This window comes from Syzygium oleosum, unplaced genomic scaffold, assembly GCF_021117445.2.
Source record: "Syzygium oleosum isolate NSW1041296 unplaced genomic scaffold, Sole_v2.1 Sole_v2.19, whole genome shotgun sequence".
NCBI classification, from domain to species: domain Eukaryota; kingdom Viridiplantae; phylum Streptophyta; class Magnoliopsida; order Myrtales; family Myrtaceae; genus Syzygium; species Syzygium oleosum.
Genome location: NW_026607503.1, coordinates 6,740,315 through 6,810,220, shown reverse-complemented (window position 1 = coordinate 6,810,220; position 69,906 = coordinate 6,740,315). Strand labels below are relative to the sequence as shown.

At 39.9% G+C, this 69,906-nt stretch overlaps 6 protein-coding genes across 13 annotated transcripts in view; 4 read left to right on the top strand and 2 right to left on the bottom strand.

Annotated features, from left to right (window-relative positions):
- LOC115674003 (protein RIK) overlaps positions 1-4,890 on the top strand; it is a 7,272-nt gene extending 2,382 nt beyond the window's left edge. Inside the window, exons 7-13 of one of the 2 annotated variants that reach the window (XM_056319876.1) lie at positions 32-118; positions 909-1,002; positions 1,089-1,206; positions 2,097-2,613; positions 3,087-3,167; positions 3,985-4,213; positions 4,416-4,890. In XM_056319876.1, coding sequence (XP_056175851.1) covers positions 32-118; positions 909-1,002; positions 1,089-1,206; positions 2,097-2,613; positions 3,087-3,167; positions 3,985-4,213; positions 4,416-4,537 — 1,248 coding nt within the window. In that variant the 3' untranslated portion in view covers positions 4,538-4,890. The remainder of the gene's footprint in view (positions 1-31; positions 119-908; positions 1,003-1,088; positions 1,207-2,096; positions 2,614-3,086; positions 3,168-3,984; positions 4,214-4,415) is intronic. The other variant, XM_030596290.2, reaches the window with a different exon arrangement.
- Positions 4,891-5,242: 352 nt separating this feature from the next.
- On the bottom strand, positions 5,243-11,782 carry LOC115673915 (serine carboxypeptidase-like 25). 2 transcript variants are annotated; one of them, XM_056319877.1, is made up of 8 exons: positions 11,353-11,782; positions 8,775-8,978; positions 8,013-8,191; positions 7,507-7,797; positions 6,153-6,283; positions 5,931-6,026; positions 5,733-5,822; positions 5,243-5,588 (listed from the first exon to the last, which is right to left on the bottom strand). In XM_056319877.1, the coding sequence occupies exons 1-8, from the start codon at positions 11,639-11,641 to the stop codon at positions 5,555-5,557; spliced, it is 1,314 nt and encodes a 437-aa protein (XP_056175852.1). In that variant the 5' UTR covers positions 11,642-11,782; the 3' UTR covers positions 5,243-5,554. The 2 variants fall into 2 exon arrangements, with proteins under 2 accessions (XP_056175852.1, XP_030452042.1); XM_030596182.2 differs by having other exon boundaries at positions 5,717-5,822; positions 11,353-11,780.
- A 14,641-nt stretch (positions 11,783-26,423) lies between these two features.
- Positions 26,424-28,670, top strand: LOC115674020 (transcription initiation factor TFIID subunit 8-like). The gene is made up of 2 exons (XM_030596326.2): positions 26,424-26,715; positions 27,222-28,670. The coding sequence occupies exon 2, from the start codon at positions 27,301-27,303 to the stop codon at positions 28,432-28,434; it is 1,134 nt and encodes a 377-aa protein (XP_030452186.1). The 5' UTR covers positions 26,424-26,715; positions 27,222-27,300; the 3' UTR covers positions 28,435-28,670.
- A 1,115-nt stretch (positions 28,671-29,785) lies between these two features.
- LOC115674019 (uncharacterized) lies at positions 29,786-51,782 on the bottom strand. Of its 4 annotated transcripts, XM_056319943.1 has the most exons (8): positions 33,916-34,330; positions 33,662-33,795; positions 32,649-33,339; positions 32,475-32,556; positions 32,174-32,240; positions 31,001-31,186; positions 30,853-30,913; positions 29,786-30,509 (listed from the first exon to the last, which is right to left on the bottom strand). In XM_056319943.1, the coding sequence occupies exons 2-8, from the start codon at positions 33,668-33,670 to the stop codon at positions 30,316-30,318; spliced, it is 1,290 nt and encodes a 429-aa protein (XP_056175918.1). In that variant the 5' UTR covers positions 33,671-33,795; positions 33,916-34,330; the 3' UTR covers positions 29,786-30,315. The 4 variants fall into 4 exon arrangements, with proteins under 4 accessions (XP_056175918.1, XP_030452184.1, XP_030452185.1 ...); XM_030596324.2 differs by lacking the exons at positions 33,662-33,795; positions 33,916-34,330 and adding an exon at positions 51,734-51,782; XM_030596325.2 differs by lacking the exon at positions 33,662-33,795 and having other exon boundaries at positions 33,916-34,329.
- Positions 51,783-56,441: 4,659 nt separating this feature from the next.
- On the top strand, positions 56,442-60,475 carry LOC115674094 (putative methylesterase 11, chloroplastic). Its single transcript, XM_030596426.2, has 5 exons — positions 56,442-56,904; positions 58,442-58,678; positions 58,781-58,924; positions 59,609-59,740; positions 59,882-60,475. Exons 1-5 carry the CDS (start codon positions 56,530-56,532, stop codon positions 60,188-60,190), a joined length of 1,197 nt encoding a protein of 398 aa, XP_030452286.1. The 5' UTR covers positions 56,442-56,529; the 3' UTR covers positions 60,191-60,475.
- A 2,891-nt stretch (positions 60,476-63,366) lies between these two features.
- LOC115674081 (protein SPIRAL1-like 1) lies at positions 63,367-65,901 on the top strand. 3 transcript variants are annotated; one of them, XM_056319848.1, is made up of 3 exons: positions 63,367-63,514; positions 64,678-64,973; positions 65,569-65,901. In XM_056319848.1, the coding sequence occupies exons 2-3, from the start codon at positions 64,692-64,694 to the stop codon at positions 65,647-65,649; spliced, it is 363 nt and encodes a 120-aa protein (XP_056175823.1). In that variant the 5' UTR covers positions 63,367-63,514; positions 64,678-64,691; the 3' UTR covers positions 65,650-65,901. The 3 variants fall into 3 exon arrangements, with proteins under 3 accessions (XP_056175823.1, XP_030452268.1, XP_030452269.1); XM_030596408.2 differs by having other exon boundaries at positions 63,399-63,514; positions 64,672-64,973; XM_030596409.2 differs by lacking the exon at positions 63,367-63,514 and adding an exon at positions 63,826-63,843 and having other exon boundaries at positions 64,672-64,973.
- Positions 65,902-69,906: the final 4,005 nt, after the last annotated feature.

Sequence of the window (69,906 nt, the reverse complement as noted above, 5' to 3'; positions counted from 1 at the left end):
CATGAATATATGAACTCCCTATCTGATTTAGATTTCTCAAGCTTTGAGCACATGCGTGTATTTGGGGTTTGACGTGGACCCATCATGGAACATTGCTTCCCGCATTCGTGGACCAAATGTGAGTCCAAATTAACTTTCTGTTCCATTCTAGCTTCTCTTTTCTGTCACCACATTGAGTTGGCTTTGGAAGGAGCGTTTGAGTTACAATTGTATCAAAACACTTAAATTATACTTCATTCAAGAACGCATTGCTCGATGTTTATTCTATTTGAGCCTGAAGGAAGTTTATCTTTCATGCTTAATCTCAACTTTCGCAAAACAACTCAGTAAGAAATAAACTTGTCCTGAATAGATTGTTCGGATCATGTAATCGAGCTAAGTTTGAGGCCCGAAAGTACCTTGTACACGTGTATATTATTATGAGCTTTCTTAGAAGGCTACGGGCTGTGGCTTCTTAACTTCTATGGGTCTTTGGTTTTAGCTTTAGCTTGAATTTAGTGTTTGGAAGTCGTAACTGTGATGATTTTCATTAGCGGGCAAATGTAGGCAGGAAAGCCCAAGAGGAAAAAGCGAACAATCTTTACAACTAAAAGGATATCAAGTAAATTAAGGGTACAATAGAATAGTGATAGTTGTGGATTCATGTTTAGGTCTGGTAAATGTTGGCATCATTGTAGTAGCATTTTGACCTGTAGTGTTGCCTTTCCAGAGTAGACCACTGCATTGTCTTGTTGCTAATGTGCTTAATTGCTCTTTGCTCTGGTTTATTATATTTTTATCTTTTGATTTAAAGTTTACACTGAATATTATGATGATGAAAGATTCTAATGTCTGAAGCTTTCTCTGACTTCTCCATGCAAATGGGAGAGATTGTTTTTGTGCTGGTGGTGGTTCGTTTGTATTTGCAGGACCAATATATAAATCACATTATGAATGAAACAGGAGCGACTGTCTTACTAAGAGGGCGTGGTTCTGTTACTTCTGAAAGCTTGCATGGAGAAGGTAGCATTGTCTACTATATGGGTCATGATTCAACATTTTGTTGTGATTGTGTTTTTGTCAGTGACACCCTTCCTAACTACTTGCAGAAGGACAGCAGCCATTGCATTTATTCTTGTCCAGTAATAACGCAAAGAGCCTTGAAAGTGCGAAGAGTCTAGCTGAAAATCTTCTGGATACAATCAGTTTAGAATGTGGTGCCTCCAGGTAAAAAGTGGTCTGATCATGCTGGAATTAGAGTATCCTGACATTCCTTGAGCTTGGATGTTCTACATATGATAGAGTCAATGAGAGCATTTGTTCCTTTTCTTGAGCTTGTTTGCATCAATTGATTCGGAACGTTAAAGGATTTGTTAGTTGGTGACTTATGCTGTATTTATTGGATAATCTTCACTTTATGGCCGTGTTGCTTATTTAAGTATTTTTAGCTGATTTTATTTCATTCTTTAGCATGTGTCTTAGTAGTTGTCATGCTTCTTCTGAATGCTGCATTCAATGATATGTGTTGTATCACCAAATTGTAAAATCTGCATTGAATTTGCTTTGACATAGACCAATATTTGCTGCCAATTGGTGCTACCTCTACCCTTTCTTTGCTTTATTTCTTCCAAATAATGAAAGAACTACTCAGAAGAACTTCTTTTCTTGTTGCTACACTTCATTTGTGTTCTACCATGTGTTATTTTAATTCTTCCTTTCCTTTTCTTTTCTTTTTTATTATACAGATATAAATGAGTATTCACCATATTTTTGCTCCCAAATGTGTTAGAGATATCCTCGTTGACAAACATTAGTCAATTAAAAAGTGCATTTCCAGTAGCTTTAAATTTCTCCCCCTTTTTTGTCATGAGAATTATAGACTGCCTTCTTCCTTTGTAACCTAAAAAGCTAGATATGTTAACCAGCTGTCACTCACGGCAAAAATTCTTTTTCATGCTGCATGTTGCTTTAACCTTCGATCTATCCACCTCCCTTTTCTAAATTGAAAAACATTTTTTATCTGGACCTTTATGGAACCAATTTCTTATTCCTGACACTATGTTGTAATATACAGTTTGATTGATCACGGTGACCATTTTGGCTCTAATTTCGCACAGGGTATCATCCTCTAAAGTGTATGGTGCTGTTCCTCCTCCTCAGCAGTTGGTGGTGGGATCAAACAGTTCTAGAAGTGAGGTAACAGAAAGTACAAATCCAGCTACTGGTTTGACATCTACTAGTGGCTTTACTACATCTCCACCCCTTTCGTCACCAATGGTCCATGGGGTAAGTTCTGTTTTCACTCAAGGGGCAGTGTCAATGTCTGGGGGAGTGCTAGGTTGCATTCAGACTCAACCAAACATGGTCCACCATTCCCAGCCTTTGGTAACTGGTGGAACGAGATATAGTGGATATGAAGGAATATATCCTCAAGCCACACCTATGCAACAAGTTGCGTTGGTTCTTAAACAGTCAACTTCTGTCACGTCTTCCGTTGCCTCTGCACCAGCATTGGTAAGCATGATGTCTGAGCTGAGTTCTAAGCCTGATTTTGAGAAAGAGAAGAGGCCTCCACCGAGGCGGAAGTTTCAGGAGCTGCCAGTCGGTAATAAGGATCCAGCACCAAATTATCAGGTACGAGCGGATTCTTGAGACTGCTTTTTGCTGTGAAGATACTAGATGCCATTATGGACTCTTCCGTGTATAGATTAGTGCCTTGAAATTTCTAAACCAAATCATGTGGGAAAATGGGGTAAAATCAGCTTGATGTGAATTCAATTGAATACAAAAACTGAGCTTAAACCCTTATATAATAGATGGGGGTCCTCTTTGTGTGTAATTATAAGGAGATTTTTTCACTTGATGTTCATAAGCGTGACTTTGTTGCATGGATGGACGGTTTGAACTGCCATGGGTAAGGAGGGTTCAGATCATTGATAATGTGCTTATGCTTGTCCTCATTCCATATGCTTTTGCTTTTACTTTTATATGCACAGGTTATTCTGCTGATGGTTATTCATCACTTTGAGTTTACTTGCGGCGCTATGGGTTTTTGCTTACTGATCTATATATTTTTTTCCTCTGACTTTTAATGTTTGATATTCCAGGTATTTTCTCTGACCTTCTATGAAGCTAACTGCCAGATACTGGACTCCTGTTGTAGGAACAGTGGATTTATGTGTCACAGGGTATTTACTTTTGGAGAGTTCAATGGACAGCTGCAAACTGATTTCCAGCCTGGAACTGATCTCCTTCATTCATTGCACCTTTTCATGAAATGCATTTCATGTTTTGCTACCTTATTGATATTTTAGCTTCCGCAAGTCAATGACACTCGGTTTCGCACAGCTTTGTAGAAAGGACCTTTTTTTGACAAGCAATTAACCTGTTGAAATGCTGGTGGAGAGCATTTTTCTTGCTTAAATAGAATAGCAGAGACGAGTTGATTAAAGAAATCACTTGGAGAACCTTCTGTCTTGCTGTTCTGTTTTAGCTCTTCTTTAAGCTACAACATCTTGGTAGCTAGTACTAGATCATCCCCTTTTAAGTTGATCTTTGAAGGGAGAGCTATTTGTCACTGCTGATTAATGCTAGCCATGTGAAGCTATAAATCTTGTATAAGCTGAGAGCACTGTTGGCTGCCGCTGGTTCATAGAATCAGCAAGGAAGCTCAGACTAGATGGTCCCGGTAGAAATTGGCATCTGGATGCAGATTAGAATATGCGAGAGCAGCTGGCTAAGTACATTTTTCCTTAGGTTGCTATTCTAATTTATGGATTCTTTTTCCTTGGGTTAGTGCTTGCGTCGATACGGCTAGAGACTGAGCACAAATAGTGTATTTAGAGGGTACCTTGTGATGGTTAATTGTGTTTGAGTAGCGTATGCATGCGGCAGTAACACACACAGGTGAGGGATGAAGTTCAGGGACCGGTGGTATAGAAGTTCAAGAGAAGTTCATTACTCTGTCCGAGCTAATGTTGCCATTTTTTTCATGCCTTTTCGCAGGAATCAGCATGTTTAAAGCTGAGTGAGCCAGAGTTAGACATGGGTTCAAGAAAAATATCGACCATGCCACCTCCAAAGAAGTTAGTACTGCCATTATCAAACGCAATGCCACCGCCTCCACCAAAAAGCATGCCCCCACTCCCTCCAAAATTTACTGCACCTAAATCTAGTCTGGAAGTAAATGATAAGGCAGGGAGTTTGGACAAATCAAGATCTGAGATTATACCTGGTAGGCTACAAAATTAGTAGTTTCATCCTGGACCCCTGATTTGATTGTAGATTTTGATGGTTTTGCTTTCAGAAAGATAAAAAAAGGATGAATTTCCTCATTGCTTCCCCCATGTTAAAGTTGTTGACTTTTAATTTTCCGTTTGGATTAGTTCTACTTTAATTTAGTCTATCCCACGTGGTTTTGACATTGTTGTCTGCAGATACTCTGGTCAAATTGATGGAATACGGGGATGAAGATGATGACCCCGACGAAAGCAGCGAAGAATCACTTGGCAGCAATTCGACTACAGTGACAACTCAAAAACCATTTTGGGCTGTGTGATTTGTACGTCTTCAACAGTTAAATGGATGGATTGACCATGTTGCTACTCCATGTGTATCCTGTAATGGCAAGCAGGTTGTGACAGAAGTTTTCTTTGAACTGATGGTGGTGCCAACTCATTTTCGGAGGAACAGGAATGTTGCCAGCTTCTGACCCGAGTCGTGCTTGCTGCCCAGTCGTCTTGGTGGCTGAGTTTCGTTGAGGTTAGAAATGGTTTTGTTAGTTTCCAGACGGCATGGGGATTTTTACATGTACATTAGTTTTTATGACTTGCTTGGCTCTTGGAATTGGGGATATGGTTTCTTCAATTGTCATTCTGTCTGCCAATAATATGATTTGCGGTCCTTTGTTCATCTTCATTCTGAATTTACTTGGTGACACAGTTATGTGTTTGGGAGGTCACCGTCAACTTGGAAATTGGTTTGGGCGATGATGTTGAAAAGTTTATACGCGGCAAATCTCGGGGGTATTTGCATTGTCAAAGCGACTAGCACGATTCATTCATATGATAGACTGAAAAATACTTGGGCACCATACAAGGGAAAGCTGAACCGTATCAAACAGCGGTCGCCGGATCTGAGATGAAGGTACCTATTGCGAAATGTGACAGCTATACCTCTTAGATGACAGTAATTTTAGTTAACGAGTCTTGTTGTGATCTGGGTTTTGATGCCACCGTTGTATAATAAGTGAGCATTCAGTTACTTGGCAAAATAGTTTATAGATAAGGAATAAAAGAGGGATTAGGGTCAGACTGATGTGCTAACAGGAAGAAGAAACGACACAGACAGATGAAATCTTCCATTTTGGTAATGACCACAATGAATAATCAACTTTCTCTCTGGTTGGTTTTTCCCTTGTAACTAGCAAATAAAAAGTGGCAGCAAGTCAACTGACAACACTCAGTTCATGACTTTGGGAGGGGCTTTCCTCTTAAGAAGGACTTGAAAAGCTGAAGAGCGGCTCTGGGCTTGAACAGAGGGACTTCATGACCAGCTCCTCTCACCGTCGCAAACGTTAGCCCTTCATATACCTCTGTCCACCCTCCCACCTACATGACCACATCAGTACCTAAATCGATCGGTCTCATGGACAAATATCAATCATACAGCATATGGGTCTTCATCAAACATTTCGTACATGCAGTATTTCTCTTCGTAAGTAAAGGGTGACACCGACCTGTTTCTTGACATACCAAGGGTACCACGGGATTTTGGTTGCCAGCTTGAGCTGTGCGAGTGAGTATCTCGTGGCTGTAACGGGTACAACCGAGTCCACATCGCCACTGCGATCATTTTCGTTTTTTCAAGGGGGCAAAGGGAAATGTCAACTTGAAATTTACAAGAAATGATGCATGAATACGCGTTGACGAAGAAGAGATAAACCGGCCAACCTGAAGACCCACACTCGGAGGCCACGAGCAATCATCTCCCTGTAGATGGGCAGAATCGACACCTCGGTGTCGTTCCAGTTTCGGTTCAACACTTCACTGCCATCAGAAACAGAACACATTGTCACAATTCTCCATTTGGACTATGACAAATTGACAATCAATCACGTCATTATGCTTTGTTTTGTTCAAAAGGAGCAAAAACAGCTGCAATTCAAATTGAACCTGCAAGCAGTCCACTTGTAGGGAATCTTGGTGGTGTTGGCATGGAGCGCTCTCTGCACATCAGGCCTGTTGTAGTATGTCTCTGCATATTTCTCTGTACAGGGATCGTATCCAGATATCTGCCTCAAAATCTTTTTTTTTTCCATAGATAAAAAGGGGTAAAAAATACTTAATTTTAGACCTCAGGACCACAGAAAATAATGAATTAGGAATATTCCAAAATGGGTAAAAGGAAAAGAAAAATTCAGCAATTTCTGCAGTGTGCAGTGATAGAACTAGCAGTACTACATTATTACTGTTGTATACAATAATGTTGGAACAGATACAGAACAGACACGTGAATTGAGAAGGAAAACAAGCTTCATATGTCATTGCGAGTACACACAGCATCCACGCAACAACATACGCAGGTACACACTTGATATGTTTGTTTGTAAGAATAATGATTCGATAAATTTCACATAGGATTTTCAATTTCATTTATTTGAATCATGCCTTATTATAGTACTGTGCAATTATGTGATAGTATAAGAAAACTATTTCAAATTTATTGTAAAATGAAAAGTGAATGGGCATTTTATGGTATGCCCATTTCTTTATACCCATTTTTGGTACAAAAAGGACTTTTTTCCTTTGGTTAAAACATGAGACTGGAATGGACATTTCAAAATAGATTGACCGTAATAGAATGGATGGAGGAATCATAATTCCATTTCTGTTTTGAATGAAAAAGTAGATGTACAAATTAGTTGATTGATTGTGATAAAATCATGATATATTGAATTTTCATTTATAATTAGTAATTATCATTTATAGTTTGAATTTGAATGATTGATAAATGTAACTTAAATATAAGAATAATTTATAATCAAATTCATAATTAGTGCTATAAATTTAATTTTTATTTATGTATATGACAGTACACATATGAAGATATTGGTTCTCTAGACATATACTAAGGATTATGTTAAACATTGCTAAGTAACACTTGTTTACATCTTTGGACAGTCTTTGGACAATCCAAGAGTACGAACACAGAGACTCGACTATCTGAAAGCTGATAAAACATAATGTAAGCTGCGTGAATCAGTTAAATTCATGCCTTTGACCTATGCAAGTGGCCTAGATCTGAATTATTTGCACAAAATTGGTGCGGTTTGAACTTGTTTCCTCCGGTTTCAAAGCGGGAAATTCCGACGCTTTCCAAACAACTGGGCTGACCATGAGGGCTTACCGGAACTTGTTAAGCAAAATTAATATATTATTTTGCAACTTTCAATGCTCTGAACAAATTATCAATCACAATTGTGCATGGCAAACGAAACAACACACGAGTGAAGGGAAGGGGGGGCACCTTGTTGTGATGGGGGCGGTGAGGGAGACGAATGGACTGTCGCATGGTGGCGGCGGACCCGTCGGAGGAGTTGCAAGGGGGAGCATAGATATTATACTGGTCGATGTTGCCAAACTCTTGGTCCATGGCGTAGGAGTAGAGCGACTCGCACTCGTTCGACTCCTTCTGCCGGCGGAAGTCGCACGTGCTCATCAGCTGCTTGTACGTCCGGTCAGATATCATCGCGTGGCTCCACCAGTACATCACCGTCCCCATGTTATCGTAGTAGTTATCTGTCACTGCATTCCCTACCTGCAATTCTCAAAATTACTTTCACTCGCAAAAAATAACGAACGGTAATAATTTCGTAATTAGGACTGAGTCATGAAAACTTTATGGCCCCTCAATTGATCAATCAATTTTCTGCTAGACCTTCTCCATCCAAAGCAGAAAAAATGACCCTTTTCCAATGGAAGAATGAACTCAAAAACAGGAAATGTTTGCTAATGATGGGATTGGGAAAGTACCATAATGCCCCTGATATTGATGGTGGAGTGTTTGGGCTTCAAATTATGGGCCATAATCTGTTGGGCCAGCTGAGGAACGTAATGGCCCGCGTAGCTCTCCCCCGTCAAGTACACCTCCCTCCCTTTGTACCTTGGAAATCTCTCCATCCATCTCACCAAGAACTCCAATGATTCCTCAGCTGCCCAAACACATTTCACCCACATAAAAATTACAAAAAACAAAAACATATTTAAAGAAATTTTATCACCCTAACGAGAAATATCCAGAATTTCGCGAAACCAAAGATCTCCTCCATCGATTTCTCATCTCGAATTACCCCCCTTTAACAAAGAAGTAGCTAATTGTTACCTTCTCTTTCCTTTTTCAATTGCAATCATTCATGCCCACAAAGAGAGGTGCTGGATCGATAATGGAACCGGGTCGAATGTGGACCCGACCAGAAGTTCTATCAAATCCACAATGATTTTTTTATAAATGAAGCCCCCTTAGGTCTTAAATTGGTATGAGGTGAACTAGAATGCAATTGGGCCAATGCTAAAAAGTAGAGTCAACGTTCCATTTTGGACCCACCAATCACTGACCCTGTTACTAGCTAACCCGCTACCCTCCAAAATTCGGGTCCTACCCGAGTTCTGCCCGTCTCCTCTCCATCATCATTATGCCAAAAGACACAATTGATTCAGATAATGCGCGTGTTTTTGTTAACGAATTATCGAGCCGGGTTAATTAGGAAATGGGGGAAATGAAGGGAGTGGCCGTACCGGTGCGGCGGTCACCAGTGTCAAGGAGATCCGAGGAGTGGTTGCTGTAGGAGAAGCCGACGCCGGCAGGAGTTTCCAAGAAGAGGAGGTTGGCCTCGGTGTTCCACGAGAACTTGTTGAGGTACAAACCTGAGGCCGTCTTGTTTATCCGGAACGGCCCGATCTCCTCGGATGCGCCGTATGCCACTGACGAGCAACCAGGACCTGTGTGGTTGTCCCAACATATCAAACACATTGCATAAGCAATCCAATTCATAATCTTTATATCTACGTATGCCTCGTCTTGTTCATATACTAGAAAGCCGATTCCGTTATAGTTATGTCGCCAAATCATTTATTCAGGGAAAATTGCAAAAACTACCTTGAAGTTTGCACCATGTATCAAAAACCATCCTCACTTCAAAAAAAATCTTCAGTTTGACATATCTTTCAAACCCAAAAGGACACATTTCCGTCCAAACCCTACAGCAGGGGCCCGGCCAAGAGTGGCGGCAAGCCGATGATGCGGTAGGAGAGAGAAGGTGGAGGGTAGAATTATATGTCAGAATTTGTGAGAATGCAATTCGACATGAAAGTGGCAAAACTCAATATACAGGTTGTAGGTTTCTAAAGCGGGATGGTATTCGATACGTGGGTACAAACTTTGCAACTATCCATAAGTAAAATACACATGAAAAGCCCCATGGATTCGACAAATCACGCTCATCAAATGCAACAATCTCTTTCCAGACATACATTTTTCGTTTTTTGAGAAGATATTTGTATAGTGTGCTTATAGTCAGTATTCACTGAGCAAAGATAGGTCCAGTTCATCTCTGGATATTTTTCGGTAGGGGGACGAATTGGGTGGAGCAGAACTAGTTCTTGCACAAACGAAGTTAATGCTTTCAACATCAATTAGGAGTAATATCACATAACACTATGCAATTGCCGGATGAATCAAGATAATTTCCAAAATGAAGGAGAATACCAAAGGTCCAAAAGTATATGTATACATGTATGCATGACAACACACACACACACACACACATATAAGCTTTGGTTCATCCAATCTCATCTCTATCCGTTAAGAGGATCAATAAATGTGTGCATCCTGTCAGTCCAAGTCGAGCAAGAGCAGTTAACTAGCAATCAATTTTACGACGTGTCGAGATGTTTTTGAATTTAACTACGGCGACATGTCATGACGTTGCACAGTATATCCTGAGTACGGTAAAACTAGAAGTACTGTACTTGCTAAACTAAGACGGACATGCACAAGAAAGAGTATCATTATTAAGTGAACCCCCCTAATCTCTTCTCGAGAATAGTCTTCTTTTCATCTCCTAAGCATTTATCAACTTGTTGCCCTGGTTTAACATTACATATTCCTAAAATTAGAAACACAATGATGGGTTATGGCCCGGCCACGTGATGATTAATGCTGTTGTATTAAAGTGACTTGTCTAGTCAACATCACGAACCTCCATAGCTAAGTGACGACAGTCCACAAAACACATTCAGAGAGAGAGAGAGAGAGGCTCTAACTAGTGTCTTTGGAAATTTATCATAATTCAATTTTCAGAATATCAGTTTCTTCAGATGATGTGTGTAGTTGATACCTTAAAAATTCAATCTTTTTCTCTTTACTATAGCTTAAAAAGAGCCATGGGCAGCAGTACTGAGAAGATAAGAGATGGTATTGGGAACAAAGGTAGGAATTCGGTGAGTTCCAAGCCATTAAATAGTGGAGTGAGTTTCAAGGGTTTCCTAGCACACGCAGATTTGAAAATTGTGTAGCCGTATAGACATTGATGGGGGGCATCAAAACTCGCTGACAAAGCCCTGCTCACATGAGAGAGAGAGAGAGAGAGAGAGAGAGAGAGCAATTAATGATGAGATGATGAGAGGGGTTGTGTGTGTGTGTGTGTGTGAATGGAAGTAATAAAAGCTGAGGCTGTTTATGGTCGCTTTCAAGCATTGAATTTCTTCTGTGAAACTCTCACTGCAGCTTCTGCCTTGCGTGAGACCAGTAAGAAAGGCGGGACAGAGAGAGAGAGAGAGAGAGAGAGAGAGAGGTTCTCTGCACGTAATGGGTTTCCTTTTACATGATAGGTAGTTAGGTCATGTATGGCCTCTTTTACTTCAGTACATGCCAATGCCATACCCACCCCCCTCAAAGACAAAAAAGGTTGAAAACATCATCAGTTTTGGCCGATGCACAGCACACGAGAGTGTTCTTTCTCTTTTCTTTTTGACTTGCATGTCGTTCTTGTAGTTTGCAAGTCATAGTGTTCGAAAGTAGAAGAATTGAAATGATGAAGGGGGAAAAGAGAGATATGCCTTCTCGCTTAATCAATGATTTGCCAAGATATGGAGGACTCTACTTCTTTTCTTTCTTGTTTGGGTGTGGGTTTCATGGAGAAACTTGAGGAAGAAAAATGGAATCTCACAAGCTAAAAGAAGTCACTCCCAGTTCCAGTTCCAGCTGACAACAGTTGGAGAAAAGGACAAGAAGACAAAACGATGTGCCATGCAATCCAACAGTGAAGAGAGAGAGAGAGAGAGAGAGAGAGAGAGAGAGAGAGAGAGAAGAGACCTCCATTGAGCCAGACGACGAGAGGCTTGGAAGCGGGATCGGAGTAGGCTTCGGTGAGCCAGTAGAAGAGGGCTCGACCGGCGGCTCGGTGGACGGTGACGTACCCCGAGAATTGCCGGAACGGGACCTTCGGTTGCCCGGGAAGAGACGCTATGCGGTCGGCCTCTTCTTCTTCTTCCGCCGCCGTTGCTGCTTCTTGAACGTCACTGGACGTAGCGCTCAGCCTCGAGATGAGCATCACGACGACGGCCATGAAGGCCATCATCTTCCTTCTGCCGCCCACAGCCATGGCCTCCTCCGACCAAGCAGAGGCAGAGGCAGAGGCTCAAATGAACTTCGCTTCGCGTTACTGCTACGAGCTGTGCATGTCTGTGTTCTTGATACTGTTCGAAGGTGAGGGAGAGAATAAATGATATCACCCACCGGGGTAAAGAACGGAGGATGTAGACAGCTATAGGGTCACTGTTTCATACTTTTTCTATACATATATATTTATTTACGTGGTTTTATCGAACTCGTACTTATAGATCTGAGTAGGGTCCAAAAATTTATTGGTATCTAAAATTCGACATACTAAAGTGAATTTGGCTAGAGGGCAATACCCAGTTTTGCACTTCGAGTAACTTGGGCCTAATCAAGTCTTGGCTTGGGGGGTCCCCAGCCATTATTGCCTCTAGGGGATAATGCTCAACATATTTGTGCAACACCTGCAAAATGTGATGCTCTAACTTCAGATCACCCAAATAAATCAAGCTCGAGAGAGAGAAAATATTTTATGCGTTGGCTGCACGATGATGCCCGTGTAGTTGCATTCCATGTATGCGCATCGTTGTACTTGGTTCGTCACACTGACATCAAAACACTAAGCTTCGCAAAATATAGTAAAAAAGTTTCATAACATGTTTTCTTGATCTGTTTATATGAGTTGGTAAACTCAGACGAACCTTTTTTTATGGGTCATATAGCACTCAGAAAGAGTTGTTTGTATGGATGTCGAAGGCACCGCGATTCCCTTGGATCAAAAGTTACGGTGCGACTAGTTGTATACTTGAGGATGCGTCCATTCCAATTCCGTCCCACTTTTGGGATTTCTAATATCCGAACGCTCTAAAATATTTTCAAGCGTTTTGCTTTGAAAAGGAAATATGGTGTTTTACTTTTCATGTATGAGCATGGCGCAAACTTTATCAGGAAAACATAAAGAAACGTTACTGGGTTCTTTTTTTGCCATAAGGTGCTTGAAAAAGTATGAAGGGATTTCGCATCTATCAACTTTTTTCACATTTGATATTTAATATATTAGATTTTGAATTGACCAAAAAATATATATTAGATTTTGAGACATTGTTTAGTGATATAGCAACTTCTTTAAAATTTTAAGACTTTCAGCAAGTTAGGGGTATTAAAATTCTTACCAAAGTTTCTTATAAAATGACGTGGCGATATAGTTGAGATATCTGAATGGCTAGTGAAGCCCGATACGAAGTTATTATCATTATATTCACTTACAGTAGCAGTACTTATCATATAAAATTTGGCAAATACATATATTAAGTACATAAAGGATCTCTCTCTCAGTAAACTATTAGATCCCTCTAACTTAGCCTAACAAATAACCATCAACTAGATAATAAACTTGAATCACCTGCACTGACGTAGTCTTGCATGTTTCAAATTCTTTCTACTTTCTGTTCAAATTTAAGTATTTGTCATTTTGCGAAAATGAATTATTTAAAAAATATTTTCCTAAAAATGACTGCATGTATTTCTTATAAAAGTGAATAAATGAAAATAAAAATTATCGTCCATGAAAATATTTGGATATAGATTATTGTCGATAATGAAAGTATTTTTTCAAGCGATTGTTTTTAGAAATATGATTTATTTTCCGTAAAATAAACAGAATCTAAAATAATACTTAAATTTTAAATATATGTAAAGATAAATATACATAAATACATCGGTCGTGTTTAGTACATTTTGAAAGATGGCAGGTATTTCGTGTTCATACAGAGTCAAATTGTGAGAATTGCAAAAAATCTGCAAAAAAAAGTAAATAAAAAAATTAAATATAAAAAGTCACTTCAATATGCACAGTGTCTCTAAACCGGGGTATTGGTTAGCGCGTCAGTTGAGAGACACTGTACGAAGCACAGACTAATCTGCAGGAAGTCGAGACTTCCCCTCTTATCATCCCAGACATAAGAGGTTATTATACTTGTCTATCCAGTAATAGCCAGCCGAAGCTAACGTGATGTCTACCTTCATCACCCAAGAAGTTCTTAAGTTCTCTTCAAATCTTTTTCTTCCTTGGAGAGTGAGGATACGAAAAGAACTTTCAAGGAGATCACTCCATCGTATCGAAGAATTCATTTCTTTGTCTTCCCTTGAGCCTTTTAAGGTCCTACTCAAAATCAGGACCGGATGACCACTGGGCAAATGGGTTTCACAACATATAAAATACATATTTATTATAAAAAAAAACATATAAAATAATGCTTTTAATCTGCCATCCCTTTCTCCGGTTCTCCTCGTAAAAGGAGGAAGGAAAGACAAAACAAACCATCCCAATTACAATTTGACGGACTTTGACCACCTTTAATTTCTGATTGGCTTAAACAAGATCATAATTGCCTTCTGGAATTTTCATGGTGGACATTTGTAGGTGGTGATGCAAATGGTCACGTCAAATCATGAACTGTTCCAATTTGAAAATGATGTCACCCGTGATTTGGCTTCCTACCCATGGAGAAGGACCAAAAATAAATAAAATAATAATAAAAAAGAAAAGTATATGCTTAGCCCGAAGGAAATGATTGAACAGAAATTCAATTTCATATCCTTTTGATAATTAACGGTGCAAATGATAATCCTTCTATTTTTATAATAAATTTTTTGAATTTCTTTGACGAGTTTTTGAATAGAAATACACGTTTGATAACGACACAAAATTGCTTTCTCTTATGCTCTTTTCCATTCATCAACGGGCAGCGGCTAACAAGAGGCGGCGATCGGCGAGGGGCGACCGGTCGGCGAGGGGCGACAGTAGGCAGCGAGAGGCAAGGACGAGTTATGAAAAAAGTTTTTATTTCTCTCTTTCTTCCAGATATAGAAAAGTATAAAATTTTTACTTCTCATTTTTGTTCCAAACCTAATTTTGGAATAAAAATGTGTTCTAGAAATAGAAAAATCAAATTGCATTACCAAACGGACTTCCATTCCAAACCTGTTCCCGAGAATAGAAAAAAGAGAAAAAAAATGATTCTCATTTGCGCCCTAACTGACCAATGACAGACTTACGAAAATTGGCGAATAAAATTAGTAATGAAGCAATGTGGTAAATCTATGGATAATAAGTAGCTCTAAAAATCTACTACGTGAATAGTGGGGCCGCAAAAGGCATGTGTAATTAAGAACACGTTAGTTAAATCGAGATAGTCAAATTAAAGGAGGCATTGCTTGCCAAACCTACTTCGTTTAGATTGGCTTCCGCGAGGGACATGAGTTCACTCGATATAGTGTCGGTCATTAAAATCGTAATTCAATTCAATTTAAAAAATCACGTTGTCGAAAATGTACATCAAAGTGCTTTTTAAATCTCACAATCTCTAACGACACTCAAATCTCTTATACCCGACATGCAACAAAAGGGATATGTGCATGCAATGCTTTTTCCCTAACAAACTAAAATCATTCTACAAGATATGGTAGCATCAACATTTCGTATGATTGTTTGTAGCACCAATTATTTTGTGAACCTAAGTTTAATCTATCCTAAGATCAATCTATAGCATCTCAGGTTCCTAAAATCTTCTACATTCTAGATTTTCGTAATCTACTAAAGTGATGCGTTCTTTAATGTACTTCTACAGTTGCCATTGATCTACTTAGGTCAGTCAGGAACCTATATCCTATCAATTAGGGAAAGATATCTAACGACCTAGTTCAATTTGAACTACTGGTCAATTTTGCACGAAATCTAGTGTCCTTTAGTTCGAGGGTCCGCTTATGATGGTAAAGACTAGCATCCCACGAAATTCTTTCGGTACTCTTTTATTGGTCAACTTTTAAATTCATTAATTTCCTTGTACTTTTTTAGTACATATCAGGTGTTAATGTTGCCTCAGAGGGGCCCGAGCCATCGGTAAGATTCAGTAAGATATCACTCTAGAGAGCTAGAATTCTAACATTGTGCGAGGACCTATGGGCCACTACTCTGCCTCGGGTACATTTTTCAAAAGGATTATATTACACGCGGGTTAATTACAAGTAATTTTGAAAAGAAATGCATATCATAATGGCATATAATCTATTAAAATAAATTACCCGGATAATTTAAAATTAGGTGAAAATAAAATATACATTTTTTCGAGTGAAAGAGAAAATTGCACCAACAGCGTTAAACATTTTGTCGAATGAGCAGTAAATTCCTAGATATTTCGATCTGGTGCAATCGAGTCCTTTCAACGATTGCTCAACCACTAAAGCGAAAAAAAATTTCTAATGCCTTAGGTAAAGGCAATGAGATTCTTTTGGTCATAATCGTTTGTCGCATTTACTCCGTCGCATTTGCCTAGAGCGATACTATGTTTCCAAGGGCGACGAGGTACTTTGATACCAAAAGCAATAAGCCATAAATTCGGAATACAATCCTTCAAAAAAGGTATGATTCCATGCCCTAATTAGACAAAGGGTAACAAAATGGAGGCTTAAATGAACTTTACGTGATCGGCCATGGGCTGAGCCTATGCTGTGGATTGTCCTCGGCTAGGCCCTGTCTCGGCCTATCAGCTTTTAACCTACTTAATTTAATGCTTGAGAGATGCTCGGATTTCAACAACGATGACGAATTTAATCCCTAATTTCTAAAATGTGAATGGTGATCTTTGGGACGAAAAATTCTGGTATCAACATCATTTTAGATAGTTAGGCTCCGTTCGTTTAGTCAAAAATAACTTCCAGAAAAATATTTTCTTGATTTTCTAGTGTTCGGTTCATGGAAAATAAATAAGTTAAGCAAAAAATTTCCACCCCATTCGAAAAACCACCTTCAAAAGTGGGAGAGGAAATCATTTTCCCTCTTCTTTCTTTCACCATTCATTTTAATTAATTTAATTTAATATTTTCTTTTTATTTACTTTTTATATTTATTAAATTATAATTTTTAATTATTTGTTTTCTTCAATCGGCCGCAAGGGAGCTTGAGCCTCGCCACAAGCCGACAAGGCTCAAGCATCACCAGAGGCTAGCAAGGCTCAAGTGTCACTGCCTAGCGAGGCTTTGGCCTCGCCTGATCAACAATGCATGAGTGTCATTAGAGGGCGGCAACACTCCTGCCTCGTAGATCAGCAACACTTGAGCATTGCCAGAGGCTGGTGAGCTCGTCCCTCGCTTGTGGCCGGTCATCGGTCGTCGGTGTGGCTGGCGATTGACTGAGGAAAAGAAAAGGAAAGAAAAGAAGAAAAAGAAAAGAAAATTAAATAATCGAATTTTTCAAAAAAGAATAGAAAAAAATGATCAAAAGGAGTGCACGAAAAAAAATCAAATCAAATTTTCCCTACCAAACGGCGGAAAATATTTTCCATTTCATCTTTAGGTTGCAGCCCAACACTGCAAAATATTATCATTTTCCTGAAAAATGATTTTATGGAAAATATTTTCCAGAAACGTCACAATTTTCGCAAAACAAACAAAGCATTGGATGCGTTCATTTCACGGAAAATGATTGATTTGGAAAATATTTTTCAAAAAATAATTGCTTATATCATTTAGAAAAATTAGTTTACAAAAAAAGTTTTCATCATTGATAACAAACTATGCCTAACTATTTTCGTGAGCGATGAAAAACTTTTCCATTCATTTATATTTGTAAACGATACGTGCGATCATTTTTCAGAAAATATTTTTTAAATTACTCATTTTTCGCGAAACGAACGCACCCAGATAAGCCTTTCCTTTTTCGTGGACGTTAAAAAAGAATTTATGACTAAATTCGTCTGAGAGTTGATCAAACCTAAAAATACTGTATTTTCACGTGGAACAATATAACTAGAATCTTTCACGTTGTCGGATTTGCACTATTTGATATCTAACAACCTTTACACATATCCGGTACTTTAGTCACAAGGTCCTCTAGGCAACATCTCCTATCTTCATTTTTTTAATAGGGGAAATTACACAAAACCCCTCATAAAATTTCACAATAGTGCGTATATCCATCTTTAATCGGCAAAAGTACACCACAAGTGCCATAACTTGTGTACGGCGATCACTTTGGTGCCATAACTTTTTTTTGGATCACTTTGGTGCCAAGTCAGAGGAAAAGAGATCACTTTGGTGCCAATTTGGCCGGAAATTCGACGTGGCATTTTTTATTCATTTTTTACGCCGACGTGGCTCGCCGGAGGCTGAGTCAGCGTGTACAGTCAGCATTTTTTATTTTAAATAATTTTTTTAGCGTGTACAGTCAGCATTTTTAATTTTAAATATTTTTTTCCTTTTTTTTTTCTTTCCTATTTCTTTTCTTTTCATTTTTTTCTTTTCTCCCTCGCCGGCCGGTTCTTTGGTGGCCGGCCGGCCACCGGCGAAGCCCGGAAGGGCCGGGCGAGGGCGGCCTTGCCCATGGCCGGCGAGGGGCGGCCGACCCTCACCGGCGGCGGGCGAGGCCGGCCCTAGCCGGCCCGAGCGGTCGCCCTCGCCGGATCTGCGAGGGCGACCCTCGCCGGCGCGATCCGGCGAGGGCGACCCTCGCCGGCGTCGGACGAGGGTCGCCCACGCCGACTCAGGCGAGGGCGACCCTCGCCCGCCCGAGCGAGGGCTTCCCTCGCCCGACGCCGGCGAGGGTCACCCTCGCCCGGTTCGGCGAGGCGACCCTCGCCGGCGTCGGGCGAGGAAGCCCTCGCTGGGCGGGCGAGGGTCGCCCTCGCCCGAGTCGGCGTGGGCGACCCTCGCTGCGTCGGGCGAGGAAGCCCTCGCACGGGCGGGCGAGGGTCGCCTTCGCCTGAGTCGGCGTGGGCGACCCTCGCCCGACGCCGGCGAGGAAGCCCTCGCACGGGCGGCGAGGGTCGCCTTCGCCCGAGTCGGGCGTGGGCGACCCTCGGCGGCATCGGGCGAGGGAAGTCCTCGCACAGGGCGGGCGAGGGTCGCCCACGCCCGACTCGGGCGAGGCGACCCTCGCCCGCCCAGGCGAGGGCTTCCCTCGCCCGACGCCGGCGAGGGTCGCCCTCGCCAGATCCGGCGAGGGCAACCCTCGCCGGAGTCGGGCGACGGAAGCCCTCGCCCAGGCGGGCGAGGGTCGTCCTCGCCTGAGTCGGGCATGGGCGACCCTCGCCCGACGCCGGCGAGGGACGGCCTCGCCTGGGCCGGCGAGGGCCGGCCTCGCCTGTCGCCGGCGAGGGTCGGCCGCCCCTCGCCGGCCATGGGCAAGGCCGCCCTCGCCCAGCCCTTCCCGGGCTTCGCCGGTGGCCGGCCGGCCACCGGCAACCGGCCGGCGAGGGGAGAAAAGAAAAAAAAGAAAAGAAAAGAAAAAAAAAAAGAAAAAAATATTAAAAATTAAAAATGCTGACTGTACACGCTAAAAAAATTTATTTAAAATAAAAAATGCTGACTGTACACGCTGACTCAGCCTCCGGCGAGCCACGTCGGCGTAAAAAATGAATAAAAAATGCCACGTTGGATTTCCGGCCAAATTGGCACCAAAGTGATCTCTTTTCCTCCGACTTGGCACCAAAGTGATCCGAAAAAAAGTTATGGCACCAAAGTGATCGCCGTACACAAGTTATGGCACTTGTGGTGTACTTTTGCCATCTTTAATCTCTGTCTATCTTTGCTTTTGCACGTTCGTAACATGTGGATTTTTAAGGGTAGAATTGTAAGTTACCTCGATTTTTTAGTCAAATCATCCTTCTGCTTCCAAATGTGCTAGAATAAATTTAGAATTACAAAAAAAAACATATAAAGATAAAATATAAAAAAATGTAATGATCTTTAGAAAGAATTAGCACAAAAATAATTAATATTTTCGTTTTATTTGTTATTTGATCATAATTAGCCTTTTTAATTCCAAAACTATTTATTTTTGTTTCATATATTATAATTTAAATGGTTAATATTATGAAAAACTTCAAACTGATACGCTTGTGACAAATTAATCCCAAATTAATTTTTTGACCATGAAAAAACCTTAACTGATACACCTGTGACAAATTTGCCCCAAACTAATTTTTTGATCGCCAAAAATCCCAAATTGGTACACTTATGACAAATTTACCCAAAACTAATTTTTTGACCACGAAATACCCCAAACCGGTACATTTATGACAAATTTATTCTCCGTTAGTTTTCGTTAAATTGGATTAATACTACGAAAAATCACAAACTAGTACACATGTACCCTCAAACTAGTACACCCTTCAACTGCCACGTGTCATTCAATTCAGCAATTTGACGGTAAAATTTAATGAAAATTAACGGAGGGTAAATTTGTCACAAGTGTACCGGTTTGGATTTTTTTATGGTCAAAAAATTAGTTTGGCGTAAATTTGTCATATGTATACCGGTTTAGGATTTTTTTTGTAGTATTAACCATTTTTAGTTTGACTAGATTATGTTTTATAGTGTCGAAACCTATAAGAGTGCATAACTGTGCCATGCCAATAGCCATGATCATTTTAATCGACTAGCTAATGAAGGATATATGAGAAATAGAACAACTATTTTACACATTTCAACGATTACAATAAAAGTTTGGAATAAATTTGAAACTTTGTTGTTACGAGTTAGCGATATCATCATCGTCATCATGTCCTAGTATATTTATAGTGATCATAGCATCTTTTGATTTTCGGAATTTGTTTTGCAAATTTTAATTTGTTTTATCGTATTTGAGGGAAAAGAGAAATATAACCAAATAAATAAATAAATAAAAGTTATAATTTTTTCCTTGAAAAATCACGTGTTAGCACGTGCAAACGGAATAATAAATCGAATATTGACAGGGATAACAAAATAAAAGTAAAGTAGGATTTTATATGACAGTTGAATGTTAAGGGCAAATAGGTACTGTCTTAAGTTATTAGTTAACAATTCCAACTTGAACTTGAATTAGCAATGAGATAATAAAAAAAGGGGATAATGACACAAACAATTCCTGAACTTTGGCCCAATGTGTAATGTGATTCTTAAACTTTTAATTTATTCAATGTAGTCCCTGAACTTTAGCTTAATGTTCAATATGATCCCTGAATTTTTAATTTATTCAATATAGTCCTTGGACTTTGGGAAATTATCAAATAAGGACCCAAAGTGGGTGCCTTTTTTCAAAAGAGGACCTCAAGTGGACAAGGTATCAATTAAGGACCAAAAGTGCCAAACTAGTATTAAATAAGGACCTGAGCTCGCCGGCCGGCCAAATGTTTTCCGGCCAGCGATAGGCCGACATTTCCGGCACCGGAATAGGGGCAATTTTGTCCAATTTTTTTTTCTTTTCTTTTCTTCTTCCCCGGTCGCCGGTCCGGCAACCGGCGACCTGGCCAGAGCTGAGGCCGGCGAGAGCTCAAGCTCGCTGGCCATCTGGGCGAGCTTGGCCGGCGAGCTCTGCCCAGATCTAGGCGAGCTCGAGCTCGCCGGCCATGGCGAGCTCCGCCCAGATTTGGGCGAGCTCGAGGAGGCCGGCCTCGCCCGGATCGCGTAGTCGAGGGCCTTAGCGGGGCCGTCGCCGGAGGCGATGGTGTCGCGCGCGAGCTTGAAGAGGAAGGGCCCGAGATCCGGGTTGTCGAGGGCCGTATTAGGCGGGGCGGGGCTGGCGGCGGAGCCCGGGGCCGGCGGGGCTTCCGTGGGGAGAACTTGGAGCGGGAAGGGGAGGGGGGGTGCCATGGCCGCGAGCTTGAGCTCGGCGAGACCGGGCGGGAGCTCGAGCTCGCCGGCCATCTGGACGAGCTCGGCCGGCGAGCTCTGCCCAGATCTGGGCGAGCTCCGCCGTCGCCGGCCCACACAGCCATGGCGAGGGCCGGCATGAGCTCGAGCTCACCCAGATCTGGGCGGAGCTCGCCATGGCCGGCGAGCTCGAGCTCGCCTAGATCTAGGCAGAGCTCGCCGGCGCCCAGATGGCCGACGAGCTCGGGCCCTCGCCCTCCGCCGACGAGGGTCGCCCTCACCCGCCCAGCCCAGTCGAGGGCGACCCTCGCCGGCGTTGGGCGAGGGCAGCCTCCGCCTGAGGCCGGTGACCTCCACCGGCCCCAGCTATGGCCGGCGGAGGGAAGAGAAAAAAAAAAGAAAAAAAAAACAGAGATGAAATGTACCGTTCCGGTTGTCGGAACAGTAACTGTGCTCGCCGGCCGGCGAGATTTGACCGGCCGGCGAATCCAGGCCCTTACCTGAGACAAATTGAGTACTTCGGGCCCCTATTTGAGACTGATTGGGCACTTCATGTCCTTATTTGACACCATATTCACTTTGGGTCATCTTTTGAGAAAAGGACCTCACTTGGGGTCCTTAATTGGAATTTTTCCTTGGACTTTTGGTGTATATTTAATGTAGTCCCTGAACTATATGAAAATGGTCAATGTAGTCTTTGAACTTGAATTAATGGAAAGACTACATTAAATATTTTATATAGTTTATGGAAAAAATTAAATAGGTACTAAAAATTCAGGGACAACAATAAACAAATTAAAAGTTGAGGGACCATATTGCACATTATGTTAAAGTTCAGAGACTACATTGAACAAATCAAAAGTTCAAGGACTGTTTATGTTGTTTTCCCTAAAAAAAGGATAATAACACAAATAGTTCATAAACTTTGATCAAATGTGCAATGTCCTCGCTAGATTTTTAATTTTTGCAATATAATTCCTAAACTTTGGCTCAATATGTAATGTCGTTCCTAGACTTTTAATTTATTCAATGTGGTCCATGAATTATAGGTAAATGTTTAATGTAGTCCTTATGTTTGTTTCATTTTCACTTAGTTTAAGGATTAAATTGAACATTTACCATTAGTTCAAGGACCACATTAAATAAATTAAACGTTTAAGAATGACATTTTACATTTGATCAAAATTCAAAGACCACATTGAATAAATTAAAAATCCACGACGACATTGCACAGTAGACCAAAGTTCATAATCATTTGTGCTATTTTCCAATAAAAAAATATATGAAAAAATTCAAATAAAAGCATGAAGTGGCTAAATCATCTTAAATAAGGACTTTTGGTCGGACGGCCAACATGTGACTATTCCGTCCGTTGGAGAAGGAGTATTTTAGTACAAAAAATTCTAAATATATATATTTTTAATTTTTTTTAATTTTTTTTACTTTCCTTTCTTTTTCTTTTTCCTTTTTCCCTCCCCCAGCTATGGTCGCGCCTTGTTGATAGCTAGTAGAGGTCGCCAGCCTCAAGTGAGGGTCACCCTCTATTGGGTGGGCGAGGGCGACCACCGTACAATCTGGTGAGGGTGTTCCTCGCTAGATTCGGTGAGGGTTGCCTCGCCTGGGCTAGCCAGGCGAGGGCGGCCCTCGCTAGAGTCCAGCGACCTCTACCTCTATTGATGAGGCTCAACAATGATCGGCAAATGGAAGAGAGAAAAAGAAAAATAAAAAAGGAAAATAAAAAACAAAAAAGGAAAAATAGAAATAAAAGAGGGAAAAAAATTTAAAAAATAAAGAACAAAAATGCCCTTCAACTGGCGATGTGACATTCTGAATTTCGACCCTTTTTCGGGATTTATGAAATGAATATTTCATCGATACACTTTTAGTTAAATCTCGCTCAGAATTAATCACTCATAAGAAGACTAACCGTTAGGGAAAAGCCAATTAGGAATTAAGTATGCACGACCTAAGGACTCGACCATAGTTTGACACTTCGACCACAAGGATTGACGAGGGACAATTTTGGGCCATTATAGACCGATCAAGAGATAGTCATGGAACGATTTGCCAATGTTATACAATTGAAACGCGGGTGATTCCGTTTGACCATTGTATGGATTGCAAACGACTCTAGACCAATTCTTAATGATCGTGTCCTTCGGAACTAGTGATTTACCCTCTCAATTACATTACATGACAACCGAAGTCACCATGCCTTGAGTAAACTAAAACGTGGCTTGATATCGAATCAACCACGGGTCGAATATGCGTAACTCCTAAAAGCCGTCCGTTAGTTTGAGATATACTAAAGTCACAATTGATCGATTTTGGCCATGAATTATAATTCGAACTTGGGTATTGAACTTTCAAGGATATCAAGACTAATCTATTGGATGTCGCCTCATTAAGCTCACCTAGTTATCGGTTCGCTTGGAAATTCTTGGAAAAGTGAAATTCGGACCGGAAATTGAAAAATGCCATTTTACCCCTAAGTGTTTTAAGATCTCTTTGTTGTGTGGAAGGGCATTTTGGTCCTTTGTGCCCTCCCTAGTGTGGCCAACCAACATAGGACAGATTTTCCCCTCTTGTCTTTTGTTATTTTCTTATTTGCTCTTGTTTGGCTTGTCTTGGAAGATTAAATTGTGGCCTTAGGATCTGACTTAAGGATCAAGGAGTGACCTTAGCCCTTCATTTTGGATAGAGTTACCAGCCCATTCTCTCTCTCCTCCATTATTTTCAGATCAGTCATTTTAACTCACTCACTCTCTCACTCTCCTTCTTGTTTGGCCAAACCCCATTGTCCACCATCATCACCGACTAGCCACCACCATCACGCCACCACTAGCACCACCACACGTGGACCACCACCTCTAGCCGCCGTTCACGCCGTGACCAGCCACCGTCACCACCGTCCGCCGCTTGTGCCGCTGCTCGCCGCTGGTGGTTATTGCCTCTTATTGGCTTAAGTTAGCTTGGTTTAGTGATAAGTAACTTCCTAAACCTTGATTAGGTTGATGAGTGACTAATGGACTAGTTTAGGGGCTGATTAGTGATTAATTGGGGGTTGATTAGGGTATGGCTGATTTGGGTTAATCGTGTGGCTTAATATTGATCATGTGGCTTATGTGGCTAATCATGTGTTTATGGCAATCATGTGGTTGATTATTGGTTGATCATTGGTTGATCATGTGCTAATAAATAATCATGTGGCTAGAATGAATTGATCATGGCTTATCATGTTTTTGATTATTGATCATGTGGTTCAATAGTTAATCATGTGGTTTGGATTGGTTGATCATGTGATCAGAGTTAATCATGTGGCTTGGATTGATTGATCATGTGCTAATAGTTAATCATGTGGCTTGGATTGGTTGGTCATGTGCTAATAGTTAATTATGTGGCTTGGATTGGTTGATCTTGCTTAGTTGTGATTGATCATGGTGATTGATGGCTGATCATGGTTATTTGATGGTAAATCATATGGTTAGATGTTAATCATGTATCTTGATAGTAGATTGTGTGGTTAATCATGGCTAATTATGTGATTCAATGACTAATTGTGATTAGTTAATGATGTTTGATATTGTAACGGGTGCGATTCATGACACGTTCGTTCGTAGAAATTTGCACGTCATAAACACTCCACTTTGGCTAATCGCAAAGATAAGAATTGGCATTGAGTGAATGATGTGTGTGCATGGTCATGATAGTTCCATCTAGGCGGGGGTTCTAGACGATACCCGGCGAAAGTTCGGATGCCGCCTAGGTGGGGGTTCTAGACAATGCCGTGTCGTGGTGGAGGCCGAATCAATACTTCTTAATGGAATGCCATCTGTTACCCCGCTTGTCCGGTGGTGTTCGATCCCAGATGTTGCCGTGTCCGAAGTAGCGGGACGACGCCCGGCTAAACCGGAAGATCGGCGGGGGTTCGGTGTGGCCCAATAGGTCGTTAATAATCTGGACAATTACGCATGTGTTATGCATTGGGAAATGCTATGTGCCTGAAATCGATGTTGAATATGCTTGGATTGTTAATTGTATTACACACATTTATGCCATGAATTGTATTGTATGTGCCAAAGCGAGGTAAGGGTGCTTGTGGTTGTTCATAGCATGTTGGATATTGGAATTGCATGTTTAGGATTGTCTGGAGATACGTGTTACCCTAAGAGAGGCTTAGGGAGTTTACTAATTGAGTTTTATCTCATTGTTGTTGTTATTAACCATTTCAGACCCCCGACTATGAATGATCCTCCTTAACGTTTTGGGGTACCTATAGATATGGATCATATGTTAACGGAGTACCCAGTAGGAGAGGATAAGGTTTATATTAGGCATGCGTCGATGGCTTGGGTAGATGAAGGTTTGGCGTTGTGGAAGCCACATACCTTTTTGGCTTGATTTTATTGAGAGGGGGACGTTTTGTTCGATCCTCTTCGAGGTTTTGATTTTCCCCATGATGGCGGTTTGGGAGTTGCTGAGTGGGATCCCATGGAGATAGATCCTCCCGACGAAGTTGTCAATGATCCTGACACTGGACCCGAGAGTTTAGATTCTGACCCAAATTATTTAGAGTCTGATCCGGGAACGCCTCCGGGGTACAATGGGGATTGATGATGGGTTTGGATACCCCATCCTTTTTGGACCGTCCTTGTTGTTAGAGGAGCTAAGTCGACCCGACTACCGATTCCTTTTTGTGTATGCGAGTAGTTTTATAGGAAGTGGCATTTAGTCAGGCTTGTAAATGGTATCTTCTTAGGGTTGATAGTATGTTATATAATGGCTTCGATGTTTGTTTATATGGTGTTTCTTTTGCTATCTCGTTTATTTGATTGTTGAATGGAGTGTTCGAGTTTGCTTCCGCATGTGTTACTCGTAAGTTAGTTATATCGGGTCAGCGACAAGTCTTGGGATGTCGCATTCGAAAGATCGAGAAGATGGGATGTTGCGAACTCGTAAGGTTCGGGACATGACAGGCGAGGTCAAGCCATTCTTTGAGACTGATATGGCAATTTTAAGACCTTACTTGAAACAGGATCTACTTTAAGTCCTCATTGAGAAAACGATAGTGCTTTAAGCCCTTACTTTGAATTTTCCCTAAAAAAAGATATTTTCCATGAAGGCCCTCGAGTTTAGACCGTTGTCTCTCGTTAACGAGAAAAAAAAAAAAAGAACAAGAACTAGGAAAACAATCCCCCTCTCGTCATTTCGTTCCAACACTGTAATAAAGGCCTAGCACGAATTGCTGTCTCCCTCTCTCCGGGCTCGGCAAGACTTCTTCCCGGATTCCGTGGTTTTACCGAGCAGGTTTCTTGAACCTCCATTACAGCACAGAGCTCGCGAGCTTCTTCTGCGCATGTATCCGTCTCGCGAAGCCTCCCTGAGTCAAATTCCAGGCCCTATTACCCCGTTTCTGCTGGTGGGTGGTGGAGCTCGATCCGTGAACAGCTTGCGGGGATGCGAATTGCAGGGCTCTGAAGAAGTTCGGAGGTGAGCACTGGTGCACTGGTTGACTTGCTTCTTTCTCGAGCTCCTTCGGGCTCGCTTTTGGGATTTCGCGTTCTGGGAGCGCGGGGGCATTAGGGTTTGTGTTGGTTCCGTTGTTGGTCCCGTTGATTCCTGCTTTGCTTCATGGTAAAGATCGGCGCACGGTTTGAGCTTGCCTTGTGTTGTTGCTGGTGTGCGTAGATTGAGGTCTTGGTCCGTGGGGAACCCTCAAGGATTGAGCTTAGTTTGACTTCAGTCAGTTGCGGAAGAAATAGAGAGAGAAGAAAGAAAGGAGATCTGTGGAGATTATGCGTGTAAATGAAGGCCTGTTTTTTACTTATAAATCTTTCTCGTCGAAGTTCTCGCGTTTTTTTCTTGAGGGTTTTGACAGAATTGCGGTTGAACCGCCAGCTAATTGAAATAGTTGATTTTCTTGCTTTGTCTGAATATGGGTTTTTAAGGAAATGGAATTCCGAAGTTTGTTCCTGATTTTGTTATCGTTCGAGCAGGTTAATAATTGCATTGCTAACGAACAATGCGGATAATGGGTTATTACTGCTTTCGTTGAAGTGATATGAGGTATTGAATATGAGTGATGGGGGTCGGGAGAACAGAAGGGAACATGAAATATCAAGCGGTCACAGAAAATCCGGTGTCGACAATTTTGCACGGGCCATTGCAAAGATTGCTGTTGCGCAAGTGTGTGAAACTGAAGGGTTTCAGGCTTTTCAGCAGTCGGCGCTCGAGACATTCTCTGATGTAGCAGTTAGATACATACATGATGTAGGAAAGACAGTGCTCTTGTATGCTAATTTGGCAGGTAGAACAGAGATTAGTGTTTTTGATGTTATCCAAGGACTAGAAGATTTAAGTTTGGGTTTTGGTTTTGTGGGTGCTTCGGATATAGATCACTGCCTAGTGCAGTCAGGTGTAGTACGTGAACTATTGCAGTATGTGGGTGATTCTGATGAGTTACCATTTGCCTATGCTCTTCCTCAGTTACCTATCATTAGAGATAGAAAGCAGACTCCAAGTTTCTTGCAAGCTGGAGTGGAGCCTCCTCATGAACATATTCCATCTTGGTTGCCTCCATTTCCTGATACCCAAGACCATGTTCAGTTGCCAATGCAGGAGAACGGTGCTAAGGATCCTCAACTTGTAGATGTTGAACATGGAAAAGGCGATCAAAAGCCTGACCAGCAGTCTTCATTGAGTGTGCAGCTGTTGCATTCTATCAACGGATTAGAAGGTCCTCCCCCAGTTGATGAGAGGAATGCTGCTAAGCTGAAAGAAGCAGCAGTAACTAATCCATATCTCGCTGCACCTCTGAATTTTGGTGAGAAAGAAGTATCTCCGGCTGTTCTTCCTGCTAAGCTCTCCAGTCAAGCAGCGGTTGGCGATCATGTAGGACAAAAGCAGGTAATATATGGTAAAATATCTGCACTGGAAGCATTTGTCCCAGGCATTGAATCGATGAAAGGCGGGTTGAATGATTCCGATGAGGGTCAGAAAAAGGTTTTTCCGAGCCAAAGACCACCTGTGCAGTTCAAGATTAGGACCGGCAAAAGGTCCTTCAATGCAAACCCAAACTCGAGCTTTGAGAACGAGGGTCTTATTTGGGGTTCCCCTCGGCATGGGAAAAGTTACTCTGATGATGACAAGAAAAAAAGTTCTGAGAAAGTTGCAGAGGATTCTGTGGAAAGTGCACATGATCCAGCTTAGTTGTACATTGAGTTTGTTCGGTTAGACTTTCAACATTTCTGAGAATCTAGCAGGAGAGCTTTGTTTTGCATTTTAGTTAATGCTAGTGAATTTCTGTGTGACATATTGACTGATACTGATTATGGTGACGTGCTAAAAGGTAGATTGTATAACAAGTACATGAGCTATATGATACCAGTTGAGCAATTAGCTGTTGTCAGCCAATGATTCTTTCCAAATAAAAATTCTTGCTTTCAGATGGATGGTTTACTGCTGATAAATCTACTTATTATGGCACAGGAATAATGCTTTAGATGTTGCTTTATCTATGTTTGTTGCAGTCTTTGAATTTTTTTTCCTGCCTGCTATAGTTCCATGGTTTTGTTGAATGATGATAAATTTCCATTTTAGAGCAAGCAATTGTATTGGTTAATCTCAGATTTTGTCAGATTGCTTCTGGTGGTACTGTTTCTGGGTTACTTGGATGGAAATCTTCATGAAGAATTTGATGATGCCTCTGGTGCTTTCGATAACATCAGATGAAATGCGGTTGGGATGGAACGGCAAGAGGAAATAGTTTGAAATTATCCTTGACTTTCCAATTTGTAGTTTTTACTAAGAAGTGGTGTGGAAGAAAAATTAGGAGCAATCTTTCCCCCGTTGAAAAAATTAGAATGGCAAGAAATAATGTTGATATGTCAAAGTTGTCTCGTAGATAGGTTATTGTATAATAACATTAAAAGGAAAAAGGGGATACGCTCGCATAGACTACCAAACTGGTGTGAGTATTTTTGTGACATTTGATGGAAGACTGTAGTGTCCATTCTATGGTTTGAACCATGGATTGACCATTCACTCAATTTGGTGTAATGGCCATTTGTGCGTTCCGCCCATTTCTTTTCACGCTTGGGGCGAGAGTTGCAAGTGGAATGATCGTCGGTAAGAGTTGCGGAACTGCACAAAACTGGAATTAGGTCAAAACAAAAACGTCGTTCGCCACGAAAGCCGGGACTGAACCTGAACTAACGAGAATGGCCAACGGTTCCTTGGACAACAGTACTGCACATGCCCGACTGCAGGGAAAGAATAGTGCGAATACAGCTGTGTAAAATTGACATCTCTGGTGGAAAACGCCAGTTAAGGCGCTGGGGGTCTGAATTCTTCGGATCCGCTCGAAAACAGCTCCGTTTCCGTTTCCATTTTCCGTGAACGGGCCAGGCATATATCCAATTGTTCAATGGACCCCCGACGTAATTCCTCTGAATTTCAAATGCTATTCAAGATCCTCTGTTTTGGATTTCCTAATAAATCAGACTTATTCCACAAATTCTGTTCGGTCAGTCATGAAAAACACGACTTTATCAGGGAGGCATTCCAAACTCAAAGTGAGAACTTCCATTTAGAGAAGTATTCAAGTGTAAGAAAAATTACCAGCAGCCAGAATATACAACCAAATGTGAATGTTCATAAGGCGTCGACATGCTGTTGATCCTGCCAAACCAATCAAAATGGCTACTCTCACTACCGAAAAACTAAGAAAACAAAAAACAAAAAAGACTCTTTTCTGTAATTGCTTCATTCTTCAATGATTAGAGCTCCGTGCAGTCAACGAGAATAAATCAATCTATGTTGCAAATCAAGTTAACTGTAACTTCCAAAGCAGGTACTCTTCTCACCATATTCTTCGATCAACGAGTCTATAGTTACGGCATGAACAAAAAAGAAAATTGAAATTAGAAGACCACCTGAGCACTTTACTTCAGAGCGACCACATCGGCACAATTCATGCACGAAGCATAAACGAGACTCGATGATTTGGCATGTAAGAAGTTGTCTCAAAGAACTTGGATGACGGGACACGGATTCCCAACCATCTGCATCACAGCTGATCAAAACAAAGAGTCATGGACGAGCCTGAGCTGAGAAGTATGGGTGATCTGGTGGCGTTACTGTATTCACGACTTTGAGGTAGAAACGCCAAGATTTACTTTCTTCAGAAATTGCTGTTTGACCAAATGGATGTTGTGCCACATACTGCCGTATATCATTGGCTGCAGCTAGCTCTTCCAGATAAACACGAAGGTCGCCTCCATTACCTGACACAAATGTCACTAATGTCTCAACTCACATTGTGCCAATATTAGCTATTCTATTAAAAAAGAAGTCTGCAAGGACAACCCAAAACTAAATTTACTTTTCAACAAGACATGGAATGACAGGATATTCATGCAACCATGTGAAAAGTAAGATAGGTCCAGCCACCATTATTGTTTTGGCCAAAAGCAAGAGCAAAACGAGATTGAGGGTCTGGAAAAAAGATGACACGGCCTATTCAAATATTACAAGGACCAACATAAACATTATTTACATTGCTGTAACTACTCAAACGCCCCAACATAAGCACCATTTTTCTGAAAAATAAACTATCGAGCATCATACCTAAGGAAACATCACTCTCATTCTGAAACTTGTAAGAGTTGGGAAAGACTGCAGTGTTGGGCTGCAAGTTAATTTTCATTAGTACAAATCAAAGTCCAAGACCATGCGAGCAGACGAACACAAGGATCAAGAAAAGGGGACAACTCACAGGGTTGAGCAAGGCCTTATAAGGGGAATCATCTAATAACAGCGTATTTGATTCATCGTACTCTCCCTTTTCCCATGGAAGGCTAGACTCATGTTTCTCCCATAGTCTCCTGACTTCCTTAAAAACCAAGGCCTTATGCTTGTTTTCTAGTGTTCTAAACCTTGTAGCAGTGCAATGTGAGAGATCCTACCAGATCATTACGCAGCATCAGTTAATTAAGTTCCAATTCTGCATGGTTAGTGTCAAACAAAGATAAAAACCAAAAACAAGGACATCAGCATCAAAAAAAGTCTTTGAACCGCGCACCATTTCTCTCAAATAAGAATTACCATTAAAAATAAGGACATCAGCATAAAAAAAATGCCTTCAAATTTGCACCTTATTCATATAGAAAGCTACCTGAAGTTTGTATATGCAATTAGGATTGCTGTTGGCTGAAATTAGTCTTCACATTGATGAAGCACTCTTTCTCACCAGTTCTTAAATCTAATGCTATCTATGTGAGATCACATTGGACACAAAAATAAGCGACAGGGCAAAGGAGAAATAAAAACACAACTAGCATATAATGTTGTCATTAGTGTGTAAATATCAGTGCGTGTCAAAAGCAAAACACAACTATGTACATCACATTATGATTGGGACATGCAGAAATTGGGCAGGACCACTGGAGCAAACAGAAGGCCATAACTTTCTTCCAAATTACCTGAAGTGGACAATTGAAGCCTTGTTAAGTGTACGTGGGACTAGGTGCACCAGACAGATTGTGCTTAAATTAGAGGCCCATACAATTCCCCATTGATTAAAGAATGACCACAGTCACACACTAGGTGCACCTGGTCTTTATCCAGGTAAATTTAAGGCAAAACTGCAGTATCTTTAAGGTACCAGGGTTGTCATCCTGCTCAACTTAGTTATGGAAGTTGGCAGGAACAGCCGAAAACAGGAGCAGCCAAATGGTCACAACCATCAGATTAAGTATCTCGGTGAATAAGATTTCAGAAGACAATGTTTCAAGTCAAGAGGAGAATTCAATGCACACCAAATTTTACAGATGAAATTGTGATCAGTACCACCATGCGGAATATGAAAACTATAACTCATCCGAAAACCAGCAAGCAGGACCACTGTCTAAGAACTAAATGTGCCCATTAAAAGCAAAACAATGCCTACCCAACAAAAAAGCAGCTTATGCTTCATATCTCCCAGAAGATAATTAACCACTCTTTCCACATTCTTCCTGCAGAGATGAACAACCAACTCAGCATGTAAACCCAGAACTACCAATGCGAGAGAGAGAGAGAGAGAGAGAGAGAGAGAGAGAGAGAGAGAGAGAGAGAGAGAGAGAGAGAGAGAGAGAGAGAGAGAGAGAGAGAGAGAGAGAGAGAGAGAGAGAGAGAGAGAGAGAGAGAGAGAGAGAGAGAGAGAGAGAGAGAGAGAGAGAGAGAGAGAAATTGAATTGAACTAGTAATACTTGTTTCTTGATGACCATATGCCCACATCAAATCTTTCAAAGCAGAACTTCAGAAAATCAACGCAGAAGGGTCTCTTGAAAACTAAAGAAGAAGCAGCATGAATATAATCTCAGCCAGTGAACATAAAAGACAAGATAAACCGATAAACTCGATAAACAAAGTTAGCAATTCACCTGCCCGTCTAGCAATATTTATGTCTGCTTTATAGTCCTTGGGAGGAGGAGAAACTATATCTGCAAGAAGCCCATTTATATCAAGAATTAGAAGTTTCCTTCGATGGAGAAAACGTGGCCGTGCCGGGGAAAAATGGAATATTCCATGATGCTGTCTTCTAAAGGAATATTCCATCATTGCTTCACCCTTGCCCGAGAGCTGCTCAAGTAGCTTTGGCTTCATTTCAGCAGACAACTTTGCTTCATGCACGGAATATTCACAAAACTTATTACCATTTCCCAGTACACAGTTTTCACCTGCCAAACCAATATTTGGCAGGAGACTGGCTTGACTAAGATCAGCGAGGCCATTGCCGAGCAGATCATAAGCCGTAGAGCTATTTGACACCGCTTGGGGTGTTTTCATGCACAAGCTCCACGGTTTCGTCTTGCTTCTCTCCACGATGCTCACTTCAAAGGGATTGTTCCTTGTCCCCTCTTCCAACTTTAGGTTTCTGAAACGCGACCTTTGTGCCATCAAATCTGCTTGTAACGGATTCTCTTGTTGCTCGGTCATATTCATCGAAAAAGTGACAGCCTTGTTGGGCAACTTTGAGTTTTCCTGCACGAATATCTTTCTGTTGCTAGAATTAACCAGGTCAGCTTCTGCAGGTTTGATACTCTCAGTCATCATTTTCAACATGGAGGAGACCTGGAAATTTAAGACAAATGCAGTGGTCAAAACAATTTGGTTCGGCACAAACTGAAGTAGAAGAACTGAACTCAAACAAATTTGAAGTTTCAACTGATAAGTACGTCAACTTATGGCATAAAGGTCGACATTAGAGATACTAAAGGAATTGAGGGTCTGCACAAAGCAAACCAGCTTTAACAGATAAAGACCCAAAACCAAACCCCATCAAGCAACTCTCAGTAATTCCGACTTTCACATTCGCAGGGACACACTGTCTCATGGAACTAGATCACTGGTGCCCAGCTGCGCAACAGGATAGCGGCAAGATTAAAATTCTCACCTCTAACATCACATCGACCACCCGTAATTGCCAGTAACAGCAAATCAGACACCGTTGCAGACAATGCGCAAAGCAAAACAAACGAAATGAATCCGCATTTCCGATGAAACAGTCGGCGCTGTTCCTCCGGACATCTTCAATTCAGACATCCAAAAAATTACTCTAAACAGCCTTCAAGCCCCAAAAAAAGAACAAGCCACATAAACACGACTCTCAAACTCAAAATCCGATTACAGCTCTTGGCAAAAACCTACCTGCAATCCTCGCACCTCAGTGAACTCCAGAATCCTTCAAGATCGGATAAAATCGGACGCTTTAACGAAGTGGGAATTTGGCAGCGTTGGTGGCGTTCGGGCCTGAGTTCAGATGAAACCGCGAGAGGAACGAATCGCGAGCGAATGAGGCGACGGGCTTTGGGGCTATAGAGGGCCGGCGCCGACGCCCTCGCCGGTCCGCGGCCCCGTCGCCGGCGCCGGCACCGGAGCGACCCCCGGGCCTGCAAACCCCCTGAGGGCTCTCCGGGCGGCGCGCTAACGCGGGCGCTCCCGGCCGAGGCGAGCTCCGTTCATGGCGGGACGAGGAGGAAGGGAACCTCTGTTGTTTTCTGTGCTTCTCCTCTTTGTGTGTGCGGGCATATTTGTGGCGGGCGGTTGGGGCGGGTGGAGTGGAGGGAGGAAAGGAGGGGGAGGTTTTTTTGACTTTTGATTGGGATTTGGATGGTTTATTTGTGTAGGGCTTTTTCTTTTCTTTTCTTTTCGTTTTTTGGATTTTATTTTTGGTGGGAGAAGATCTTTTTTGGTAAAGGATAATGTCATAGAAAATTCTAAATATATATATATTTTTATTTTTGTGGATATTAATATCCCGTCTCACTAATAGCTTCGATCTTACTCCAATAAAAAAAAAATTTCATTTCATTAGACTTTCATCCATACGGCTGCTGAAAACTTTGATATGGTGGCGTGTGTAGCTACATCGGATCAACATGGCAACGTGCATCCATTGTTAGGTTAGATTCCTTTACCTGGCAATGTTCTTAATAGTCATTATTGACGGAACTTAAATGAATGCATATTTGGATCACTAATACAAATTTGGGATATTGGCTAGTCGAAAAAACATTTGGAGTATCGGGCTTCACGGAAAAAAGCCTAGGATCTTTTTAATGGGATTAGCCAATTTCCCAAATCAAATAATGTCTAATACCATAAAAAAACCTTTAACTTTAGATCCAGTCTCTATTCTGCCTTAATTTTTTTTTGTCTCATAAAAAATTCCCAATTTTAGGTTTAGCCCTAATCTACCCTAATATTTTTTTCATCTCATAAAAAACTACTAACTTTTCCTTGATTTTCAAATCTACTCTTGTTAACTCTCCGTCCAAAATTTCTCTCGACAACTAAGAGATGGAAACTCTCGAGCCTGAGTTGTTTGAGCGTCCTGAGCGCGAGCTCTCCAACTACAAAGAGATGGAAGACTTCCAAGCATGAGAAATTAAAAACCGAGAGCAAAATCGAAAATTCCTAAGCATGATGGAAGGAAGACTCTCTTAAAAGTAAAAGCAATTGAAGAAGGTCAACCCTAATTGCTCTAGTTTTTACCTAAATTTCAAATCCAAGAAGACTCGTTTGGTTTAATGTGAAAATTCATCTCTAAGAGACACCTTATTGAATATGAAATTTGGGGAACAACTGGAGCAATAATGTGAAAATGCCACATCATTAAGAGTGATTTTGGACGCAGTGTTAGCGGGGTAGATTTGGGATTCAAGTAAAAGTTAGTGATTTTTTTGACGATTTTTTAGGAGACGAAAAAAAGTTTAGGATAGAATTGGGTCGTAGCTAAAGTTGAGAATTTTTGTAGGGTATTAGGCCAATCAAATAAAGGCAGGATCGAGGGTTTTATCAATTGTTCTTTTGCCAATTAACGAAAAGGACTGTAGTGGTAGTCAAAGACTAGTCAAAGACTCAAAGCTACTTTCTCTCTCTTTGATTGCAGATATTTAGGTACTTTCATTTTCGTGGCCCCAAGACAAACAATGACATGGCATTTTATTTTTATCTTGTTATTCTTCATGAGGTCGAAAGTTAAGCTTAATCATAATTTTATACAAATTACCACTTACTAAAAGTTGTTGTAATCATAGTCTATGAATTTAATCGTAAAATCTAATATTATATAGACTTATAATCAATTAATTGTAATTTTGCTAAAATTAATAATTAGTATTTATTAATCACTTAATTGAATATCAATATTATAGCATTTTATATAGGGTTAATACCACAAAAAACCCAAACTGATATACTCATGACAAATTTACCCTCTGTTAGTTTTCTTTAAAATCTTACCGTTAAATTGCCGAGTTAGATGATACGTCATAGTTGACGGGTGAACTAGTTGGGGATTTTACCTTCCGTTTGTCACAAGTGTACCAGTTTGCGATTTTTCGTGGTATTAATCCAATTAAACGGAAACTAATGAAGGGTAAATTTGTCACAAAAGTACCAATTTGAGATTTTTGGTGGTCAAGAAATTAGTTTGCAGTTAATTTGTCACAAGTGTGCCAATTGAGTTTTTTAGCGGTCAAAAGATCAGTTTGAGGTAAATTTCTCAAAGGTGTATAAATTTGAGATTTTTCGTGGTATTAACCCATTTATATATCCGTAATTAGCTATTGTGTTAATCTTTTTTGGTTGTCGATATAAATATAATGTTATGCATGTCCTTCTATTTAATATTCAAACACATAAAAGTTCAATAAACTAATATTGAATGGCGAAATTATTTATAGACTAACACCACCATTTTGTTATCATAATCATCAGTAATGTATTATTATGAACTGTACAATAATAGTTAGTAACATGTTGGATAATTACATATTACTCACACTATAACAAGTAATGTAATTATTTTAAATAGTTAAAATTTAGATATCGCACATTTTGGAAATTTTGATACAATTTCCATTGCTAGTACAGTTGTGTTTTTACGTGCATGCTCCAAATGTGTGAGTCGTGATGTATTTTGAAACATGTAAATAGTAAAGATCATTTCATTGTCCAATGTACAATTTTTTTTTCTTTGGAAAGTCTCTTCTATAAGGATGATTTCCCTTTTGTCGTAGTTTCGGTGTGAATTTAAGCAAAAAATGTTTTGATGCAAAAAAAGTATATAAAAAAGAATCATATTAATTTTTACTAAGGGTTTAGGGTGTCGGGTGTAAGGGTTGAAGTGTAGAGCTTAGAGTTTTTGGATTTAAGGTTTAGGTTACGCTGAACTCGTTTCTCTAAAATGGCATTGTTTTTTTTTTTTGTTCTTGGGAACAAACAATTAGATTTTTTTTTACTTCTTACTTTTATTCCAAATCTATTCTCTGACCACTGATCTATTCCGGAAAATAGAAAAATTAGCTAACGTACACAAACAAATTTTTTTTTTCTGTTTCGAGGGATAAAAGAACAGAAAAACATAGAAATAGAAATGTTTTTAAACATGTCCTCAGTCGTTCCTTTAAATAGTTCATTATTATTAAGTTTTGGATCCTTTTATTTTATAGTACTTTTATGGGCGATAAATTCATTAAACTTGCTCTTAGCTCATTCAAATGTTTATTGGCGAAAAAATTATGTTCAAATAGGCCAAATAATAAATATCTATTTAACATCATTTTCGAGTGTATAACGGTTCTCATGTCTAAGAACTAGTTATACTTTTTGTTTATTTTATTTCGTACGATACCTTTCACTTATTAGTTAAAACAAACATCAACTAGTTAGAACCGACAAAAGCATCGTATCTATTCCTTGATATCATTAGATTACTACTCTATTCCTTTAATTCAATACAGTAGCATCATCATTTGTTAGACGTGCGCAAATTCTAATTACCAACAAAAACACTAAATAAAAACTAGTCTGCGAGGACGGAGAATTTCGTTGCCATAGATCCTAAAATTTCGTCACTAAAACCTACGTTCATCACCAAAATTTTGTCGGCTTCGCTTGCTATGACGACGAAAATACAAATTTCGTCTTCATATATAGCGGCAATGGGACGGAACTTAAGTTTCGATCCTGTCAATATCCAATACGATTACCAACCTTGCTTTGCCATCGTGCACGTAAAACAACATAGCGCCCGCCTGCCCCTAGGGCGGGAACACCAGGGGGATGACCTGCAACAATGGTGACATAGTTGTGGGTTGGCCCTATTTGCTACATGCCCTAAAGCAATTATGTAATAGTTACATGTTAGGGATTTTAATTGTATTATTTCTATAATGACAAAGACATCTTCATTTATTGTCCCATTTATATGAATGAGTTCATAAAATCAGTTGCAACTGAACCTATTTTTAAGGTGTTAAGAATATGTGTGACATGTTTACAGTTAGACTGAGTCTTTAAATAGTTCTTGCTCGATAAATCATTGAGAGGATATTAATGATCCTGTTGAAATCGGTGTGTTGTCAATCTTGTATTGGATACATAAGGGAATGATGAGTCACAAGTCATTGGTTATTGTGATACCTGAGCTAAGACAAATGAGCTTGTATCGGATAAGTTCACTGAACATAACATGCACATAACGATTAGCAGCATGGAAGCTTTTAGTGGAGTCAATGACTAATCGTTCATGTATCCTTAGACCTGAGGCACAATGCTGACTTCTATGTTGGATGGCTATGGTTCACAAGTGCACAAATTGACGCTTCATCAAACTGCCTTTGTACTTGATGGTCATAATTTGTTCATATACGAAGGTACATGCGTGCGCAATATGTAATCTGTTTTCTTGTTTTATACAAGAAACAATAATGAAGTCCTATGCGATCTAATTGTGACATTGTATTGAAATCCTCGGCCAGGGTTGTAAACAAGAATGAATAGTTTATGTCTCGTTGAAATATATGTCAGTTAGGTTTGTGCATATGATCATGATGCGGGAGCATATGATTTTATGAAACATTCCTTAAGTTCCAACTTGATTCCATCGATGAGCCCAACACTATCAATGATCATCCGAGCCAAAGCTGACTTTGGTTATAACTTGCTTTGATGGGTCAAAGAATGAAGTTGTCAATGAGGAGACTATTGACCATGTTACCGATTAAAGGAGTTGTTGATTCTTCTTTACCCGTTCAGATATTTAGTATCATTTCACCAAGATTAGTTGCTGATTTCGACGTGGATCAACAACATATCGATGGGAGGTTGTTCCAAGCAATTTCTTATAACATTTGATGACTAAATAAGATGGTTATCCTCAGCTCAAATAAGGTGGACGAATTTTTGAAGATAAATTGCAAGGTTGAAGAGTCATAATTTCAAGTCTCTATGTCTTTATTGCACTTTATAGTTCCTAGGAGTCTTGATAATTATTTGAATTTCAAGAGTCAAAGTCCTAAATTCCTAGGTATTTAAAATGCTTTCTAGTTCTTGTGTCTCTTTAATGTTTGGTTATGTCTTAGTCCCTTTATAGAAGGAGGAGAGTTCTCTATTGTAAGAGAAGACTTTGATGAATGAAAATACATGAGATTTTCTTTTGTGTGAGTGAATATCTTTGGAAAGTGGATAACTCCTATTTAGACATCTTTATCCTTGGAGAGTGGATTACTCCTCGATGGTGAGCCAAGAAGCGCTTTATCTTTGGCTGGTGGTTTCCCTTTAGGTCATGGTGATGAGCTTCTCTATCCCGAAGTCCTATATCCTTGGTAGATGGATTGTCCTTTAAGTCTTGATGGTGAACTTCGTCGATCCCAATCTTCATCCTTGGTTAGTGGCATGTCCTTCATACCTTGGTAGAGATCGTATTCTATCATTTGCATCCATTTTATCTATTGACAACTATCCCGCAAACACATACCTATCCATACACTTCACCCAGAAAATCCCATTTTCGGAATCACTTGCCCATGCACGCATTAGATCGAATTATGGCTTGACAAATATTTCCATGACCTTTGTTCGATCGGGACATAGTAAGATAGAAGGATTGAATGACATGGTAGCCAAAGTTGATAGGTTCATTATGTTCTTAAAATATTCACACTGTCTGAGTAGCCATGACATATTGCTATATGTCACTCATGATATGTAGGACCTAGAGATTGATTGGGACAATCAGTTCTCTTGGTTGTACTAATGTATTAGTACAAGTCCTACTGCTAGCTCAATGATGAACCTAGGGATGTCACACACCATAATTAATTTAGAATGATGTTTGAAACGAAGAGACATATTGCAAATATATTTGCAAATGCGGCAATCAGATTGAGTCGAGCTGAAGATTAAGGTTCTAAAACGGGTTCTAGATCAACAACCAGATTAAGGTTTTGAAACAGGTTCAGAATCAACGATTGAATTAATGTTCTGCAACGGTTTCAGAATAAATGGTTAGATTATTACTTTGAAACGATTTCAAAATCAATGACCAAATTAATGATATGAAACGGTTTAAGAATAAATGGGGAGTTTAATGATTTGAAATGGTTTCAGAATCAACGGCTAAATTAATGTTCTAAAACGATTTTAGACCTAACGACCGAATTGATGCTATGTAATGGTTACAAAGTTAATGCCCATAATAATATTCTATAACGGTTATAGAGTTAATTGCCAGATTAATGCTCTGTAACGGTTTGAGTGTTAATGCCCAGATTAATGGCCTGAAACGGTTTTAGATTCAACGTCTAGATTCAGATTTGAAACAGGTTTAGACTCAGCGGCCGAATTAATGTTTAGAAACGGTTTCGGAGTTAATAACCGAATTGATTTAAATAAAGTGGATCTAAGGCTCCGTTCGTTTGGCGGAAAATATTCTCCTTTTGGAAAATATTTTCCTGGAAGTCATTTTCCTGGAAAATGTTTTCCCGAAACATAATTTTCCGGTGTTCGGTGACCAATATGAAAAAGTTTCGGAAAATATTTTTCGCCGGCGGCTGCGTTCGGCGGCCGGCGGTGGGCGACCGGCGGCGGCGGCAGCCGCGGCGGCGGCGGCGGCGGCGGCGGCCGGCGACGGCGGCGGCCAGCGAACTGGCGGCGGCCGGCGACCTTAGTGAAGAAGAAGAAGAAGAAGCTCCGGAAAATGATTTCCGCTTTTGAAGAAGCGGAAGTCATTTTCCGCAGACTTAGGCTATTTTGTGAGGGGGGGAAAGAAAATATTTTCCCACGGAAAACGTTTTCCGCCCCCCGAACACCGGAAAACCCGGAAAATATTTTCCGGAAGAATATTTTCCGCCAAACGAACGGAGCCTAAGATTGATATAGAGTGATAATTGAGATCAATCAAATTCTTTATACATAAGAACAATTGCTAGCATAATTAGTGTGGTGAACCCACTCGATTTTCTCTTTACCGTTTGACGTGTGATTTGTGGTGTATTTGAACTAAAGGTTTGACGTTTGTGGGGTTGAAACTAAAGAACATCATAACCAAATTGGCTGGAACCGAAGAACATAAGAACCAAATTTGCTGGAACTAAGGAACGTCAGAACCAACTTGCTTTGGGCAAGGTACAGAGGTAATGCGATTAGCCCGCCTCTTCGTTTCTAAGTGCTTCTTATTAAATGCACAAATAATGCCTTGGTGATACACGAAATGGGTTTTTGCTTCCGCTGTGATTTTTTGAATTAGCATTACCTATACATGTTTTCGCACAAAATCCTAATAGGCCCGGCGGGAAGCCATTGTTTTCCTTTTTTTAAGTAAAAGTTAGCTTTCTAACTTAATTTCAACTGCTCGTTGCTGCTTATTCAGCATATGATCTACCCGATTTCGTGCTTGGGGAAAGCTAGCGACCCAAACTTTTCTAAAATAAATCTAATAAAATGTAGCGATCAACGAAATTCGGTAAGTGGGCCGAATAGATGGTCGAGGTGGAAGTTCCAATATTTCCTTTCGAGAAAACTTCGATTGAAGTGATTCTCGAGGTATTGGAAATACGATCAAATCTTTGTTGTCTCACAACTTGATCTGTGTTTATCGTAAATTTCTTGACACCTTTGGGATTGAACGACTATAGTTAAAAGATGAGATATCTGGTGATCCGAAGTTCAATTTAATCAAATTAGGTACCGAAGGAAAGCTCTCACCAAGCATGATCCAATTGTACCCTTTGATCAATATTTTGACAAGATTGACTTTTTGATTATATTTTAATCAAACCCTAGAAAAACATTAGGTGTCTACACTCAGTATGGGACTAGTGTCAATACCATAAACAAAAAGGGGGAGGACTCTATCCTCAACGACATATTTGCTTGAGTTTTCTATCAAAATTTCCTTCCAAGGCATTATCGCAAGTAGCAATGACCTTTGAACTCTCCGACCAAGACTTCATGGGTTTACAAGGGATGTATAAGTTCCTCCTACTAAATAAAATGGTTGATTCTAAACTGATACACCTGTGACAAATTTACCCAGAACTAATTTTTTTATTACAAAAAATCCCAAATTGGTACACTTGTGATATATTTACCCTTTGTTAAATTGCCACGAAAAATCACAAATTAGAAAACCTGTGATAAACAGAGGGTAAAATCCTAAACTGGTACACCCGTCAACTGCCATGTGTCATCTAACTTAGCAATTTGACTGTAAAATTTAACGGAAACTGCCGGAGGGTAAATTTGTCACATGTGTATAAATTTGGAGTTTTTGGTGATATTAATCCCTTCCCAGTTTTCTTTAGACTATTATCTTTAATTGCTACATGTGATATGACTTAAAATGTAACATCCACGATTCTGGCCATGAGGAATGGCTATGGAACTGGTGTGCCAATTGTGAGGGAAATCGGCCATGGACCAATCCAAGGATCGGTCATGGACCGATCAATCCGATCGGAAGGGCAACCAAGGGATTAGCCATGGTTTGATTAAAGGATCGGCCCTGAATTGATCGAGGGATTGGCAGTGAACCAATCTAATGACCACGCAAGTGACCCAAGCTATTTGACCATGGATCAGTTGCTCGACCATGAGGGTTTGGTCATGGGATGGTCACGTACCATCGCAGATCGATGGACAATCATGCGCGGTCCTATTTTGATCGCGAGTGATTCCACACGGTCATGTACTGGCCGCGGATGGCCATGGATCAACCCGTGTGACCGTGTTGGTCATGGAACGATCGATCCCACACAACTATATGATAACTGAAAGTCGGCCATGGACTAAGTATGCTTGGCCATGAACAGGTCATGAACTGGTCATGGGCCACTTGGATGGATCACGGACCGGTCATGGATCGATCACAGATTGGCTCGACGACCCTGCCGATTAAGCCATGTGCCAAGTTGTGAGCCAAGCTTTTGTGTTAGGCCATGAGCCGGCTATGTGCCTCGACTTAGACCCTGCTGTAAGGCCACAAGCCAACACAGGCGCCGGCCATGTGCCCGACCAGTTTATGGACACTGCGGATAGGCTGCGAGCCAGGATAAGCGCGAGCCATGTGCCCGGCCAGCCTGACCCTGCACCCGGCCAGTGCTGGCCACGGAACCCACGCCATAGGCCACCGACTTAGCCAACCTAAACAAGTTTGGCCATGACCCGTCACATCCGATGGTGACTCGGCTACAAACCTCAGTTTGGTAGGTACGGTCAATCGTGGATGGACATGAGAAACTCATACCCGATCAAGTTAGCGCTTCCATTGGTCTAATTCTCATACTTGCCATATTCTTGAAATTGGACATAATAGAAGGCTCTAGAATATTAGTCATTAAATGCAAGGCGTGAATCATCCTCTTAGGTGGCTAAGAAGAGATTTGATAATTATTACCATGAGATATGGCTTGGAGAGCAAGCTAGGCAAGAAACACATGACAAAATCCAAACCCCATCATAATCATATCTTGAGCATTTAATAAAGGTGTGAGTTGTCCACTTAAGTGGCAATGTAAGATATGGTAATGATGGCAATAAGATTTGGCTTGGAGAACAAGTTAGGCTAAGTCATCATTAAATGGTGACTCATTAGCCAAGTGGACCAATAAGAAAAATACACCAAGGATCCTTAATCATTTCCTAGGACCTTAGGGCGCCACATAACCAAGATAGCCAAGTCACTCCAAGAAAGCTCGTTGGACCACTTGTTAGGGCATTTAATGAGGAAAATGCCTATCAATAGGGCACCACCCCCTTCATTCTCACCACCTTTGGCTCACTTATTCTTCTCCTTTCCTCTTGCGTCCTCTCTCCTTCTCGACTTTGCTTGCCGTTCGCCTTCACCGTTCGGCCACCACTCGGCCATTTGCCACCACTCCGTCAAATTTGTAAGTGAAATTACTAATCGTTAGTTAGGTCGATATGCTGCGTTGTTGAATTTGGACGTATGCTCACCTGTACTTTGTCGTGTGTATGATGAGGAATGTTTTTGTTTGGTTTGCTCATGTCTTGTATTCATGAGGTTGAACACGCCCCGGGTCACAAGTGAGTCTCGCTCGGTTGTGGGAATCGGCGTTGAGGCGTGATGGTTCGGGCCTCGCTTGGCATTGAATCTGCATTGAGGCGTGTCGATTCAAGCTTTGCTCGACTTCAGACCGACGCCAATGCGTGTCAGCCCAAGCCACGAGTCACGTGTCGCGCTCGGTTCATCAGTTTAGCTTTGACATTATAGGCCATGACACACATACACACCTGTATTAGCACGCCTTCGGGCTTTGTTTGCATTTGCTAAGAAACAAAGATAAGAATCCGGCTTGCATGAATGTTTGTTGTGTGGTCATATAAAGGAAATAGCCGTTGCCAATGGATTTTGGAGACGTTGCCTGGTAGATTCTGGATGCCCAGCTTGAAGCTGGAAGCTCCTGAGAGTATGGGATACCCGGTGAATTCCGGATGATCAGCCTAAGGCTAGAAGCCCATGAGAGTATGGGATGCTCAATGGATTTCGAATGCCCGGCCTGTTAAGACAGTTAGTGAACCTTTTATGCATGTTGATATGTGTCGTTGTTACGTTTATTGATAAGCTGAAGGTAAATTGTGCCTTGACGATAAGCTGGAATTGATCACATGCATATAGTCGAGATACAACAATAGTATTGCTATTGATCTGCTATCGATGCAGGGGTGCGAGTGATGTTCGCACGCTGGGTTCAACGACGAGACGTTCTCCTAACTCAAGATTAATGATTTTACTTACTGAGTCTCCGACTCACTCCGTTGTCTTTCAGACTTATAGGTATGGACATCTCACCTCCTCTTCGTCATGGTATACCGACTTTGGAGTTGCAGCCTTGCTAGAGGAGATATGAATCCCCTAGCCTACGTTTTTTTATAGGAAAATAATGTAAACAAAAAGTGCCCATAGAAAAAAAAGGGGCTTGTAAATGTACTGAGGTAATATGGAAGTAGTGTGTTTTGTGTTCTGTATGGTGTTTTCTTAGCTGCTTGTTTGTTGTGTTGTTTGGGAGTTTGTTTGTACACGTTTTCCACATGTGCATGTTAACGAGATAAAAGAAACGGGACGGCGACGAGTCTAGAACATCGCAACAATAACCCCCGAAGTGAAGGCGTGACAAAAAACAATCCCAGTAAAAACTCATAAAGATCGAAGGAAGTTATCTCATCCTTTTTCAATTTTGACCAACCTCAATTTAGCATTGAAGGAAGTTACTTATTTCCATTGCAGGGATTAAGATAAAACATGCTAATCACGGGTTAAGTAAATTTGAAATACATACTTTTTAAAAAATAATTACTTGACTTGTCTTCTTTTTAAAGGTCAACTGAAATTCATGACTCGTCAGTCATCCTTTAGTGATCACTGAGACATGTCATATGCACACTTGCATAAATATACTAAGGGATATGTTCCCTAAAAATCCTAAAACTTGTCATGAAATTGCATTTAAGTACTAAAACTTGCAAAAAAGTGCAATATAATATTAAAATTTGTCAAATTGGTTTAATCGAATCCTAAAGTTAATCCCATCCAATTTGGTTAACGGAAAATATTTATATAGCTTTATTATTATTATTTTTTCTATCCTACGTGGCAATGACGTGGTTTATTATTATTATTATTATTAGTATTGTTACTATTATTATACTAATTTTATTTAAATTAAATTAAAAAATCTAAATATTTAAAATTAAAAAAAAGGAGGAGGAGGAGAAGTTAGGTGGGGAGGGTTGCAAGCCCTCACTGCCGCCGCCTCACCATCGCCGGGAGGGGCCGGCGAGGGTGGGGGATGGTAGGCGTGGGTCGCCGAGCCCCTGGCTTGGGCCCGAGATGGTGGGGCGGTGGCAGCGATGGCTTGTAGCCCTCTCCACCTGACTTCTCCTCTTCCTCCTCCTTTTTTTTTTAAATTTAATTTAAATAAAATTAGTATTAAAATCAAATTTGGATCAAAACGACGTTGTTTTAGTCTTCTGTTTCATAATTTAGCCACATCATCGTCACGTAGGAGAGAGAAAATATTAAAATAAGTCACGTCATCGTTTTTCGTTAGTAAGTTAAACGGTGTTAACTGTAGGACTCAATTGAATTAATTTAACAAGTTGATTGCACTTTTTGTAATTTTTAGGATTCAAATGCACTTTCGTGACCAGTTTTAGGATTTTCAGTGAACATATCTATATACTAAAATGGTAACCGTTGCACCTACAACAACAAAGTGTAGGCGTGCGCTTGGGGTGTTGGCACAAGGGAGGGATGCACCTGCGACTACCATGTGGAAATTGTGGGTTGGCCCACCTGAAAATTTGCGACTCGAAGTTTTCAAAAGTACGAACCAATTTTTTGATAAAATTTCTTCACGAATATTCGAGAAATGGGCCGAATAGACTGCCGAGGTAAAAGTTTTAACATCTCCCTAAAAGAAATTCCGATCAAAATGATACTCGAGGTGTTAGAAAGCTTATGATTTTGACGCCTTGACAACGTCAACGTCGTCTCCCTTTTCTTGTTTTGCAGCCAAGGCCCTCTCATTTATAGTGGTTTTTCCCTTTGGTCAACCAATTTATCTAACATCACAGGATGAGCAAAATTATCTATCGTTTTCCACTTTTATGGTATTCAGAAATTACATTCTTTTAGAGCATTTTTTTTCATTTGTTTTTGCTACTTTCTGGCCAGCATATCATACCAAAATGTATTAATAGTGAGGTGAGTGACGTGAATCATTATAGTTATATAATTTCATACTTTTCCTTCTGTGTGGGTAAGTTAAATAAATGTCATCGATTTGTGTAGGATGCATGACTGAATTAATATCCTTTGTAAAGGCATTTCTTATTCTTTTTGTTAATCCGAATGCCACCAATACCAAATATGGAGACCCAAGTTTTGGATTGCGACCTGCAAAAGTAATTTTTATCCTCGAATAGTCATTTTTCTTTTTTTTCAACTTCAATTTTAAGAAATTCCTCTCTCAATTCCACTAAAAAAAAATTTTCTCCATCAATTGTTTAAAAGGTAGAACCATTTCTCCCACCCAAAAAATGGCAAATTTCTCACTTTCATGTTATTAAAAAGGATCGACCTAGAAATAGTAAATGAATAATCGTGTTGGTTTTTTTTTTTCTATAAAGAAGAAATCCCATTTGGGTTGATAATTCTAAGTTCATCAATACCTCGCTCTCATATAATAGGTAAGATGTTTGCTAATATCCGAACGTGTGATTCAAATATGAGATTGTTTATAATCGATAGTGTAGTCAATTGAATTTATGCCGTGCATAGAATGGGATAATTTTCATTGAGCATGTGGACATATCCTCTATTTCCACAAGACATCATGCAATTATCCTCTATTTCCACAAGACATCATGCAATTGAATAGCTGAGTTGAGAGGCTTTTTTAGCTAGATACCCTACCTACTCAAGTATCCAAACCAAATGTGCTTTTATGATACACCAGTCTCCCAAATATTTGAACAAATAGCTGAGTTGAGACATAATGTATCTTGAGCACATTTGCAGAAACAACCATATGAGAAAAGGTCATTCGATTTGGCCTATCTTTTCTCGCACCGATTCCCATTTTCTCGCCCATTGGTTCTCATGGTGTGGGAAGTAGTAGAAGCCAGGAATAAATCCAACTCAGAGGTCAAAGGATCTTTGCGTGAAGAATTGCACTCTCAAGTATTGAATAGGTCTGGTAAAGTCATGGGACTTCTAAAGTTCGTTTCTCCTAAATTAAAATAGTTCTGGAAATGTGAAAGTGACGGTATTTTTTGGTTCCGATAAAAAAAAAGATAATATTTTTCGTTGTTTCGTTGAAATATGAAAAAGACGCGGAAAATATTTTTGATCGTTTGGTAAGGAAGATTTGTCATTTTTTTTCCCAAAATAGATATGCATTATTCAGGCTTCAATAACTAGGGTACAGGCAGCTAGGGAAACGGGTACTGAGCCCAGGGTCCCCAACTGGCTGAGCCCGGGTCCATCAATGCCGAGCCCAAGATCTTGGTGCTCTTGCCCGGATCCCCGGTGCTCTCATACCGAGATGCATCAGGCTCATGAACATCGGATCATCCAATAATTTTTCTTTTTTGAGCCTGCATCGGAAATAGAGGATCGAATCAGATCATACCATTCCCATACACAACTCTGCCCCTCTAGGCTTTGTTGCAGAGTCCTAACAACATGCTAACACAGCAACTAATCTTTATCCCCTTCATCAACTTTCCCCACGTCAATAAAGGCCAACGAACAATTCCTCCAATTATTGAAAAAGAGAACACGCCCCAAACTCGAGACTCCGCTCGTCTTTTGATCAGTTCATTATCAGAATTAATCAAGCACAAGAGACCATCTTGGGTCGTTTCGCTATCAAGCCAGAGCAGTGAAGAAAAAATGAGAGGAAAAGCAACAACAAAGATTTAAAAAAAAAAAAACCCAAAGCAAGCAAAAGCAATCCAAAAATGATATGAACCCCCAATTTGTGCTACTGTTGAGAAAGCCAGAGCCAATTGAAGATTCAAACAAAAGACACTTAACACTTGTGAGCTTATTCATGACTTATGGCCGACTCACACAACATCATAAGAGCTAAGATTGGAAATCCTCAAACACAAATATGGCAAGTTCAAATAGAATTCTCTTAACTACATAGAAGACAATCAAAGAGGAGAATACAGCTCAGGAGCACCGCAGAAGAACACAAAAATTACCAAAATGAATATTCACAGCAAATTGTAGACAGCTCTTTCTTTGCACTCCGATTAAACAAACATAGACCTGCATAATCCATCGACAAGCCCTAGTAGCGAATTAAAGACACCAAAAACAACGGATTAAAACATTTAAGCTCACATTCGTCATCCTCAATCACTATGTAGCAATTGCACACAATTCTGAAACACGCTAAGCGAAACCGAGTAAAAACAAGCGCTTCTCTACATCAAAAGGGACGGAAAGCAGGCTCTCATCAAATTCACTAAAGACGCGTGAAGGAACACAGCAAACCGTAGAACTGGAGGCAGAAGAGAGAGTCGTTGCGGATTAGAATTGGGCATGATAGAGCTACACTGTTAGAGAGGTGTGCGGCGACAGAAAATGAGCTGGGAAAATGATTTTTGCTTTCTGAAAGACAGAAATCATTTCCCCCTAAAGACCTCTTTTCTGTTGACGGAAAACATTTTCCTTGGTTTGTTTTCCTTGTGCCAAATACCGGAAAATCCAAAAAATATTTTTCTGAAAGTTGTTTTTCGCGAAACAAACGGAACCTAAATTGAAAATCATTGATTCTGGAAATAGGTTCACTACACGCCAGGAACCCTAGCTAGCTTTTTGTCGATTCAGTGGGAAATATTCTCATTTTTTTTTGTTTAGCAATAGCACTATACTTATGTTGGACTTGGAAGTGTCCATCTTTGTATTAGAGTTGGTCTTTCGTATATTGATTACTCTTTTATTTTGATCGTTTTCTTTTCACGGTTCAAGTTTTGTAAATTTGGTTCCACATAGTTTGTCAAAATCTGCACAAATTTCGAACTGGGATAGTTTAACACGAGTTTGACATTCATCTGCAGATTTGAGTGAATGTTTTGGTCATTGAAGCATGGCACAATTCACTTCAGCATGTAATCTATAAATGATTCCGGAATGGTTTCAAATTTGGAATGGAAAGCTATAGACTGATAATGATAGGTTTTAGAGAGAACGTTGTTTAGAGAGAGACCATCATTAAAAAAAACTTGTATTGCTCAAATGACTTGAATATTCAAATGAGGGGAAAGACTTATTATTTATACAAGAACCCCTTTAATTACAACCATACATCTCAAATCTAATGTAACGGTGAAGATTGATACAAAGCCTCTCCAATATAAGTACGTATTTCCCATATCACCCCTAGGAATATTTAGGATACTCTTACGTACTCTTCCCATATTGCCCCTAAGAAGGGAAAAGTGCCATAAAAGTCCTAAACCTTTTGCATTAGTGCCAATTTAGTCCTAAACCTTTTTTTGGTGCCAATTCAGTCCTAAACCTTTTGCATTGGTGCCAATTTAGTCCTAAACCTTTTTTTGGTGCCAATTCAGTCCTAAACCTTTTAAATTTGTGCTAATTCAGTCCTAAACCTTTTGTTTTTGTGCCAATTTAGTCATTCCGACCAATTTTGATAGGAATTTGCCGACGTGGATGCCTGCCGGCCGGTGACCGGTCACCGGCGCCGACGTGGCGCTGACGTGGACAAATTAAATTATATTTTAATATTTTTTTTGAATTTTGAATTTTTTCCTTTTTTTTCTTTTTTTTTCCACTTTTTTTTTTCACTTTTTCTTTTGGGTTTCTCCTTCCTCTGGCCGGTCGCCGGTCCGGCGACCGGCCAGAGGCCGGCGAGCTCGACCTCGCCGACCACTGGGGAGGCCGCGGCCTCGCCCGGCGAGGCCAAGCCTCGCCATGGTCGGGCGAGGCCCGACCTCGCCGGATCTGGCGAGGTCAGGCCTTGCCGGCGGCTGGGCGAGGCCGCGGCCTCCCCAGTGGTCGGCGAGGTCGAGCTCGCCGGCCTCTGGCCGGTCGCCGGACCGGCGACCGGCCAGAGGAAGGAGAAACCCAAAAAAAAAAATGGAAAAAAAAGAAAAAAAAGGAAAAAAATAAAAATTCAAAAAAATATTAAAATATTATTTAATTTGTCAACGTTAGCGCCACGTCGGCGTCGGTGATCGGTCGCCGGCCGGTAGGAGTCCACGTCGGTAAATTCCGGTCAAAATTGGCCGGAAGGACTAAATTGGCACAAAAACAAAAGGTTTAGGACTGAATTGGCACCAATTTAAAAGGTTTATGACTGAATTGGCACCAAAAAAAGGTTTAGGACTAAATTGGCACAAATGCAAAAGGTTTAGGACTGAATTGGCACCAAAAAAAGGTTTAGGACTAAATTGGCACTAATGCAAAAGGTTTAGGACTTTTATGGCACTTTTCGCCCCCTAAGAATATTCAAGAGTATCCAAGAAATCTTAGGCCGTTAGAAGTTTCAAGGTCGCCTGATCATGTTGGCCACGTCCTCGATTCATTAGGGACTCAAAACCTCTGGACCGTCATACTAGTCACTCCCATCTATTGAAATGAAAACAGAAGAAGAGCTAAACATTGAAGTAACACAACCGGATAATTATGCATTAGAAATTTTAACTTTCTAACAATCTTGGTCGAGTCTATTGGAAACTGATTATAATAATAAGATTATTCTACTTTCAAATGCCTCTCCGTTTGTTTCACGGATAATCACTGATGTAAATTTTTTTTTTCCTAAAATTGATCACTTGTATCTCTTGAAATAATTACTCGATAGAAAATATTTTCATTATTGATAACAATTTATGTCTAAAAATTTTCGTGAACGATAAAAATATATTTCTTTCATTCATTTTTGTAAGCACTGTGAGAGATGATTTTTAGAAAAATATTTTCAAAATCATTCGTTTTCCGCGAAATAAACGGAGCCTAACACTACCATACACGACAATGTGCAAAGTTGACTCTAATCCTCTGGAGTCTTCAATTCACACCTCAGAACCTCTCGAAGCAGCTTTCAAAACCCGAAAATAGAAGTGACACAAACCCGACTCACGAATTCAAAATCAGATTATAGCTTTCGGCAAAACATACCTGCAATCCTCGAACCCAACTGAACTCCAGAATTCTTCAAAATCGGATATTTAGGTAGTTTCTCTCTCTTTTGTTGCAGATATTTAGGTACTTTCCAGGACAAAGACAGATGTGGCATTCTAATTTGCTCATATTATTGTAATTATTAGATATAATAATAAATAAACTAATAATCAATTAATTATAATTTTGTAAAAATTAATAATCAGAATATTTATGAATAACTTAGCTGAATACCAATATTACAGCAATTTTATGCTTTCGTAATTTAATATACTGTTATTCCAAAATAAATATAATGTTATTCATATACTAATATTTAACATTCTAATAATATAACATTTGAATAGGATATGTAACGGCGCAGCCAGAGATGGGTGTGGGCTAGAATACCCACCTTGCCTCCGTTGGACCGTTGCTTTGAGAAATTTCTTAAATGAAGAGCGGTTATGCCGTCAACAGCTAAATTGATGGCACTCGCTTTCTTTCACCATATTTATTCCTTTCTTTAGGAGTCATTTCCTTAGGTACACTCTCTCGCAGAAATTATGTTAGATGCTCGAGTGGACGTTCAAATCCTGTTCGGATATCGAAGTGCAGTTCAATTGTCGAAAGTTCGATTTGAGTCCGATCTTCTTTTCTCTTTGAGTCAGGTTTTTAAGACAAGATAGGAAATCGGGTTTTGCAATCATCATGAATGTATTATACGAAAGTTTTAGGACTTGATTACACTTTTTAAAAATTTTAGGACTCGATTGCATTTTCGTGACAAGTTTTGCGACTTCATTGCACTTTTTGAAAGTTTTACAATTCAATTACACTCTCGTTGTGACAAGTTTTAAGACTTTTAGTGCATTTATCCATTTTATTTAAGTAAAAGTTGGCTTCTGACCTAACTTGAAAGCATGTTCTCTCTCATCCAACATCCAATCTACCCGTTTCTGTCCTTGTGGAGAGCTTGCGACTCGAAATTTTCAATAGTACGATTGGTTTTCGCTTTGGAATGCATGACTGGCAACTACTCCTAAATTCGGACTAGGAGCAACTAAATTGAATGGGGGCAATTAAAAAAGGCTTAGAGAAAGATTGAAGGGATAGTGACACAAACAATCCTTGAACTTTGGCCCAATGTGCAATATGGTTCATGAACTTTTGATTTGTTTAACGTAGTCCATGAACTTTAACCTAATGTTCAATGTGATCTCTGAACCTTTGAGATTGAATAAGTATGGTTAAAATCTAAGATATCTTGCGATCCAAATGTTTGATTCGGTCAAATTAGGTACCGAAGGAAAGCTCTCACAGGGCATGATCCAATCGTACCCTTCAATTGAAATTTTGACAAGGTTGACTTTCGGTCGAACTTTGATCTAAGCCCATGTTAGGTGACTACACTCAGCATGGAACTAGTGTCGATACGGTAGACAACAAGGGGAAAGGACTTTGGCCTCAACGACCTCTTATCACGCATAGCGATGACCCTTGAACTCTCGGCCAAGACTTCATGGTTTCGAGGGTCGTATAAGCCCCTCCTACTAAATAAAATCCCTTCCCAGTTTTCTTTGAACTATCATGCCGCATTTCTACATGTGATAAGACTGAAGAGAATCCTGGCAAAAACTCACAACGATCAAAGGGAGTTTTCTCATACTGTTTTTTATTCATGTAATTCAGGAGGAGACAGACTTTGTTTCTTGTACTAAAGAGAGAAATCTGCCTAAATCTACTGTTTTTACTCATGTAAAATCTAAAACCCGATCAGTAATTTAATACGACTTTAAATCATATTCAAGGATAGAGTTACTACCACGAAAAATCTCAAATTGGTGCACATGTGATAAATTTATCCCAAACTAATTTTTTAATCACAAAAAATTCCAAATTAGTACGCTTGTGACGAATTTACCCCAAACTAATTTTTTTATCACTAAAAACCCCAAATCGGTACATTTGTGATAAATTTACCCTCTGTTGTTTCCGTTAAATTGAATTAATACTATCAAAAACCACAATCCGGTGCACCTAAACCCCAAACTGGTACATCCGTTAACTGTCACGAGTCATCCAATTTAGCAATTTGATGGTAAAATTTAACGGAAACTAACGGATGATAAATTTGTCACATGTGTAACAATTTGAAGTTTTGGTGGTCACAAAATTAGTTTATGGTAAATTTGTCATATATGTATCAGTGTAGAGGTTATCGTGGTATTAAACCCTTTAAAATATAGGAACTGTAATATATGGGCCCATAAATCCAGCCCATTATTTTATTAGTCAAGCCCAAGCCCAAGCCCAAGCCCAAGCCCAAAAACCCTCTAAAATTGTGGCCTTAAAAACTCAGCCAACTTTCACTTATTTTTCATCATATGCACATGTGAGCGTAAAAGGGTAAAGAGACCACCGACGGACAAAACAAGGTAAAAGAGAAGAGCTCGTCCGTGAAAGAGGAAAAGGAGAAAAGGAGAAAAGGGAAAAAACTTTCGTGTGTAGCCGATCTGAACGTCCCGACAAGCCGAATCAACTCCGTTTTGCAATGCCTAGTAAGTATTCAAGCCTATTATGGATCTAATTGGAGTAATTTTCGAAGTTAGGTCATAAATATGTAGTTATGTGAACTTGGAACTTTGATTGAGGAGTTGTCCATTGCTGGATATATATGAAAATGATAATTTAGGGCGTTGTGGAGCTGTGAAGTTGGATGAAAATCAATTTCGAAGTACGGTTTGATCGGAACGAATTTATGAAGTTTTGCATGTGAGTTACCGTAATTGACAATACACGTAATAGAGAAAGATGAACGTTCGCTATAAACGAGTTTCTTCGTTAGTGCGTATAAGTCGTTTCATTAACGATTAAGCGTAGTTTAGTTGAGTTGTTCGTTAGAGTAGTAAATTACTCGGTTTTTGATATCGTTTTTCGATTAATTGATAGGAATACGAGTGTGTCGGCTTATGTAACTACTATATGTTGGTTTTTGGCTTTCCTAAGTGAGTGGTATCATCTCTTCTATGAATTTACAAACTCATATCTTGAAAGTGGTAGAGATTTTATATAATATGAGTTATGAAAGAGCATATTTTTTTGCATAAATTAGATCGAACTTTTAGTATCCTTTTAGTCGGTTGAAAAGCCATTCGAAAGCCTTATTTGAAGCAGTTTGAAATGATAATTTATTTTGATTAAATGCTTTGTGAAGGGTGCTAAAGGCTACATGCATTGATTTATGAAATGCTTTATGAAATGCATTCTATTTGATAAATGGAATTGAGAAAGATTATGTAATTTGGTTTTTGAAACCATCAATTACTTTTATGAAATGCATTCTATTTGATAAATTGCATTCTATTTTATGAGTAAAAGTTTGGTTGGAAAGATATCATTTACTTTTGATATTTTACATATATTGTATTTTGGATTTAGAATTGGTGAGTTATGATATCAAATCATAAATATGTATAGTGAATGTTCAATCTATCTTACTTGCAATTTTAGTTCTTCAGCAATGCGCAAGTAGGACGAGAGCACTATCGTTATTAGTACATTTTTTAGAGTGGAGATTTTAGGGTATGAGTTGTATATGGCTACGATGAACTTCTCAGTTAGTTGTTTGTTGGAAATGTATATATATTTCTTTTATGGATTATAGAAACTTTGATATTGTAATCATATGACTCTTTTATCAAATATATACATGTATATATTTTGATAACATATTGAGTTATGATTATATTTGAGGCTGCGTTTTCCGAGTGAAAGGACGGCCATATCATTGCCCTTGTACTTTTAAAGTTGGGGGTGTGACAGAAATAAAAAGAAATTTCATAAAAATTAAATTATGCATTCATAATACAAAAACATGCAAGTGAATGAAAGACTTAATTGACTTTGGAAATAGCTCGTAATATCGGAAATTCTATGCACGTCCTTTGATGTGCATCTATTGGAGCTCAACGGATTTCAAAAACAATGATCCAACAATTAATATAAAAGGTTAATACCAAGAAAAACCCTAAATTGGTATCTCCACAACAAATTTAACAAATTTACCTCCAAACTAATTTTTGGTTCACAAAAATTCAAAACTGGTACACTCGTGACATATTTATCCTCCACGAGTTTCCATTAAATTTATCAGTGAAATTGTTGAGCTGGATGACACATAGCAATAACTCAATTGACATGGCAAGTTCATGTGGAAATCCACATCAGTTTGTGATAATTTTTTTTACAAATGTATTGATTTGGCAGTTTTTAATGATCCAAAAATTAGTTCGGGATAAACTAGTAACAGATATACCAGTTTGGTTTTTTAATTAATTCACGAATATAAAATGATAAATAACAAATTAGGCCCAGGTGTAACTTGCTCATGCCCCGGGCCTAGTACAAGCGCCGGCACGACTTGCCGTTGCCACGGGCCGTGCCGGCCTGAGAACGGGCCCATGCCCGCATGTGCCGGCCCGTGGCCGCTGCTAATTTTAAACACGAGAGCACGCACGGACGGGTTGCGAATTGCGATCAACATTAGAGTCAGCACCATTGACTTCTAGTCCGGACACAACACATCGACGTACATTCTACTCCAGAAAAAAAAAAGGAAACAGAGATCCCCTTTCGCCATCGGCCCCCCTAACCAATCGCTTTTGACTTCTAAATCGTCAGGAAGCGCCGACGACTTTTGACGACATCGTTCGCATTCCACAACCAAAGAAGAAAACAATCAACGGCCATCCATCGCGCAGCAATGCTATAACAACACGACACCTTCCGCGACAAGCGCACGCCTCGGCGAAATGGGGAACCTCTGCGCCTCCCTCTCGCCCGAACCGGCGAGGAGCAAGAGACCCACCGCGTCCGAAACCCCGCCCCCGCCGCCGCCCTCCGCCCTCGCGAGCCTGAGCAGCCGTTGGTCCAAGTTCCGGTCGCCGTCGTCGTCGTCGCGCAGGGACAAGCCCGACGATCGCTCCGCCCAGGAGAAGGCTCTCGCCGCCGCGATCGTCCTCCAGCGCCACCGCCAGAACGGGAAGTCCGCGCCCGTCGACCGCTCCGCCTCGCTCCGGTACACGGGCCCGAGCGGACCCAGGAAGCAGGGCTTGCCCAGGAGCTGCAGCTCGCGGGCCAGTGCCGGCACTGATCCTCTGTTGCAGCCTCACCAGCTCGTTAATCAGGTATCGTCGTCGTCTTATTTGGGATTTATTGGGGGTGATTCTCGAACTGGGTCTTGTTCTATTTGACGTTCTCTCTGCTTCCATTTATACTTTATCTGTGATGTCGAATTGTTCTGGCATTGCTGTTGTTTATAACTGTTCTGTTCATTAGCTTCTGGAAATGGAGAAGTTGTATATAGGCCAAAGAGTGAGTTCTGTCAGTTGGGGCTTCTTTGGTTTATTTGAGAAAGGGTGGGCACGCTACTAAATCAATAATGGCAATTGACAATCACCATTGTTTCTAACAGAGCTTTCATTGGTAGTGATAATTTCTTGAGACTCGCCACTTGGAGTATGTTCAACTGTTTGTACCGCAAGATCGTACCTCCGATAGCTTTCTTCTTATGAACATGGATTAAATTAGTAACTTTTGTTTTTGTTATGATTAAGGTTACAAACACTGGATTGAATAAACTCGGTAATTGTCTTAGATAAGCAAATCACGCTCTACTGACTGACCTTTGATCCTGATTGAAGATATTGCCAGTCTACCCATGAATACTGCCCTCTGACTATATGGAGTAGAATGAAAGTAAAAAAGTCTCTTATAAAGTTCCAATGGTGCTCGAAGAGATACCAACCATGAACAACAGAACCGGAAAAGAAGAAACCAGCCGAAAGAGAAATATATAGTTATCCATGGTTGGATTCTCGAATAATCATCTTCTGAAGATTGATGCTGCAACTTGATCATATGTTGGATTTGTGAATTCAGTGAGACATGGGAATTAATGACTTGAAGTTAGTTTCACTGTGCATGATACTTTAGCTCAAATGGAAAACCCCTTGTCGCTTGAAAATGGGTTAAGTATCTAGTTGATTTGCTCCATGGATTTACTCTTCCTAATTCCAAGATTAGCTTTTTATACTGAAAAGCAGTGTCATATGTGATAGTAAAGTGAGCAGTTTATGCTATTTGTGGGGCTTCGTTATTTAAGAACATTTCGGCTTCCTGAGATGTATTTCTATTCGCATGTTGCAACAGTTGAGCTATGACTTCTATTGTGTTGCCTCTTATGAGCCTGCAGATAGTTGTATGATGATTATTTGCTCGCAAGATTTGGCATTGCTAAATCATTGAGAATTGAGAAAATCTAATTTCTTTGGTAAATCAATGGGAGTATTAATTGGTTTATAATTGTTGATAAATTTTATCACACAAATAAAGCTGGGAGGCTGACTTCTGCAGGCCTCAATCACACTATGATTACATGTGGATGAACCAATTCTCACAACTTTCTATGCAAATAAGTTTGTATCTTTCTTTGTAATGCCACTTCCCTTTGTACATTTTTTGCTCTAACACCTTGAACAGAATTTAGAGTTGTACCATGTACAACTTCATTTCCACTTTCCAAATAAAATACTGCTAAGCATTCCAAAACAAGTTTAACAAGAACAACATGAACCTTATAAATGAATAAGAGAAATCTGGATACACAGATTTTGATTCACCTCTTTTCTCATTTATAGTTTGTGCATGTGTTTTCTTGTATAGGATGTAAAGCTTGATGAATTGGAAACCAATCATTTTGTCCTTGTTCATGGTGGTGGCTTTGGTGCTTGGTGTTGGTATAAAACTATAGCACTGCTTGAAGAAGGCGGTTTCAAAGTTACACCGATAGACTTAACTGGATCTGGGTTTAATTCCTTTGATACCAGTGAGGTCACAAGTCTCTCGCAATATGTCAAGCCGCTAACTGACCATCTGGAAAAGCTGGCCAATGACGAGAAAGTATGTTTTGGCATCTCTTCTCCCATTTCTTGTCTGATTTGTCGTGCATTTGAGCATGTGTATTTGTGATGGTTGGATGTTGAAAAGAGATTTTTCGCACAGGTGATTCTTGTGGGCCATGATTTTGGTGGCACATGCATATCTTATGCAATGGAGCTATTTCCTTCAAAAATCACAAAAGCTGTTTTTATTGCTGCTGCGATGCTGAGGAATGGCCAAAGTACTCTTGATATGTGGTCTCAACAGGTTGGTTTTGCTGTGTATGTTGATTCCATCGGCAGTGGTTCACTTGAAACAATTATTAATGGTTAGACCTTCAGGCATCCCAAGGGTTACCTCATTTACACTTGAAGAGCACAATCATAATCCACACCTGAAAAATGGAGTCTGAAATTCCATTTTCTGTGTTAATGACTAGGGAACACGCCTAGGACAAATTGAAGCCTAGTAAGTACCAATTCTTTGTGTGGGACTTGATGCTATAAGGAGGCCTAGTGTTTATGTAACCAATGGATGAAGAAGACAAACAGAGATTGGATGTCTTTATCATTATCGAAGTAGTTGTTTTCCTATATATGTTGATGGGCATATACTGTTGTTTGGGAAATGAATTGGTCACCAAATATTCTTGTAAAGGGTGTAATTGGATCATGCATTTGGAAGTTGCATCTAATAAAAAATTTTGATTTTACTGCCAACAATCTTTGGTTGACCCCATAAACATAATTGTTAATTGATGCGTCTCCTCTAATGAAGAAGCATTTTTGTAACTTTTGAATGTTCGCTCGTGTTATTTTTACCTTTCCCTCCATGTTCAATAGCAGCAGAGGCCTGCAAACTTATGTGGATGATAGCCTCAGTGTCTGTTATGTAGTTACTTTAGATATTTTCCCGTCAAGTTTTTCTAGTTACAGAAAACTTGTATTGCAGGCAGGCTCAAATGATTTAATGCAAAAGGCTCAGATATTTTTGTATGCCAATGGGAAGGACCGACCTCCAACTGCTATTGATCTAGACAAATCTTTTTTGAGTGACTTGCTATTCAACCAATCTCCTGCTAAGGTACTTCCTTTCTCCTTAAATGAATTGCTTTGCTGATGGTAATTTATTTCTGCAATTATTGCTTTTGTTTTAATTTTCCAAGGAATTTACTCATATTATTGCATTGAGTGTATTTTCTGAGTTTTTGATTTCCTGATCCAGGATGTAGCGCTGGCAGCTGTTTCCATGAGACCAATCCCCTTCATGCCCGTTCTCGAGAAGCTCTCACTTTCAGACGTGAACTATGGGTCAGTGAGGCGGTTTTACATAGAAACTCCAGAAGATAATGCTATATCTATCGAATTACAGGAAAATATGATCAAATTGAACCCTCCAGAACGTGTATTTCGTCTAAAAGGTGCAGACCACTCACCTTTCTTCTCGAAGCCTCAAGCATTACACAAGCTGTTAGTGGAGATCTCAAAGATTCATCCCCTTGACCAAGTCTTACAGAAAGATGGCCCAGGGTGACTAATTTGGCCTGGTGCTGTCACTACATCACACAATGAATTTTGTCTTTTGAAAGTTTAAAGTAATGCAGATATTCTGCTGCTTGATTTTTTACAGAGATTCCGTCTGTCGTATATCAGCTGTTCAGGTAGATTAGCCTTTTCCCTCTTTTTCATTGGAAAGAGATGTTAATTGTTGTGTCATAGTTCATAAGTTTTGTAGAAAGCTCTCGAGGGTTATTTTGCAGAAAAGAGTTGTGTAGCTTTTCATCGCCTGATATGAAAATAAAATTTGTACTTAATATAACTGGTGCCGAATGGTGTCCTCTCTCTCTCTCTCTCTCTCAACTTCATTGGGTCATATGATGTAGTCTAACATCACAGTATGGAGCCAACGACGATGGTGGCGTCCAGCCTGCTTGAAATTTGATCCTCGAATGAAATATGCCTCACATTCGCGGCACAAGCAAGCAGTAATAAATTAGGATGAGGCAACACAGTTGACTCTATGGCATAGTTTGATCTGTTATCTTGCAGGGAAAAAGCCATCAAAAACCCCAAATTATGTCAATCGTGATACATTTATCCTAAACTTTTTCTTGTGATATAAAAATCCCAAAACTTGAATCTATATGACACATTTACCCTTTTTTAAGCTAAAACGACGTCGTTTTTATTTCATTTAAGTCACGTGGGCGCCATATCAATATTATTTGCATTCCGATGTCCATGTAGGCAAATTTTTAATAATGCTCATTGATTGAATCTTGACAGATGGTAAATGTATCACATAGGTATAAGTTTGCAATTTTTTGTATCATAAAAAAAAAGTTTAAGATAAATGTGTCACAATGGGCATAGATTAGAGTTTTTGATAGCTTTTTCCCTATCTTGTATCATATCATGTCCTAAATATTACTATCCTATTTTTGGTTTTTCCATATGTCAATTGCATCTCCATGGATGAACTCCTTCATGAGGGCCAAGATCGGAGTCTGTTAATTATGTGATGTCGTATATGCAGTCGGGACTCGGGAGCAATGCGCTTCAAACAAAGCATCTATTTTCCTTTGCCTACCTACCATTCCAAAGAACAGATCAACAAGTGGATTGTTTCTGAATCCTGAATAGCTGTATATCTTGGAATGCACTCTTGCATTTCTATCTTCGTAATCGAAAAATGCGAATCCGGAATCCTCCTACATGCTGGTGGCAACATGGCTCGAAAACCCCTTCTGCAACCGCAGTTTGTTGAATTGGTCCTGAATCCTGACCAGTCATATGCTGTTTCTTGGCCTCAGGGACAAGTGAGCATCGAAAGTAACCCCCATTTTTTTGAAATTGGTCACTAGAAAATGCTTTTTGGGCTTTTGGTGAAGTTGTTCTGCAATTTGATTCCACGAAAAGAAAGAACAGCTTAAAAGTTAATATTTTTTGTGCCCTCGACAAATTGACTATCGTAATAATTACTTGTTAGACCAGTTGTTAACAGTCGCCGTCATCACTCTCAATGTCAATCGTGGTATTCGCCAACATCGGTTGGCGGCCGAGGCACCTTACATGTCACTTCTACCACCACCATCAATAATGTTGTTGATCGTCATCATCAATCGTCATCACCATCTTCCATCTATTATTGTCTTACATATTAAATAAGGTCATTTTCCTCATGAAAAAACATCTTCACTTTAAGTTCTTGGTTAAAATTTTCCCAAAAAAATTAAGTAGGACGAAAATATCGCTCAATTTCAATTGACAAAAAATTACATGAACTTTTTCTAAAAAAATTGGCAAAAAATTGAATACATTTACTCTACTCTATTTGCATGAAGTCTCTCGAAATCATTAATTTGGAACACTAAGTTTCGATCTAAACAGGGGACTATTCCTTTTTTCTCTATTTTCTCACTAATATAGACAAGTTATTGATTCATGATCTAGAAAATAAAGTCATTTCCCTTACGATAAATGATGTCATTTTGTCATACAAATGTGTTTATTATGACACATCGGCACTATTGGCCATATCAAATCTCATGTCATTTTGTGTGAACTAAAAATATAAAGGTGAATAATCAGTCCGGTACATGTTGGTGTATTTTTTAGGATCTCAGAAAAAATTTAGTCGTACATGCAAATTTTCTCCATTTGGCCCTCAAAAAGAGGAAAAATTTCAAATAAGGGTCTAAAATGCCATCATTTTCTCAAATAAGGATCCGAAGTGGATTTTGTGTCAAATAAGGGCATGAAGTGGCTATTTCTATTTCGAAGAAGGGCCTAACTTTCTGAATGGTGGGGGGCATTTACATCTTTTAACTTTTTTTGAATTATTTTCCTTTCTTTTCTTTTTTTTCTTTGTTCTTTGTTCTTTTACCTTTTTCTAGTTTCTCTTTGTTCTTCGCCGGTGGCAGGCTAGCTGACCACCGGAGAAGCCTGGGAAGGGTTGGGCGAGGGCCACCCTCACTGGCAACAGGCAAGGGCCACCCTCGCCGACAATAGGTGAGGTCACCTCGCCAGCTGTCGCTGAGGCAAGACTAGCCTCGCCTGTTGTCGGCAAGGGTGGCCCTCGCCAAATCGGGCATGGGCGACCCTCGCCTAGCCATTCCCGGGCTTCGCCGGTGGCCGGCCCAGCAACCGGCAAAACAAAGAGAAGATCAGAAAAGGAAAAAAAGAAAAGAAAGGAAAAAAGAAAGGAAAGGAAAAAAAGAAAGGAAAGAAAAAAAGAAAAAAAGAAAATTATTTTTAGACAAAAATGCCCTTAATCTCACCGGTTGCCGCCCGGAATATTTCGCCGCCCGGTAACCGGAGAAGTTAGACTTTTATTTGAAACTTTCAGGGTCATTTCAGACCCTTATTTGAAACTGACATGTCATTTCAGGTTTTTATTTGATACAAAGTTCACTTCAGACTTTTATTTGAAAAAATGAGGATACTTCAGTCCTTTTATCTGAAATTTTCCCTTAGAAAAATGTTCTAAATTTTTGCCAACATTTTCAAAATTCAAACCGAGGTTGTTAATGGGATCCCAAAATTCGAATTTTGCAGTGTCAGGAACACACGTGAGCATCATGACTTGACAGCCAATGCCGACCGTTCAACGATAAGCCAAATTAGGAACCAGCTCATTCCATTTACATCTAAATTAAAATTCTTTCCCCTACCCCCCTGTCCAATCCAACCCAGCTCCTTGCTTTTTGTCTTTTCCTCTTTTTATGGATCTTTCATAATTTCGAATTTTAAAATCTTGCATATATATATATAAAGGTCTTTTGGTTGCCTGGACTTATCTCCAACCCTTTTCTCTCCACTGCGCACGCCAGATCTAGAATTCTTCTTCCAAAACAAGGTAATGCACATTCTGGGTTCAGGTTCTTGTGTTTCTGAACGTCGTTTCGCATCAGAAAACCGCTTGTTCTTGAAACCCTTTCTGGGTTTAGGTTCTTGCATCACCTTGTCCGATTACTTACGTTTTTCGATTGCATTGTCGTTTGGAAGAAGTTTATATGGTGTGGCTTGAATTGGGTTTCATTGAAAGAAGAAAAAAACGAGTAGGGTTAGCATCAGCCTAGAGAGGCGCAGGGTTATGGTACATTAGCATTACAACAATGGCGAGTGAATGGATAATTGCTAGGTGAAATTGGTGAAGGGGCTGTGAGATTGAAGAAATCATTTCATGTAGGACGAGTTCGATCCTGTTCTTATGGTTTTCTTGGCTGTAAATTACCTAAATCAGAGTTACTTATGCTATATCTGCTGTTTTTTCTGGGCTAATGGAGCTGCAAGATTGTTGTGCTGTGATCGGATATGGTCTTGACTTAATCAGTTTGGTTATTCATGAGAAAGCTTCAGGTTCTTCCTTGTATGATTTGCGGATTGGGTAGTGCATCTATGATTATTTTTCTTTTCCTTCTTCGTTTCTCTAGTGGAAACTGCAAATGTTGTCTACATGGTTTCTTTTCCAATGATTTTATTCTCTAAACCAAAGAGCATGTTTGAAACGGCGTTTGAAGTTTGATCTTGCTGGGTTAAGTAATCTCGCACCCAATAATAATGGTTGATCTGCACAAAAAATGCGAGCCTTTCAAAATGCCACTGTCCAAGATGTAGGTGGTTAATCCAAGACCACTGAAACAGGTGCCGAATTCTGCATGTATTTACTTTCTGTTTGGCAATTAGACAGTTAAATCAAATGCTGATATCAGTCTTTCCATTTTCTATTTTTCTTTCTTTTCTTTTACACAAGTATGTTATAATTAATCACTCATTCATATCTGTTAGTTGTAAATCTGCCATCTTTCTTGTGCTCAGCATTGTACCTTATCTTATGAACCACATCTGTCTGCCCAATTCATTATGCGGTCTAAGTTTCATGTATCAACTAAGTCCTCTCAAGGCTTGCTTAATATTCAGTTTTTCCCTCTTTCTCTATCCCTTTCCCATTGGTACATTCATTCATTTTGCACTGAAATTGGTCGAAAAGATCTGAACTGTTTATATTGGCAGGAAAAGAACAAGTGAACAGGATGGGTCGTGGAGTTAGCAGCGGCGGCGGTCAGAGTTCTTTGGGCTACCTATTTGGAAGCGGTGAGCCTGCCAACAATAATCCCCAAAAACCTGCCAAAAGCGAGGGAAACGCTGTGAGCAGCAACCCACCACCAGAGAACGGTCCAACTCCAGCTCCTCAAGCAGTTGCTGGCTGCTCTCCTCCTCAAGCAGTTGCTGGCAGCACTCCTGCAGGCAACCCAGGGAACGTGACCAACAACTACTTTCGCGCTGATGGACAGAACTGTGGCAACTTCATCACTGTAAGTTCTTGCTGTGCTAAACCTGAAGATGGCTTAGATTTTAACACAGGACTGTAAGGAACTCATGAGCAGGATTAGCTTGATATTTTCACCTGCTGAAAATTTTCAAGACTCTGGGGGTTTAGAACTTCTATTGTCCTAGAGTAGATGATGAATATGCATCCTGTTATCTCTGAATAGATTGAAAATCAAAAGCGGATAGCCAAAGTGAAAGCAGGTATGTGCTGACAATAATAGTTGAAGCCAAAAGATATTTGTGCACAAGATCAACCTTTAGGAAAAATCTAAAGTAACATGGTGAATGTAGTAAAAAGCAGTAATCTGCAATACTAAGTGCACCGGTGAGACTTAATTTATTGCAGATCCAATGGCCCTGCCTCATGCAGTTGTGCTTCTTTAATTTCTTCTTGTTTTGTTTCCTTCCTGTAAAATGAGACCATTGTGAAGAGTGCTACATCATAACATGGCAAATTAACCAGGATATTTTCAAGCAGTCGCGCTTCACTCACACATGTCCTAGTCGGCAAGCTATGGCTAATCTATACAACTTGTTCTGTCACTATATTGTTGAGAAGGTTTGTACGTGTTGGTGCAGGATCGGCCGTCAACCAAGGTTCACTCTGCTCCTGGTGGCAGTTCATCACTCAATTACCTCTTTGGCAGTGGTGGGAACTGAACCTTTGAAGTCCTTAGCCGGCTAGCTGCTTTTTACTGAAGTATTGCAGCATGTAAGTTGTGGTTTAGAAAGTCTTTCGCCGTCGACAAATTTGATGAACTTATTTGTCTAATAACATACAACGATTTCCTTGTTATGTATTATGAGAAAAATCTTGTCTTGTCAACAGATAGGCGAAAAATGTTGTTCCTACATCTCTTGTTTAAGAGGCGTTCAATTTGGAGACATTATTAGAGGCGCTTCTTCTACTTATCATTGGCAATTACATAGAAATGCTGATTAATGATTTGGAAAATATTTTCTTTAAAGTGATTGTTTGTATTGCTTACAAAAACCGAATGGACCAAAATATGTTTTCATCATCGGCGAAAAAACGTTAACATATAGCTTATTGTTGATAATGAATTCTTTTTTGGTTGACTAATTTTTCATAGGAGTTGGTAAACTATTGTTTAGGCATGAAGCTAGTCATTTTGTTGAAAGGAGTTGGTAACTCATTTTGTTGGAATGTTGGTTTATATCGTGTAGGGCTGGTATTTTACTAACTACACTTCTAATAATGCAAAGAAGTTGACAAGTTACTAATTTCTTGGAATGTTGGTAAATTGATTATAGCGTCGTTAATTTACTTAAAACATCGATAAAATTTCAGAGGAGTTGGTAGTACACTGTTTCATATGAAATTAAGTTAGCAACTTCCTGATGGCGTCGGTAATTTACTAATAGGTTACCTGATGTTCGAGTTATTGGTCATAACTTTTTTGTCCATTATAATAGAAATTTACCAACGAAATCGGAAGAGGTCCACCTTAATCTGCTAATGTTTTTGGAATACTAATTTCGAACGATGGAGCACGAAGCGTCCATTCCCACTTGTGCTTTTAGATACCGACATTTTCCTTGTCACATGGCTCGACTGAGTGCTCCACTTCGGATTCCGTTTGAGCCACAATGGGCAATGGGATATGCACATTGTCCCCTCTAGACAAGCAGCAACCCCCACTTCATTTTTGGCACACGTTAATGCTCTTTTTGGCCTTGAATAGTGACGCTGGACCTGCTTCATTAATGTTAAAGCATTAATCTTGACTTTAATTAGCCCTGTAATCTATAAAACCGTTCCACCTACATCAATTGATTGGTATCTTATTTTGTCGGGCTAATACCATAAAAAACTTCAAAATGGTACATATGTGCTACGTTGATTCCAAACTAATTTTTGAGTCATAAAAAATCTCAAACTTGTACACCTGTGGCATGGATATCACAAATTACGAATACACCGGTTTGGGGTAAATGCGGCACCGAAGTACCAATTCGAGAGTTTTTGTCACACATAAATTAGTTTAAAGTATAGGTGGTACGGGTGTATCGGTTTAGATTTTTTGTAATATTAACCCTATTTTATCCAAGATTTTGACTACGAATGAGATATCTATTCCAATGGTCAATGGCCACGTCATCTTTGGAATGCACTTGAACTATCATAGTACTTATCAATGTCAATTTTGGATGGAACACGCGATTTTTCGAGCATTAAAGATCTTGCAAAGTATGATGGCAGGGAATGGAAAAGCTAATAAATTATAATTTAGAGGTAAAAATGAAAGGGTGAAACTTCGTCCATACCTATTTTAACTAAATCACACCTTTTTCTCTTTAAGTTAGTCAAATACCCATCAATAACCAACATTTTCTTTATGTTCCCCCCTCTCTCTCCTACACCAGTTTGGAGGCCGTTTGGTTAGGTTTACATAAATGTTTTTGTTTTTAAAGCCTAGAAATAGTTTTCACATGGACAACCCGTTTGGATGATTATAGATAAAATCGGTTATTTCAAAAACAAAAGCCAACATAATCTATAATTTTGGAAGAAAAAAATTATTTAGTGATTCTGTTAATCTCTAATTTTAGACTAATTGAGAGAAATTCCGGTGTCAAGAGGTCGCAAATCTCTTTTATTTAAGCGTAACCAGCATTTCCTTCTTCTTAGCAACGAAGATGATCATTATTCCTTCCAACTATTTTCAAGATTATTGAGAAGAAAAAGCTACCTAGGTGGCGTCCTTAATTGCACTATAAACATGGGGACTTAATTATATTTTTCAATAAAGGTTTGGGACTCAATTAAATTAATTAAAAGGTTTAAGGGCCCATTTCGCTTTTTGACGAAGATTTAGGGTTTGATTCAACAATTGAAAGATTTGCTACTCGATCGTATTTATAGATAAGATTTAAGATTTGTGGTGTGATTTTTTCGTCGTGATATTAAACCGCAAAAACCATACAAAACTTTCGAATATCCTCACCTCTTACTTCCTGAATTCTATCATGCAGCTGGGGCTAGACGCTTCTCACTTCTCAGTAAATTACAGTATATACCGTAACATAAGATGACTTAGCTTTCCATTTAGCCTCTATTTATTTTGCGAAAAATAAATAATTTAAGAAATATTTTAAAAAAAAGATTGCTTGTATTAGTTACAATAAATGAATGAACGAATTTTTTTTATCGTGCATGAAAATGGTCAGACAAAAAATGTTGTCAATAATGAAAATATTTTTTATTGAATAATTATTTCAAGTGATACGAGCGGTCATTTTTAATAAAATACTTTTCAAATTGAACTATGCAATTATACATGACGTTACGCCCACAAGCTAAAGTAATGAAAAGCTTTTCGTTTTTCCTCGTGTCAAATGATGATGAGCATAGTGGCCGGTCCACCTCCACCAGAAATCTTTTATTTAAGTCTCTGTGCTTCGAAGATCACCAGATATGTTGGCAAAAGCTTTGAAGATCACCAGCTATGGAAGGTCTCACCGCGCGCACCGACAGGTTGCCCTCTCCTTCTTTTCTCTTGATAATGGCGACACTGCTCTTGACCTCCGGGGCTCTGCCGTCCCGCGGAAGCAACACCAGCGCCCTGGCCACCGCCATCTTCTGCGGCGACTCCGGCCATGGCCATGCCGGCGGCTGTCTTATCGGGGAGGACGACATGGAGTTGGAGTATCTGATCGACCCGCCGCACTTTCCGAGCCGCATGCTCGCCTGTGACACATGCCCGCCCTACAGGACTGAGACCGCTAATACGAAAGAACAATTAGGTACCTGTGGGAGATCTTATGAAAGGGGTAAGCCTTACACCCCATGCGTTCCTCCACCTAACTGCAAACATCCTTGTGATGCACGCTACCGCACACGGTGCAGCTGATGGCACTGGATCGAAGGAATGAAGACAAAGCCGCTACGCGTTGCTAAAACATAAGGTCATAGTACATGCGCGCTTATTGCTTGATTTCGTCGCTGTTCTAGTTGATTTCGTAAGGTGTATGTTAAGGCATCATTTGGATCCTACTAGTCTTTCAGAGCTCTATATTGTGTTGTATGAAATTTGATCAGCGAGACAGAACGTTTCTCTTAGATCTTACTGTCTGAAGTTGTTGTACTGCAATGGCTTCTCATGCAGTGGAAATTTCCCTGAACTCTCAGAGGTATTAAAAGAAATTCCAAATTCACATCTCGAATTTTGCTTTGTTAGTCAAACCCGTTTAATTTTATTTTTGCCGTCAACATGTGCTGGGCACACGTAACGATATAAGAAAAATCGACGTTAAAGTTATCTGAGATGAGACGGTCATATGACTGATGTCACGTGATTGATCAATTAAGTTGTCCGCTTGATATAGACCCCAGCCTACTTGTGCACCGCGCAATTTCACCCCACGTCAATTTTACATGCACCGGCTGTCACAGGAAATCCCTTCTCGACAATTGGGTCAGTTGGGCCTTATTCAACCTCGGGTTCTTCTAGGGCCCAAAAAGAAAATTCTGGTATTCATAACTCTTTCGCTACCGGCACCAATATATAGATATATATATATATATATATATATATATATATATATCTCTCTCTCTCTCTCTCTCTCTCTCTCTATAACTAGCTTTTAGGTTAGCACGTGGCGCGGTAATGATATAAATATAGACTACAAATCCCACAACTTGTTGCGAAAGTGCAAGTCCCAAAACTTATTGCGAAGGTGCAATTGAATCCTAAAATTTTCAGAAAGTGCAATCAATTTCTAAAACTTATCAAATTTGTTCAATCGAGTCCTAAAGTTAACACCGTCAATTTGTCTAACGGAAAATACTGACGTGGCATTTTAAAATTAATTTTTCTCTCCTATGTGGCATTTTTATTGATTTTTCCTTCCAATCTTATTTAAATAATATTAAAAACTTAAAAAAGATAAAAT

Excerpts from the sequence above, each read along its gene's own strand:
- LOC115673915 (XM_030596182.2), bottom strand. The coding sequence starts at position 11,641 with ATGGCTGTGGGCGGCAGAAGGAAGATGATGGCCTTCATGGCCGTCGTC. Across the intron at positions 8,979-11,352 it reads CGTCGTCTGGCTCAATGGAG|GTCCTGGTTGCTCGTCAGTG; the intron begins GTCTCTTCTCTC and ends ACAACCACACAG. Across the intron at positions 6,027-6,152 it reads TACAAGTGGACTGCTTGCAG|TGAAGTGTTGAACCGAAACT; the intron begins GTTCAATTTGAA and ends TTCTGATGGCAG.
- LOC115674020 (XM_030596326.2), top strand. The coding sequence starts at position 27,301 with ATGAGTGATGGGGGTCGGGAGAACAGAAGGGAACATGAAATATCAAGC.
- LOC115674019 (XM_056319943.1), bottom strand. Across the intron at positions 32,557-32,648 it reads AAATATTGCTAGACGGGCAG|TTTTCAAGAGACCCTTCTGC; the intron begins GTGAATTGCTAA and ends CTTCTTCTTTAG. Across the intron at positions 32,241-32,474 it reads ATATGGTCATCAAGAAACAA|GAAGAATGTGGAAAGAGTGG; the intron begins GTATTACTAGTT and ends TCATCTCTGCAG.
- LOC115674094 (XM_030596426.2), top strand. The coding sequence starts at position 56,530 with ATGGGGAACCTCTGCGCCTCCCTCTCGCCCGAACCGGCGAGGAGCAAG. Across the intron at positions 58,679-58,780 it reads AGCTGGCCAATGACGAGAAA|GTGATTCTTGTGGGCCATGA; the intron begins GTATGTTTTGGC and ends TTTTTCGCACAG. Across the intron at positions 58,925-59,608 it reads TTGATATGTGGTCTCAACAG|GCAGGCTCAAATGATTTAAT; the intron begins GTTGGTTTTGCT and ends CTTGTATTGCAG.
- LOC115674081 (XM_056319848.1), top strand. The coding sequence starts at position 64,692 with ATGGGTCGTGGAGTTAGCAGCGGCGGCGGTCAGAGTTCTTTGGGCTAC. Across the intron at positions 64,974-65,568 it reads ACTGTGGCAACTTCATCACT|GATCGGCCGTCAACCAAGGT; the intron begins GTAAGTTCTTGC and ends GTGTTGGTGCAG.